This window comes from Oratosquilla oratoria, chromosome 26, assembly GCF_046742065.1.
Source record: "Oratosquilla oratoria isolate Oo_2021 chromosome 26, ASM4674206v1, whole genome shotgun sequence".
NCBI classification, from domain to species: domain Eukaryota; kingdom Metazoa; phylum Arthropoda; class Malacostraca; order Stomatopoda; family Squillidae; genus Oratosquilla; species Oratosquilla oratoria.
This window is the reverse complement of record NC_134802.1, coordinates 43,151,178-43,223,266: the sequence shown is the minus strand read 5'-3', so window position 1 is coordinate 43,223,266 and position 72,089 is coordinate 43,151,178. Positions and strand designations below refer to the sequence as shown.

Here is a 72,089-nt window from a genome sequence, read left to right as displayed (position 1 = left end):
GTCAAATTTTACTCCACGGCAGCCCTAGCCGCCCTCGATCTGTGGGTGAGATGGCGGGTAAATCGGAGCAAGTGACCAAAATGACCCAAAATCCAAAAAAAATTAGCCGAAAATTCGAAGGTGACCGATTGGGTCTAAACTTGATCCACAGGGAGAGAGTCGGTCAAAGTGCACAGCAAGGTTAACATGAGCAGCTTTAGCCCAAGGGCGTGGAGGTGGCACCCCTCCAAATTTGTTTTCACCCAGTAATCACCTTATGGCCTCTGGCACCCATACCATTGGCTAGAGTGGTGTCAAATCTCCACGGCAGCCCTAGCCGCCTTCGACCTGCAGGTGAGATGGCGGATAAATCGGAGCAGGTGACCAAAAATCCAAAAAATCTCAAAGGATTAACCCCATGAATTTAGCCGAAAATTCGAAGGTGACCGATTTGGTCCAAACTTGCCCCACAGGGAGAGAGTCGGTCAAAGTGCACAGCAAGGTAAACATGAGCAGCCTGAGTCCAAGGGCGTGGCAGTGGCACCCCTCCAAATTTGGGCCTTTTCACCCAGTAATCACATTTTGGCCTCTGGCACCCATACCGTTGGCCTGAGTGGTGTCAAATTGGACTCCACGGCAGCCCTAGCCGCCCTCGACCTGTGGGTGAGATGGCGGGTAAATCGGAGCAAGTGACCAAAATGACCTAAAATAAAAAAAAATCTCAATTTAGCCGAAAATTCAAAGTCACCGATTTAGTCCAAACTCGCCCCATAGGGAGAGAGTTGGTCAAAGTGCACAGCAAGGTAAACATGAGCAGCCTGAGCGTAAGGGCGTGGCAGTGGCACCCCTCCAAATTTGGGTCTTTTCACCCAGTAATCACATTTTGGCCTCTGGCACCCATACCGTTGGCCTGAGTGGTGTCAAATTGGACTCCACGGCAGCCCTAGCCGCCCTCGACCTGTGGGTGAGATGGCGGGTAAATCGGAGCAAGTGACCAAAATGACCCAAAATCCAAAAAATCTCAAATGATTAACCACATGAATTTAGCCGAAAATTCGAAGGTGACCGATTTGGTCCAAATTTGTCCTACAGGGAGAGAGTCGATCAAAGTGCACAGCAAGGTAAATATGAGCAGCCTGAGTCAAAGGGCGTGGCAGTGGCACCCTTCCAAATTTAGGCCTTTTCACCCAGTAATCACCTTTGGGCCTCTGGCACCCACACCGTTGGCCTGAGTGGTGTCAAATTGGACTCCACGGAAGCACTAGGCGCCCTCGACCTGTGAGTGAGATGGCGGGTAAATCGGAGCAAGTGACCAAAATGACCCAAAATACAAAAAATCTCAAAGGATTAACCACATGAATTTAGCCGAAAATTCGAAGGTCACCGATTTGGTCCAAACTTGCCCCACAGGGGGAGAGTCGGTCAAAGTGCACACCAAGGTAAATATGAGCAGCCTGAGTCCAAAGGCGTGGCAGTGGCACTCCTCCAAATTTGGGCCTTTTCACCCAATAATAACCTTTGGGCCTCTGGCACCCATACCGTTGGCCTGAGTGGTGTCAAATTGGACTCCATGGTAGCCTTAATCGCCCTTGACCTGTGGGTGAGATGGCGGGTAAATCGGAGCAAGTGACCAAAATCACCCAAAATCCAAAAAATTAATTTAGCTGAAAATTCGAAGGTGACCGATTTGGTCCAAACCTGCCCCACAGGGGGAGAGTCGGTCAAAGTGCACACCAAGGTAAACATGAGCAGCCTGAGTCCAAGGGCGTGGCAGTGGCACCCCTCCAAATTTGGGCCGTTTCACCCAGTAATCACCTTTTGGCCTGTGGCACCCATACCGTTGGCCTGAGTGGTGTCAAATTGGACTCCACGGCAGCCCTAGCCGCCCTCGACCTGTGGGTGAGATGGCGGGTAAGGGTTGATTCACACTATCGGTCCGGTCGCGCTCCGCTCTCGCTCCACTCCGGTTCTGAGGTATTCAGGGTTGATTCACACTATCGGTCCGGTCGCGCTCCGCTCTCGGTTCTGAGGTATTCACACTATCGGTCCCCTCTCGTTCCCGTCATCCCCCCTCCCTCGACACCAGTAGAAGTCTTACCATCAGTTACGAAGGATGTGTGTCTTTTCTGACGCCGAGTTGGCAATAATCGCTATTGCACTTGATGAAGAAGAAGAAGGAAAACAAAATAGAAAAAGAAAGAAATTGTGGGTTCATCCTATGTTGCAAGATAGGAAGACTGAAGGAGAATTTCATACTTTGTATCCTCGTCTTATTGATGATGAGAGTAAATTCCACAGATATTTCAGAATGAACAAAGGAACATTTGAGAAAATACTATCCAAAATTGAGGATGACCTGAAATGTACAAGAAGATGCTGCACTTCCTGGCACTGATGTGCTTGCACCATACGTTATAGTGGGAGATGAGGCTTTCCCGCTGAAGAGAAATTTGATGAGGACCTACCCAGGTTCACAGACTGAACATAAGGTAGAGAAAAGGATTTTTAATTATAAATTATCTAGAGCCAGGAGGATAGTTGAGTGCACATTTGGTATTCTAGTGCAAACCTTCAGAATATATTTAAGGAAACTTAAAGATATGCCTTCTAACGCTAATGCAATCATTACAACAACATGCATACTTCACAATCTGATACACCCAAATGCTGTTGCATTACCAGATACTGTTGTCATACCTCCATCAAACACAGTACGTCCAATGAGAGGAAGAGGGGGAAATGATACAAAGGAGGCTCTTGGCGTGAGAGAAACACTGAAAGATTATTTCAGCTCCCCAGCTGGTTCAATGCCTTGGCAAAATGATAAAATATAAGTAGACAAACAAACTTGTGTAAGAATATTTGTTGAGTGAGCTAAGGAGATGCATTTCCGCAGTGGATAATAGGTTGTTATCATACATATGGAATTTCTTTCTTCGGTTAATAATGTGTATTTTTTTTTCTCTCAGTACCTTGGCAATATGATAAGTATGCAAACATTATTGTATAGGAAAATTGTTTAGTGAGGATAGGAAATGCATTTCCACAGTGGACATTAGGCTATTGTATGGAATTTCTTACCTTCACAACCCAGCTGCCTGCTTATTTCAACACAGCTTCTTCTTTTCGCCACGTTATCACTGTAGTGCAGCGAAGTCAGGTCATACAGCTCTGGTTTACCTTTTGACTAATTCTATTAGCATTTCATCTGAATCCACAAAATTAAAGTAAGTTTTGTAGGTTATATTTTATTCAGTTGGTGCTTATGTATATCCTCGCTGTACGCATTGTCATTGTATCAGTGATAAATAAAAAGAAAACGTATTTTTATCATTTTTCTAACTTTCTCATGATCCCATTGTGGTGTTTCCTTTGGATTATCCATGGTTTGGTAGGACAGCAGGTAACACTACTTGCTTATATGAAGGCTGAATCTCGACTGGAGTGGACCAGGACCGTGGCAACTGAGTTCACACTGGCGCTCACGATCCGGTCACCCTCCGCTCTCGCTCCAGTAAAAATATCTTTTGACGGAACCGTGACCGGAGCGATACCGGAGCGAGAGTGGAGCGAGAGCGCCAGTGTGAATGCTTCCATTGAAATTAATGAGACAATATTGGACAGGACCGATAGTGTGAATCAAGCCTAAATCGGAGCAACTGACCAAAATCAAAAACATCTCAAAGGATTAACCCCATGAATTTAGCCAAAATTCCAATGTCACCGATTTATTCCAAATTTGCCCCACAGGGAGAGAGTCGGTCAAAGTGCACAGCATGGTAAATATGAGCAGCCTGAGTTAAAGGGCGTGGCAGTGGCACCCCTCCAAATTTGGGTCTTTTCACCCAGTAATCACATTTTGAACTCTGGCACCCATACCGTTGGCCTGAGTGGTGTCAAATTGGACTCCACGGCAGCCCTAGCCGCCCTCGACCTGTGGGTGAGATGGCGGGTAAATCGGAGCAAGTGACCAAAATGACCCAAAATCCAAAAAATCTCAAAGGATTAACCCCCATGAATTTAGCCGAAAATTCGAAGGTGACCGATTTGGTCCAAACTTGCCCCACAGGGAGAGAGTCGGTCAAAATGCACAGCAAGGTAAACATGAGCAGCCTGAGTCCAAGGGCGTGGCAGTGGCACCCCTCCAAATTTGGGCCTTTTCACCCAGTAATCACCTTTTGGCCTCTGGCACCCATACCGTTGGCCTGAGTGATGTCAAATTGGACTCCACGGCAGCCCTAGCCGCCCTCGACCTGTGGGTGAGATGGCGGGTAAATCAGAGCAAGTGACCAAAATGACCCAAAATCCAAAAAATCTCAATTCGAAGGTGACCGATTTGGTCCAAACGTGCCCCACAGGGAGAGAGTCGTTCAAAGTGCACAGCAAGGTAAACATGAGCAACCTGAGTCCAAGGGCGTGGTAGTGGCACCCCTCCAAATTTGGGCGTTTTCAACCAGTAATCACCTTTTGGCCTCTGGCACCCATACCGTTGGCCTGAGTGGTGTCAAATTGGACTCCACGGCAGCCCTAGCCGCCCTCGACCTGTGAGTGAGATGGCGGGTAAATCGGAGCAAGTGACCAAAATGACCCAAAATCCAAAAAATCTCAAAGGATTAACCCCATGAATTTAACCGAAAATTCGAAAGTCACTGATTTGGTCCAACTTGCCCCACAGGGAGAGAGTGGGTCAAAGTGCACACCAAGGTAAACACGTGCAGCCTGAGTCCAAGGGCGTGGCAGTGGCACCCCTCCAAATTAGGGCCTTTTCAACCAGTAATCACCTTTTGGCCTCTGGCACCCATACCGTTGGCTAGAGTGGTGTCAAATTGGACTCCACGGCAGCCTTAACCGCCATCGACCTGTGGGTGAGATGGCGGGTAAATCGGAGCAAGTGACCAAAATGACCCAAAATAAAAAAATTCGAAGGTCACCGATTTAGTCCAAACTTGCCCCACAGGGAGAGAGTCGGTCAAAGCGCACAGCAAGGTAAACATGAGCACCCTGAGTTCAAGGGCGTGGCAGTGGCACCCCTCCAAATTTGGGCCTTTTCCCCCAGTAATCACCTTTTGGCCTGTGGCACCCATACCGTTGGCCTGAGTGGTGTCAAATTGGACTCCACGGCAGCCCTAGCCGCCCTCGATCTGTGGGTGAGATGTCGGGTACATCGGAGCAAGTGACCAAAATGACCCAAAATAAAAAAAATCTCAAAGGATTAACCCCCATGAATTTAGCCGAAAATTCGAAAGTGACCGATTGGGTCTAAACTTGACTCACAGGGAGAGTCGGTCAAAGTGCACAGCAAGGTAAACATGAGCAGCCTGAGTCCAAGGGCGTGGCAGTGGTACCCCTCCAAATTTGGGCCTTTTCACCCAGTAATCACCTTGTGGCCTCTGGCACCCATACCATTGGCCTGAGTGGTGTCAAATTGGATTCCACGGCAGTCTTAACCGCCCTCGACCTGTAGGTGAGATGGCGGGTAAATCGGAGCAGGTGATCATAATGACCAAAAATCCAAAAAATCTCAAAGGATTAACCCCATGAATTTAACCGAAAATTCGAAGGTCACTGATTTGGTCCAAACTTGCCCCACAGGGAGAGAGTGGGTCAAAGTGCACACCAAGGTAAACATGAGCAGCCTGAGTCCAAGGGCGTGGCAGTGGCACCCCTCCAAATTAGGGCCTTTTCACCCAGTAATCACCTTTTGGCCTCTGGCACCCATACCGTTGGCTAGAGTGGTGTCAAATTGGACTCCACGGCAGCCCTAGCCGCCCTCGACCTGTGGATGAGATGTCGGGTAAATCAGAGCAAGTGACCAAAATGACCCAAAATCCAAAAAATCTCAAAGGACCCCATGAATTTAGCCGAAAATTCGAAGGTCACCGATTTGATCCAAACTTGCCCCACAGGGAGAGAGTCGATCAAAATGCACAGCAAGGTAAACATGAGCAGCCTGAGACCAAGGGCGTGGGAGTGGCACCCCTCCAAATTTGGGCCTTTTCACTCAGTAATCAGCTTTTGGCCTCTGGCACCCATACCGTTGGCCTGAGTGGTGTCAAATTGGACTCCACGTCAGCCCTAGCCGCCCTCGACCTGTGGGTGAGATGGCGGGTAAATCGGAGCAAGTGACCAAAATGACCAAAAATCCAAAAAATCTCAGACCACACGAATTTAGCCGATAATTCGAAGGTGACCCATTGGGTCCAAACTTGCTCCACAGGGAGAGAGTCGGTCAAAGTGCACAGCAAGGTAAACATGAGCAGCCTGAGTCCAAGGGCGTGGCAGTGGCACCCCTCCAAATTTGGGCCTTTTCACCCAGTAATCACCTTTTGGCCTCTGGCACCCATACCGTTGGCCTGAGTGGTGTCAAATTGGACTCCACGGCAGCCCTAGCCGCCCTCGACCTGTGGGTGAGATGGCGGGTAAATCGGAGCAAGTGACCAAAATGACCCATAATCCAAAAAATCTCAAAGGACCCCATGAATTTAGCCGAAAATTCGAAGGTCACCGATTTGGTCCAAACTTGCCCCACAGGGAGAGAGTCGGTCAAAGTGCACAGCAAGGTAAACATGAGCAGCCTGAGTCCAAGGGCGTGGCAGTGGCACCCCTCCAAATTTGGACCTTTTCACCCAGTAATCACCTTTTGGCCTCTGGCACCCATACCGTTGGCCTGAGTGGTGTCAAATTGGACACCACGGCAGCCTTAGCCGTCCTCGACTTGTGGGTGAGATGGCGGGTAAATCGCCAAAATGACCCAAAATACAAAAAATCATGCATTTAACCGAAAATTCGAAGGTCACCGATTTGGTCCAAACTTGCCCCACAGGGAGAGAGTCGGTCAAAATGCACAGCAAGGTAAATATTAGCAGCCTGAGTCCAAGGGCGTGGCAGTGGCACCCCTCCAAATTTGGGCCTTTTCACCCAGTAATCAGCTTTTGGCCTGTGGCACCCATACCGTTGGCCTAAGTGGTGTCAAATTGGACTCCACGGCGGCCTTAGCCGCCCTCGACCTGTGTGTGAGATGGCGGCTAAATCGGAGCAAGTGACCAAAATGACCCAAAATCCAAAAAATCCCCATGAATTTAGCTGAAAATTCGAAGGTGACCGATTTGGTCCAAACTTGCTCGACAGGTTGGTTCTCGAAGACCTTTGTCAAGGTATATTACAGTGAAATGCTAGTTTCTTGGTAAACACTACATTCTTCACTGCTGTCTTTGGAATTCACAGACATTCTTGTTACGGGGAAAGAAAGTCATGGGTGAGATTCCCCAAAGACTTTTTGTTACATGCAATCCCAGGGCAGTGGGTGAGATGAAGGGATGACCCATCATCCAGTAGGATACAAGAAAAGATGGAGGGAGGGAGGAGGGTGGATGGGACTGGAGTATGTGGTGATGGAATGGGCGGGAGTGGAATTATGCCTATTGACTTTGGCTACCTCCCTTGTTAGGGGATGAAAATCTTAGTATATATATGTATGCAATCACAGAACAGTTATGTTCCTTGTGGCTGACTACCATTGCAGAGGTTTTTATTTCTTTGATTCTTAACTTCTCTCTGTCTTGCTCTCTCTCTCTGTATCTTTCACCATCTAGCCGCATTATGGGTTAAGTACTTTCCTTTAGGCATATTTTTTCATTATATTCACAGCTCTTCCTCCTTGATGCTGAAAGATACAAAGACGGGTCACCATGAGCATAGCTCCCTTCCTGTATAATACAACTAGGTAAATACAAGGTAAATATCTCCACAAAGGAACCTGACGGTCGCTGGCAACTGGTAGGCGTCACAAGCAATGGCTACGGGTGTGCATGCCCACAAGTGACAAGTGCTTCAACATAGGCAGACTACCCAAAGTCTAAGTGTTAAAAGTCCCTCCAAACTTTGGCCTTTTCACCCAGTATTCACTTTTGGGCCTGAATGGTGTCAAATTGGACTCTACGGCAGCCGTGGACACCCTCGACCTGTGGGTGATATGGCGGGTAAATCGGAGCAGGTGACCATAATGACCAGAAATCCAAAAAATCTCAAAGGAGAAACCATACTAATTTTGCCCAAAATCCGAGGGTGACCGATTTGGTCCAAACTTGCTTCACAGGTAGAGAGTCGGACAAAGTACAAAGCAACGTAGACGTGAACAGCCTTAGCCCTAGGGCGTTGCGGTGGCACCCCTCCAAACTTGGGCCTTTTCACCCAGTATTCACTTATGGGCCTATGGTACCCATACCGTATCCATGAGTGGTGTCAAATTGGACTCCACGGCAGCCGTGGACGCCCTCGACCTGTGGGTGATATGGCGGGTAAATCTGAGCAGGTGACCAGAATGACCCAAAATCCAAAAAATCTCAAAGAAGAAACAATACGAATTTTGCCAAAAATCCGAAGGTGACCGATTTGGTCCAAACTTGCCTCACAGGTAGAGAGTCGGACAAAGTACAAAGCAAGGTAGACATGAACAGCCTTAGCCCAAGGGCGTGGCGGTGGCACCCCTCCAAACTTGGGCCTTTTCATCCAGTATTCACTTTTGGGCCTGTGGCACCCATACCGTATCCCTGAGTGGTGTCAAATTGGACTCCACGGCAGCCGTGGACGCCCTCAACCTGTGGGTGATATGGCGGGTAAATCTGAGCAGGTGACCATAATGACCCAAAATCCAAAAAATCTCAAAGGAGACATACGAATTTTGCCCAAAATCCGAAGGTGACCGATTTGGTCCAAACTTGCCTCACAGGTAGAGAGTCGGACAAAGTACAAAGCAAGGTAGACATGAACAGCCTTAGCCCAAGGGCGTGGCGGTGGCACCCCTCCAAACTTGGGCCTTTTCACCCAGTATTCACATTTTGGCCTGTGGCACCCATACCGTATCCCTGAGTGGTGTCAAATTGGACTCCACGGCAGCCATGGACGCCCTCGACCTGTGGGTGATATGGCGGGTAAATCTGAGAAGGTGACCATAATGACCCAAAATCCAAAAAATCTCAAAGGAGAAACCATGCGAATTTTGCCCAAAATCCGAAGGTGACCGATTTGCTCCAAACTTGCCTCACAGGTAGAGAGTTGGACAAAGTATAAAGGAAGGTAGACATGAACAGCCTTAGCCCAAGGGCGTGGCGGTGGCACCCCTCCAAACTTGGGCCTTTTCACCCAGTATTCACTTTTGGGCCTGTGGTAGCCATACCGTATCCCTGAGTGGTGTCAAATTGGACTCCACGGCAGCCGTGGACGCCCTCAAACTGTGAGTGATGTTGCGGGTAAATCTGAGCAGGTGACCATAATGACCCACCACTCAGGGAACTATAATATTTTATATATATATATATATATATATATATATACAGTATATATATATATATATATTATATATCATATATATTATATATTCATATATATAGACAGGAACTATAATATTTTATATATATTTATATATATATTTATATAATATTTGTCAGAATATAACTAATTGCGTGGAGCGTTGCGAGCGAAGGCGAGGTCATTTTCGAACGACGGACCAACTTCAACTGACAGCTATAGGACCCGCTAAGTTCGCTAACCCCACTTTGAACAGCCAGGTGACGTTCACGGGCCCGCTGCGCCAACTCCCTCGAAATTCGGTCGGAAGTGGTTAGACCTTATATTCTTAGATCTTGGGCTTACCTAGCCTAGCTTCGTATCAGCTGCATGCGCGCGTATACTAGTACATGTTGACTAGACTTTACACGACTATCGTGCTACATAATGTCGCTAGTTGCGAATTGCATGGTACCTGTATGCAGGGAAGTTCATTGGTTGCATGCAGCTAGCTGCCCAATCAACGCGCTGACTACATGTACAATGCACCATTGACTAAATAACAGTAACTGGATCGAATCATCAAAAATTCAAAGTGCAAGAGTTAAAGAGTGAGTAAAACTGATTAAGAGAGCTAGTGTAAACTGAGCACAGTGGCGGATCCAGGATAAAAAAAATTGGGGGGGGGGGGGCTAACCTGAATTCCTTCCTCTGAGTAGTCTGAGGTATACTTAACTTGATAATGTCGTAATGTTCCCAACTCATCAATTAAATTGCTCGCAAGCAATACTATCTCAAAAAACTTGAAGAAAATTCATCGGTTCCGAAGATACTCTGGTCAATACTTCTTGAAGTAATTAATAAAAAGAGAAGTAATAATACTCCCAATTTGTTTATTCACAATAACAGGCAGGTAACTGACAACCATGAGATCGCTGACATGTTTAATAACCTTTTCTGTTCAATTGGTAGTTTATTGGCTGATAAGCTGCCAAATGACCCAGGAAACCCACTTCAATATATAACTCCAGTCTCATCACAATTTAGTCTAATAAAACCATCAACTCACGATATATGGCGTATTATAAATAATCATAAAAATAAGTCCAATGGCTATGATTGTCTTAATACAAAGATCCTTAAACTTGCTGCTCCCAAAATTATTCATTTACTCATGCAATTAATCACTTTGTGCTTTCAACAGACTTCCTTTCCTAATGTCCTAAAAATTGCTGTAGTACACCCGATCCATAAAGATGGGCCGACATCAAACGTATCAAATTTTCGTTCGATTTCGATCCTTCCGGTATAATATATATGATATATAATATATATATATATAATATATAAAATATTATAGTTCCTGTCTTCCTTGGCGTTTCACAGTTTTCTTCAGTGTATCACAAAGAGAAAATGGACTCAGCCAAATGACGTCAGAAGCTGCGCAGAAGAATGTAAACGGTCTGACCTGTATATTTAGACCTTGGTCTAAAGTACTTGAAACCGTTATTCTTGAGCAATTGGTAGATTACCTCGAGTACCATGGGATCATTTTCAATAATCAATTTGGATTCCGTGAAAACCACTCAATATATATGTCTGTTGCTCTCTTACATGAATATATTGTAACTCGACTATCTAATAAAAAATATGTGCCGCAGTTTTTCTAGACTAAAAAGGCTATTGATGAAAATGGCTGAGTACGGAATAAGAGATTTTGAACTTCAGATGTTTCAGTCATATTTATCTAATCGTAATCAAGTTGTCTCATTTAACGGTGTTAAATCGAGATTAATGGGTGTAAGTATGGGGGGTACCTCAAAGTAGTATTCTAGGTCCTATTTTGTTTTTTATTTACATTAACGATATCTATAAAGCCTGTGGTATTCCTGAATACTTACTGTTTGCAGATGATACTTCTTGATTGATTGCTTCAACAACACAAAACAATCATATAGGTGACAATACAGGTATGTTAAACGGCCAACGAACGTGGTATATCTCCTTTCTATCCCTTTTCAGCTCAACTGAGACACAACCTTGGCATAGCATTGCCAGAATTCACCCTATTTTACCACACGTTTTCTTTGATCGAAAACTGAACAGTGACTAAGCTATTCCATGTTTGTGATTGACGGAATTTCTATCGGCATAACGGACACACACAACAATGTGGAATAGGAGTGTTGCCACCAACAGAGTTCTCTAAACATTAGATGAGAAATAAAACATATAAATAATACTATTGAAGCATATACCATTATAAACCGATGAATATTAGAATACCGCTAATTCTTTCCCTAATAAGGTAAATGATAATAACGTAACATAATTATTTTACTGAACAAAACTCACCTAATATTTCCTCCTTTTAAAGGGTCTTAAAGAGTTGTCTGACCTATCACTGTCATAGTCACCGTCGTATTCAAATTCTGGCACTTGTGATTGTGAAGAGGGATCAGAGTCTGAGGAGGTAGTATATGGATTCTCTACGGTATTTTCTTGATCAGTATCACTATCACTGAGGAAATCTCTGTCAGGGTTTTCCCCAGTACTACTGGCATAGTCTTCGCTAAGATTTTCTACTGTATGGATCGGAAACTCGCCATTTGGCCCATAAAAACGTAGCACACTTTAGTCGTCGCTACTAGTATTTTCTGGGTCATTCTCTTGATTTTCTGTATTTGGGGAATCCTCTGTATGGAAAAGCTCTTCAGTTGGTCCATCATTGTTTATCTCATTTTGGTCGTCATTACTAGTATTTTCTGATTCATTCTGCTGATTTTCTATATTTAGGTTATCCTCTGTATGGAAAAGCTCTTCACTTGGTCCATCATTATTTACCTCATTTTCACATATCTTAAGTTGCGACACCTGTAGAAGAAGCAATGTGTTACTCTCTCCGTTTCAGCTGAATAACTGGACCTCACAAACCTACACCTTGACCATGTTATCTTCCTCTGCTAAGCACCCTTCTCTTGTATCATTGCAATTTTGCGACTGTTAGTGTATATAGGTACTTAATGGAAAATTTGGTTATCAGCAATCCATTTTACGTATAACATTAACTAAACATAACTTTGCACACAATAAGCTAAGGCCCCAAAGCAGATATAGAAAATGTGGAAATATTTTTCCACACTGTGTAGAAATCCGTCCACGTTATCCACGCCAGTTGCCAACACTCGCTAGATTCCCTCACCATGAGCGATATTTCCACGAAATGGCAACACTGCCCTGGCAACCCTACAACACGCGCAGCACAAAACAGATAAATGGAATTAAACAAATGCCAAACACAGCACAATTCCGCCCAAATACCGCACACATGCTGTCAGTTTATTTAACCCCCGGACCTGGCAAAACATCAGAAAGCACTAAAATCGATTAAATTACATCCTTACAATGATTCATGGAAGAACAAATTTGGGGGGGATTCAGTCCACTCAGCCCCCCCCACCCCCTGGATCCGCACCTGATTGAGCATTGAGAATGAGAAGTTGAGAACTACATGCTAATGGATTAATCAAATAATCATATATACAGGTTTAACCTATTAGGTTGCTATAACTAGATTAATATTAAGTAATGAAAATTACATAGTGACCTTATACTGCTACCATAGAAGGCTTGCATAGTACTATGCAGAACAGCAGAAAGTCAGAAACTACTAATCTTATTCTACAAAACTCTGCAAGTGGATCTTAAACAACTTAACAAGGAAACTCAGTAATTTGCATCATATTGAAATCCATTAACTGATTTGACATGTTTGTATCAATACATTAAAAAAATAATCTGTAAATTTGCATGTATCTTATTCTTCCCCCACCCATCCCACTCCCCCCAAAATTAAAGGCTGGTTTATTTAAAAAAAAAAAAGTTATTTTTCATGCACATGAGTAATGAGTTCGCCCTCCAATAGTTTGAAGGAAATCGAACCTGCAAAAACATGTCTCTGGAAGTATCAAAAATGGCTCTGGTAATTAAAAAAAATGGCTCTGGTGAAAAAAAAAAAAAAGGCTCTGGAAAATTAGATTCCAATTGGACATCACTTAGGCTTTTCAAAGGTACTGGCCGCCAGAGGCGGATATATGAAAGGTTAGAAAAAAGGGGGCTCAATTTTCGATGGTTGCCATGCACACACTCTTGGGCCAAGGCTCCGCCGTTTACCTCGCCGTGCTCTGTACCCGACTGTGTCCCTTTGGGGTAAGTTTGAGATTAATCGGTGACCTCTGCTCCCTCGCTGCAATTACGTCACTACAGGAGGTAGCGACCAACTGCCGCCCGCACAAGTCACTGATCGCGTCAGTCTCGGATGTCAAGTAGGACTCACACGCATGCGCCGTGTCGGCATGGCAAAGGGTTCCCCATCAGACGCAGGCACCCCTGCCTCAGCGCCCCCCGCTCCCGCACCTTCTCCCGGGAAGGCTGGCACCTGCCGCCCCTGTGTCTTCCGGCCGATCGCTCTCCACCACCTGTCGGCGACGCTTCCGTATGCTGCCCGACACAGGCACTCGGCACCTAGGCATGTTGGGGATATCAAGAGCCTTACATCCGCCGCTCTCGGCGCCGACATATCTTGCATGCCCCCTGCAACGGGACGCTTCCGGGCTGCCTTGACGTTCGAAGACAGGGACTGCAACGCCGCTACACGGATTCACGAAGAGGACCAAACGCCCCTCCTCTCCTTCGACTTGGCCATAGTCCCACCCGACTTCCTGGATCGCTCGCGACTAATTCCTACGGGAATTGAGCGACGTGCTGGTCTCTAAGGATGACCCCTGCGTCGCCCCCCTAGGAAAGATGGTGGGACTCCGACCCCCATGAGAATCCACCTGCAAGCCGACGCGACGCCCCTCGCCGCCCACACGCCCAGGCCGATACCGTTCGCATTTCAGGTTCAAGTGAAGGAAGAACTTGACTCAATGGTGCAGCAAGGTATCATCACGCCTGTCGTAAGGCGAGATCTGTCGTCGCCGCCCGTGCTGGCGCCCTTCGATTCCGCCCTGCCAGTGGTACTGTAGACGGATACGTCGCGCCTCTACAGCATCGGATACGTCCTCCTCCAAGACTACGGTCAGGGGCACATACGCCTCGTCCAGTGCGGCTCGCGGTTTCTGACGGACGCCGAAATCCGATACGCCACTATCACTGGAGATGCTTGCTATCACCTGGGCCGCATCCAAATGCAAACCATATCAGTTTGGATTGCCCACTTCTCGTTGATGACGGACCATCGTCCGCCCATCCCCATCCTCACGTCAGGAGCGTCGTCACCGGCAACGCCGGCGCTTCGCGGAGACGACCCGTCACCGCCGCCGACGACGATAGGACGCTCTAAACACTCCGGGCCGCGGCACGGATAAACCCCGCCTACGGCCACGTGCTTACCTACGTGTCCTCCGGGTTCCCGTCCGACCGCTTTGCCCTGCCCAACTCCGTCCCTCCGAATTGGAAGCTCCGGGCTTTGTTATGGCCGACAAGGCCTCATTCATATGTGTGTACTAGGCGTGGCATCATCTCGCTCTGCGTAGCGAGCGACGTTTGGCCTCAGTTCAGTCTGTAACCGTCTGTCATACTGAGCACATAGTGCTTCATGTACGCATAACTCACAATAAAGAAATCAATCGCGCCACTCCAGCCAAAGGTGCGGGCGCTAGAGGCGGAAAGGCAAAAAGGCAGCCATAGCCTCAACTTTGGCTGAACCTCACGCACACACCCTTGGGTCAACGTTATGTTATGTTTGGATAGGTTAGCTTATAAGTTTAGTTTAGGTTAAGATAGTTTAAGTTAAGTTTAGTTAGGTTTGGGAAGAGTAGGGCAGGTCATGGTAGGTTAGATTAACTTGGGTTAGATAAGGTTAGGTTAGAGTAGATTCGGTTATGATAGATTAAGATAGGTTAAGTTAGGGTAGTTTAGGTTTGGTTGGGTTATATTGTCGTGGTGCCGCATCCAGCATGAAGCGAGGGACCCAATGGAACGCTGGTCAGACAAAGGACCACGTGGCATCGACCCAAGCAAGGCAAGCCCAAGCGTCTCTAGCCGCCCAAACAGGAGGCGAATCAAGTAGAGAAGAAAAGGTAAAAGGTGCAGATGGAGAGATGATAATGGAAGAGAAGGTAGTGAGAGGAAGGTGGGCAGAATATTTTAGGGAGTTGCTAAATGTGAAGGAGGATGGGGAGGGAAAGGTAGTTGCAGTGGGAAGCACTAAGAAAATGAGAGTGATGAGTGAGGAAAATGGAGGAGAAATAGGGAAGGATGAGGTGAAAGCAACTGTTAAGATGATGAGAGCAGGTAAGGCACCTGGTCTGGATGGATGCCATGTCTGAAGATAGGAGGTACAGTTATGTTGGACTGGCTGGTGAGGTTATTTAATGTTTGTTTAAGAGAGGGTAGAGTGCCAGAGGACTGGAGGAGTGCCTGTATAGTTCTGCTTTACAAGGGAAAGGGGGACAAGTGTGAGTGTAGTAGTTTCAGAGGGATCAACTTGTTGAGTGTAGTTGGGAAGGCTTATGGGAGGGTCTTGATTGAGAGGATTAGGAGAGGAACAGAGGGAGTAATTGGTGAGGAACAGTGTGGGTTTAGGAGAGGTAGGGGTTGTGTAGATCAGATTTTTGTGGTAAGACAGATATGTGAGAAAGCTATAGGAAAAGGTAAGGATGTTTTTTTGGCTTTTATGGATCTGGAAAAGGCTTATGACAGGGTAGAAAGGAAGGCACTGTGGGAGGTACTGCAGATATATGGGATAGAGGAAAGCTGTTAAGAGCAGTCAAGAGTTTTTACGAGAGTAGTAGAGCTTGTGTTAGGATTAGAAATGGAGAGTGAATGGGAATTTGTCAGGGATGTGTTATGTTGCCCTGGCTGTTCAATCTTTATGTGGCCGGGGTGGTGCAAGAGGTGAATGCAAGGGTAGTGGGTCAGGGGTTGGAGATGATTAAAGAAAATGGAGAAAAGTGGGAGGTGAGCCAGTTGTTGTTTGCTGATGACACTGCACTTGTAGCAGGATCAGAGGAGGGATTGAGGAAATTAGTGAGTTTGAGAAGGTGTGTGAAAGAAGGAAGATGAAGATAAATGTGGGTAAAAGTAAGGTGATGAGATGTACAAGGGGAGAGAGTGACAGCAGGCTGGAAGTGAGCATTAAGGGTGAAAGACTGGAGGAAGTGGATAGTTTTAGATACCTGGGTGTGAATGTGGCAGGAAAGGGAGGAGTGGGGGTGGAGGTAGAATGTAGATTGAGAGAAGCGAGTAAATGCCTTGGTGGATTGAAAAGTGTAATGAGAAATAGACATCTGAAAAGGGATGCTAAGAGGTTATATGAAGGAATGATTGTGCCAATAGCATTGTACAGGGCAGAAACATGGAACATGAGAGAGGAAGAGAGGAGTTTGAATGTGTTTGAGATGAGGTGTCTGAGAAGTATGATAGGGGTTACTAGGCTGGACAGAGTGAGACATGAGGAGGTGACGAGGAGAACAGGGGTGAAAAGGGAACTGGGAGATAGGGTTGATGAAAGAGTATTAGGATGGTTTGGACACATGGAAAGAATGAGTGAAGAAAGATTAGTAAAAGAAGTGTGGAAGGCAGTGGTGGATGGAGTGAATATGAGGGGGCATCCTAGGATGAGATGGATGGATGGGGTGAAAGGGGTCTTACTAAAGAGAGGGGGGGGGTGTCACCGAATTTATGAAGCAGGCTTGCTGTGGATGTGCTGTGTCTTGCAACACTGCTTCTGACCCAGGGCAGTGGACAGGATGCAGGGATGACCTGTCATCCAGGAGGTGCCAAGATAAGAGGGAGGGAGGAGGGTGGAGGGGAGTGGAATATATAGGAAATGGAATGGGTGGGGGTGTTTTCTATGCCTTTTTCTTTTTGGCTACCCCCCGTGTAGGGGGGAAAAACTTTTGGTATATGTATGTTCGATTAGGTTAGGATTAGTAAGTTAGGTTATGATTAGTTTTGTTAGGATAAATTAGGTTAGGTTAGATTATGTTATGTTAGATTATGATAGATTAGGTTAGGATTGGTTATGTTAGGTTAGTATTTGATTTGATTTGATTTGATTCGGATTCAATCATACATAAAATAAAATACAATACAGGTAAGACTCGTATTATACATAGTAAATATAATTGTACATCCGAGGATGGCACAGTAAGTCAAAAGACTTACTTCCACTGTGGTCCTCATAAAAGATGACATATCAACTAGGAAAAGATTGTCATAATAAAAGCTAGGTTGATTAGAAAAAAAAAAAAATGTCAAATTTGACATACATGAAAAATATGACTGTACAGACTAGAAAAAATAAATGACTTAGAAAAATGACTAGCATTAAAGGTGTAAATGAAACATATAAACTATTTTCTTCAGAAAAAACAGTGTCTAAAAGATAACACTTAACTGATTTTTAAAACTACCTTTAGAAACAATTGATTGTATGTTGATCGGTAAAGAGTTCCAAGCAATAGCACCAGTGTATTTGAACGAACTTTTCCCTAACAAACTATTAAACCTAGGAACAATAACAGATGACCGACTAGAACAAGTTCTCAATGTACGAGTATTTCTAACAAGTGTAAAAGTATCAGACAAATAACTGGGACAAGAGTCGTTTACAATTTGGTGAACATGATTAAGCTTTAACTGAACAACACGTTTTTCAACAGGTAACCAATTTAACAGTTTAAAATGAGTATAATCTAGATGAGTACGAGGATGGAGTTTCAAAACAGTCCTGATTAGTTTGTTTTGACATATTTGAAGATTCATTTTAGATTTTTTAGTTAGACTGCTATACCAAGAAGAACAAGCACAATCAATATGACACTGTACCAGGGCTGAAGATAGTAGCTTCATTGTCTCTACATCTAGGTATTTTTGAATTATTGCCAAAAAAATTGTTCTGGAGCTGACTTTTTTAAATTATTTTTTGTGCCATAATTTCTCCCGACACATTTTGATCAATTTCTGTTCCGAGGTATTTAACAACAGATTTAGGTTGAATACTAGTATCATTACATTGGATAATTAAGTTGGGGGCATTATTGAGTTTTTGTTTAGAGCCAAAGAGAATGGATTCTGTTTTACCTAGATGTAGAGACAATTTGTTATCTATCAACCACTTGCTGACATTCATTAACTCTTCACTAAGTAACATCTCAATCCTATTTACATCTTTACCAGAAACTATTAGGGCTGAATCATCGGCATACAACAGCAGTTTACAGTTAACAGCAGCTTTCATGTCATTCACATACAAAAGAAACAACAGTGGACCTAAAATGCTACCCTGTGGGACACCACAAGTTATTTTAGCTGATTTTGATGTACCATTTATATTCACAATCTGTGCTCGACCTGTTAGATAAGACCTCATCAAATTAATAACATCTGTTTTGAATCCTAACGCTTGTAATCTGTATAATAGAATATCATGCTTTACAGTATCAAAAGCTTTCTGGAGATTTAGCATAACCATTCCACAGTAATTACCTCTATCAATTTCACCTTTGATATAATCAGTCAAATTTATCAAACATTACATGTATCAGTAGAATATGATTTTCTAAAGCCGGATTGTAAATCATAGAACAAGTTATTATTATGAATGTATTAATCAGTGGCAGTGCCAGGGGGGGCTTGGGGAGGCTTTAGCCCCCCCAAAAAAGTGGCCAGCCCCCCCCAACTGAAATGAGCAAATTGAAAATTTAAAACACTCATTGAAATAATCTTATTAAGTGGAATTTTTAATTGCCAGGGCTAAAGATTTGTCAGCCATCAGTGCTAGCCCTACCATTAACCCCCTCCCCTTCTGAAATGAGGGTAATATATGTGTATTATCATATTACTATTAGCCCCCCCCAAAATTTGCTCAGCCAACTAAAAATTCCTGGCGCCGCCGCTGGTATTAATAAACCTGGTTATAAACAACTCTTTCCAAAACCTTTGATATAATACCGAACACTGAGACAGGTCTATAGTTACGGGAATCTGTTTTGCTACCTTTCTTGTACAAAGGAATAACTTTCGCTAATTTAAAATCATTGGGAACTTTGCCCTGTTGAATCGAAATATTGATTATGTGAGTGATACAGGGAGCAATCTGCTCAGTTGAGTCATTCACAAATCTGGCTGGAATATTATCTAGTCCGGTAGCCTTAGATCTGTCAACAGTTTTCAACAATTTATACACATCTACCTTAGCAACCGTAGACAGAGCAAATGTGTCATGGGTTACACCCTGATTCCTATAATAATTATTATTGTGTTCTTGGCCAAAAAGACCTGAAGGTACTGGTAAATTACTTACGAGGGTTGTAGCAATGGTGGTGAAAAAGGAGTTAAATTTTTGAGCCACTGCTACTTTGTCGAAAGAAACAATCCCATCAACAAAAAGAAAACGACAATACGAAATGAACATCGCTGATAAATGATTAAATCCAAAGAGAATCCCAAAGAATTCTATAGTTACATTAGAGATAAAAAAGGTTGTTAGGAATCACATTGGTCCACTATTATCTGCTGACGGTCAACTTGAATATTCAAATGAAGGAATGTGTAATATCTTAAACAATTATTTTAGCTCGGTATTCGTAAACGAAACACCTCTAAGTGAATTCCAAACTGAATCCTGTGAAAAGTCTGGGGTAAACTTACTCACTACGGTAAATATAACAAAAGAAAAAATTAAAAGGTGTATAGACAAACTCAAAGTTAATAAAACACCAGGGCCTGACGGTTGGCATCCAAGAATCTTAAAGGAAATAAAAAATGAGATTGCTGTTCCATTAGAATATATTTTCAAGAAATCCATCATATCCGGAGATGTCCCAAGAGAATGGAAGCTAGCTAACGTTACTCCCATATTAAAAAAAGGTGACAAAAAGAAACCAAATAAATATAGGCCTATAAGTTTGACTTCAATCGTAGGAAAAATAATGGAAACTATCATCAGAGATGCTATCGAACATCATTTAGAAAGTAACCGTTTGATAAATGATAGCCAGCATGGTTTCAGACGGAAACATTCTTGCGTGACTAACTTACTCGAATTCTACAACACAGTTATCTCGAATTATGACAAAAGAAACAATATAGATTTAATATATCTAGACTTTGCAAAAGCTTTTGATACCGTCCCACACGAAAGACTACTTACTAAATTAGCTTTGCATGGAACAAGTGGTAGCCTATTAGGTTGGACTAGTAATTGGTTGAAGGGTCGAAAACAGAGAGTTGTTTTAAATGGAAAAACTTCTGGATGGAAAAGTGTTGCAAGTGGAGTTCCTCAGGGTTCCGTTCTTGGGCCACTTCTATTCATAGTATATATAAATGATATAGACCATGGACTAAAATCTACTGTTTCCAAATTTGCTGATGATACAAAACTGTGTGGAGTGGCAAATGATCACTCAAACCAATTAGATATTCAAGAAGATTTAGATAAATTACAGCAATGGTCTGAAAAGTGGCTAATGAAATTTAACACAAGTAAATGCAAGGTAATGCACATAGGTAAAAATAACTGTAAGTACGATTACAAGTTATTTGGAAATTCGTTAACAAAAGTGGATAGTGAAAAAGATCTCGGCGTAATTATCAGTAACGACCTCAGATCATCCAAGCAGTGTATTTCAGCCTCTGAGAAAGCAAATAAGATTCTGGGACTGATTGCACGATCTTTTGATTTCAAAAGTCCATCACTCATTAACAAGCTATATAAATCGTTAGTTCGTCCACATTTGGAATATGCTGTTTCCGTATGGTCACCGAATCTCATTAAAGACATTGACAGACTGGAAAAAGTACAACGGCGAGCCACAAAACTGATTCCAAATATGAAAAATAAATCATACGAAAATCGACTAAAACACATGAATCTGTTTTCCCTAAAAAAAGCGTAGACTCAGAGGTGACTTGATACAGGTCTTTAAGATTCTAAAGGGAATTGACAACATCAAAAGTGGCAAAATTTTTACATTGAATGAGAACCAGACAAGAAACAATGGGCTTAAACTGTCCGGAAATAGATTCAATTTGAAAGTAGGTAGAAACAACTTTGCCAACCGTGTAGTTAATGAATGGAATAAACTTCCTGCACAGGTAGTGCAATGTAGTTCAGTTCGAAGCTTTAGAATCATTTAGATAAATACCTAAGTAAAATGCTGTAATGATTATAATTTATCTTATATTATTTGTTTTTGTTTTGTATTTGTCTGGGGTATTGGTTGCTTGTTATTGTGGCAAAGTAGCATGCAGTCGATACTTTAGGGTCTATATGGGGCGCCCCTACGGACCAGAGCCACACATCATTTTGTCTATGATAGAAGAAATTCTGTTCATAGAGAAATGATGACACTTTTATACTACGACTGTCCCTCCGTTATGCTGTCCCCCAACCCCTTGTTGCTGTCCTGTACCATTTCTCTGAGTATTCTCTTTCTGATTGGGGGAATTCCCTGTGGTGGGGGAAAAGAATACTGCCACCAAGTTTTCCCACTTGGATCGTAAGAGGCGAGAAGAAAGGGACGGGGAGAGGGACTAGGCATCCTTCTCCCTGTAGCCCCAAGGGGCAAATTCCTAAAAATCAAAGGAAAGGCATAAGGGGTGCTGGAGGGCCTCGGGCCAGCACCCTAAGGTTTGGGTCTTTTAATGTGCGTGGATGTGGTACAGATGAGAGTAAAAGGGAAGAGATAGGTAGTATGTTTGTGAAAAGAAAGTTGGATGTGTTGGCTTTGAGTGAAACTAAGTTGAAAGGGAAGGGTGAGTGTAAGTGGGAGGTTATCAGGAGTGAAGAGAGGGCGAGGGAGGGAAGGGGTGGCTATTCTAGTAAGTGAGGAGATAGGTAAAGGGGTAGTGGAGTGGAAGGAGGTTTCCTCAAGGATAATGTGGATGAAGGTGAAACTGGGAAAGGAGATGTGGGTCTTTGTAAGTGCATATGGGCCAGGCAGTGAGAAGAACATGGAAGAAAGGGAGGCCTTTTGGATAGATTTAAATGAGTGCATAGAGGGTTTAGGAAGAAATGTCAATGTAATAGTACTGGGAGACCTTAATGCTAGCCAATCGATGGAGTGGTTGTTGGTATATGTATGTATGTATGTTTTTATTTTGTTATCATTTGTCTGTCTGATTTTCATTTATTATTAGTTATATGTCAATTTATCATTATTTACTATTTACCTGTTTGTTTATTATTTAACTACATCTATGCATTTATTTATGTATTTTATTTGTTATTTACATTGATATAGTTTTTATTTATTATTTTATTATTACATACATACATACATATACCAAGGCTCCTTCCCCCTTACAAGGGGGGTAGCCAAAAAGAAAAAGCCAGAAAATCATTCCCACTCATTCCATCCCTGAATACACTCCACACCCCTCCACCCTCCCTCTTATCTTAGCACCTCCTGAATGACAGGCCATCCCTGCACCTTGTCCACTGCCCTGGGTCAGAAGCAGTGCCACAAGACACAGCACATCCACAGCAAGGCCGCTTCATTAAATCGGCTACCCCCCCTCTCAGTCCCCCCATTGCATAAAATGAGAGGACGGGGAGAAATCCCTTCAGGCTGCATCAAATTTTGCTCACACATACTACCTCACCCCTCATCCACCTACCCATTCCACCTCATGCAATCACAACATCATCCATATACAACCATTCTCCATTCACCCCTGTCTTCTGTCCTTCCTCAACAGACATTCCCCTCTTCCCCAAAGCCCCCTTCACCCCATCCATCCACCTCATCCTAGGACGTCCCCTCATGTTCACTCCTTCCACATCTGCCTTCCACACCTCTTTTACTAGTCTTTCTTCACTCATTCTTTCCATGTGTCCAAACCATCCTAATATTCTTTCATCAACCCTATCTCCCAGCTCCTTTTCCACCCCTGTTCTCCTCCTCACCCCCTCATTTCTCACTCTATCTAGCCTAGTAACCCCCATCATACTTCTCAGACACCTCATCTCAAACACATTCAAACTCCTTCTCTTTTCTTCTCTTATGTTCCATGTTTCTGCCCCATACAGTGCTGTTGGCACAATCACTCCTTCATACAGTCTCCTCTTAGCATCCATTCCCAAATGTCTATTCCTCATTACACTCTTTAATCCACCAATGCATTTACTCGCTTCTCTCAATCTACATTCTACCTCCACTTTCACTCCACCTTTCCCTGCCACATTTGCACCCAAGTATCTAAAACTATCCACTTCCTCCAGTCGCTCTCCCTTAATGCTCACTTCCAGTCTACTGCCACTTTCACCCCTTGTACATCTCATCACCTTACTTTTACCCACATTTATCTTTAGCTTTCTTCTATCACATACTCTCCCAAACTCTGCCACCAACTTCCTCAATCCCTCCTCCGATCCTGCCACAAGCGCAGTGTCGTCCGCAAACAACAGGTGGCTCATCTCCCACTTTTCTCCATTTTATTATTGATATGATGTTTTTTTTCGCATCCGACCTAGATATGGATCAAAAGGTCTCCTGTTGGCATGCTCCGCCTTTGTAATCCTTTGTAAAAAAAATTTAGACCAATGTTACTACTTTTGGATTTTGTAATTTTGGAAGAACCTAACTGTTTGATTGTTTGCCAAAGTTTTTTGGGATTGTTTTTGTTGTTTTGAAAAGAATCTTTGTAATATCCTACCTTTGTTCTGTCTACCATAACCTGAACCTCGTTTCGTAACTTCTTATATATAGCGAAAACAGATTGGTCTTTTGCTTTCTTATAATCTCTTAAAGCCTTATCTCTCCTGTTGATCATATTCAAGATGTCACCAGTAAACCACGGCACGGAACGTTGTTTTACTCTGATAGATTTTGCAGGAGCTATATTGTCTAATACACCCGAGAACAGAGTTTTAAAATTATTCCAAGCTTGATCAACATCTGTACAATTGACGACTGAAAACCAGTTAACCGCAGACCTTTCACAGAACAATTCCTTGCTGTAATACTTAAGAGAACGAACTTTTAAGGTATTATGCTGATTGAATTGTTGTTTGGAAACCTTCCTGATACAATATGTAGCTTTATGGTCACTTAATCCAATATCAATTACTCCACTAGAACATATTTTCTTAACATCAGATACTAAAATAAGATCAATAATAGATTCAACAGTGGTACATACTCTGCTAGGTTCAGTGATAATTTGTTTCATATCATTCATTGAACAGAATGTCTTTAGAGCATTATGCAGAGTATTCGAGGTTGATTTTACATGAGTATTGAGGTCACCAGTTATAATCACTTCTTTGTTCAGAAAGTCTGTAGCATTGGAACACACATCCTCAAGCTTACTATAGAAGTCATGTTGCCAGGGCGGTCTATAACAGGCACCTACAAGAATAGGCTTAGACTTTGGCAAGAGAATGCTTATCCACATGGCCTCTAACTCACTGATCATATCTGTCCGTTGATCAAACGCGATGTCATTGTGTATGTAGACAGCCACCCCGCCACCATCCCGGTTACGATCTCTCCTCATGATGTTGTAGTTGTTGATCTCCACCTTCGGATCTGCTATCGTATCGTCCAGCTTGGTCTCGGTGAAGCATAATACTGCAGGGGTCGTCCTCCGAGCAATCTCTCGTACCTCGTCCAACGTTCAAGTGAACAATTTGTAGGCCCTTGCTCAACAAACAGTTCAGTTTGGCATCCATCTCTGCGGACTGAGTTTGTGTAACAGACTCAGTCTGAGGTACTGTGGCGGGTGTATCATCTGGGTCTGTTCCAGGAGTGTCATTCACTACACCAGGCAGTGCAGACAAACAGCAACTGGGGCAAATAAACTAAATGTCCTCACCAGTTATCTGTAGCTCCTCATATCGGTCAGCAGGGAAATCACAACAACGAATGTGGGTCCATCTGTCACATTGGTTGCAGGACAGGGCTTTACTGTTGGATCTCACACCTACTTCACAACACGTGCACGGGAATCTAGACTGTCTCTTTCTGCTCACAGGGCCAGGGCATTGATGAATGTCACCAGATAATAGCAGACATATTGCTATTATAACACTGTCACTTCCGGGTTTGTTGTTTACCGCAGAAGTACACGAATGCGTTCCGACCCTGACCTTGTTACTGCACTTGGCAACGGAAGTGGGCGATAATAGGTGTTTGTAGATAATCCATCGGCCAAATCCAAAATGTTTGCAACAGCCATCACAAGTCAAATAGTTCTCAATCTGATCTTGAACCTTATATTCATATTCTGGAACCTCCGATCTTCTCAACCGTCCCGGAAAGTTGATAAAAATCACTAAAACATGGAAAGCCAAAATGATGCCAACTTTACCCGCCATCATGACGGTATATATTCAAATAAAGTACGTACGTTAGTATATAATACAGGTGACAACATGAAAGCTAGTATTACCTTTGACGAGGCATACAGAGCAACCCTATGAAGAAAATACGGCTTGCTATACTTCCACCACAGGATATGTCTTGAAAACACTAATTACTCATCGTCCACATACAACTAAAACACTCAAAAAATATGTTTTGTATCACTTAGTAATTTAAGTAAGCTCTGCTAAAGTAACAAACAAAATCTATATTTCAAACTTATCACTGTGTTAGGTTTTGGTTAGATTAGGATAAATTAGTTTAGGATTAGCTAGGTTAGTTTAGTTTAAGTTGTTAGGTTAGAATAGGTTATGTTAGGTTAAGGTTAGGATAAGTGAGGCTAGTTTAGGTTAGGGTGGATTAGGTTAGATTAAGCTAGGTTAAGATAAGTTAGGATTGGTTAGGTTAGGGTAAATTAATTTAGGTTGGCATAAGTTAGGTTATATGAAAGGCCTTCAGTAAGTGGATCACCCCCCTGAAAAGTGCCTGGGAAAATTACTCTTCTTCCAGAGCTAAAAAGACAACAATAGGCAGGTTGAATCAAATATATATTTTTTAAAAGTAATAATTTTATTAATCTAATAGCACTTTCAACCAAATAAACTCTTACAATTTTTCTCAAACTATTTACACAATATTCATGAAATAGATTTCAGACTGAACTACTATGATAAAATTCCTACACTATGTATGCATACTACACTAGAATGTTGCTCAAAATGACATCTATTTGTGGACTTTGTACAATAATGTGCACTAGAAGAAACATTTCATGAACATGTTCCACCCTACAAGCATAAAATGAAATCCTTTCAATCTCTTGGAAGACATGAGTACTGAATGAAATGGTGTGTCAACAGTCAGAGCTGACAAATCACATGAGGTGATTAGCGAAGTGAAAATGTAATGCAACTCGTATTTAAACTATGTGACTATAAAAATATTAAAATATTGTTGCATCATCCATTGATCATATTTAACATGGAAAAACTAACTGAATACTATATGGACACTATAAACAGTATTAACACATTACAACCTAAATTTTTATACAAAAAAAAAAAAAATTATCATAAAATTTTACCTTTCTGAAGTTAATGATAATGTTCAAATCAATGATTAACCTCCTTCAACATAAAGATATCCCTATCAGATTTTGTTCTGGCTGATGCTGCAAGTAAATATATCTACCCAAAGTCATTCTACCTATAACTAATGAGAACAGATCTACCTGAAAAAAAAAAAAAAAAAAATTACATATGGCAAGTTAGCAGGGATGGTCACAGACTTTTGATCAGTGCATGAAAGGTGCTGCTGATAACCAGCAACAGTGAAATTACCGAACTACCAAAGATATTATGATCTCAACAAATTTCCTTAGCCCATATGGTGAAGATGCTCTTGGTCCACTGGATTTTGACATCTGAAAACAGATTTTCAAAAATGCAATGCAGAGGAAGGGTTAACTAGCTAAGGGGTTCAAATTAACTTATTTAACCCCTGTGGCCTGATATCCTTTGAATATTCTTTTCTGGCTAATTCCACACTATCTCAATCCATTACAGTACATAAAACTTCAGCTGTGTTAACCCCCAAAATGTGGAATAATATTTCATTAACTCCTTTAGGAAGGGCATCATCCTAGCCTTTCGATAGGGGGGAGTTTGTGACGTTAAACCATATCAAACTCTTTTAGGCTGTACAATTTTTTTTTCCAAGTCAATTTATGTAGTGGATTAATCTTATGGAGATGAATTGAGACGTGGAAGAACCTCCCAATGGAGGCAATGAATATTCAGGGTACATGCACGACTGGACAAAAGTGTGATCAAATAAGCGTGCCTCAAAGCTTGAGTGTAAAGAAAAAACAAGGCACCAAGGGCATCTATCACCTGCAAGCATACATATATTGGAAAGTAACCCTTAACGGCATCACAAATGGCAGGCTATTAGCCAGAACAAAATCAATTAACTGCTATTATTCTGAAGAGTCATTAAACTATCTGTAGCCTCGTATCTCTCTTGCAAGAGACTGGCATCCCCAGGAATGTTGATTAGAGATTTGACAAACTAATTTAAGAAATATTGTGGTCTTCCCTAGCCTTGGGCTTTACGCTGTCTTTAACTCCTTAGCTGTTGCTGGTGTTCTTCAAGTTTTCATACACTTAAGAAATACACACGCTATATCTAGGTAGTTAATGACGCAAACCACGGAATGTTATAAATGCATATGTGTATTTATTTTCAATTTTCAAATACAAATCGATGCATCATATAAAAAATCTTTCCTGGAAAAACGTTTTGGAAAGTTGTGCTTCACTGCCAAACAAATGTGTGAGTAACTTCGAGTGACTTGGTCATTCTTAACTCACAGGTTCTTCTGAACAGAGGTGCTCCAGCATCAAACAAAAGAGATGTAGAGGAACAAATGTATCTTTAGCTTACGTTTACACTGCCTATCATGACAATGAAAGAGATGATTCAATAACAACATTTTCATGTGCTTAAGACCACTCTGAATATGCAATGTAAACAATCATATTTACAATTTCCAGAAAACATCAACCATTAAAAGTATTAAATTAATCTTTCTCTCAAGAATAAAATCCAATTTGTATAAAGCAAAAATTGGATAAAAAATCATAAACAGAATACTTCAACATTTCTAAATACTTTTGGATATCCTCCACCTATGCATAAAAAAAAAAAGTACCCAATACCCAATTACCCTGGTCACAACCCACTTCTGTATTTGAGTCAAGCAATGGAAAAAGAATAAAACAAAATCTTACAAAGAATTATTGATCAACAAACGAATTCTGGAATTGGCTTATCTGTAGATTGAAAATAATCAATTATTTCTCTGATACTTGTAGTTGTACCTACCACAAAACATACCAAACCAAAGCACATTAAGAACATGCACTTAGCTATTCGTAACTTGGATAATCTGTTGGGAAGAGAATAACAAAAATTCTTTAAGCATATTGATAAGTAATTCTGTCAAGCAAGATGAACAAATATAAAAGGTATCTACATTCACTCAAACACACTAATTCATATACCAAATACATATATTGGATAGTTGAGTAACAACATACATTTATTCTTTTTTTTTGCAATATTCCAGAAAAAATCAAATGCTGAAGAAACTAAATTAGCTTTCTTAGTGATACATATATACATACATATACCAAAGGCTTTCCCCCCGTTACACACTGGGCCAAAAAGAAATAGGCACAGAAACCACTCCCACCCATTCCATTCTCCATATATTCCACTCTCCTCCACCCTCCCTCTTATCTTGGCACCTCCTGGATGACGTGTCATCCCTGCATCCTGTCCACTGCCCTGGGTAAGAAGGAGTGTCCCAAGACACAGCACATACACAGCAAGGCTGCTTCATAAATTCAGTGACACCCCCCTCCATCCCCTCATGCAGAAAAGGAGAAGACGGGGAGAAATCCCTTCGGGCTGTGTCAAATTTTCCCTCACACATACTTCCTCACCCCCCATCCCCCTTATACATCACAGCATCATCCATACATAACCCTTCTCCATTCACCCCTATCTTCTGTCCTCAACAGACATTCCTCTCTTTTGTAATGCCCCTTTCACACCATCCATCCATCTCATCTTAGGATGCCCCCTCATATTCACTCCTTCCACCTCTGCCTTCTTAGTGATAGTTCTAATAAATTATTTCATAAATTTGTAGGATATACATTAAAATATTTTTTTTTCCAAGTCACACATGAGCCTATTATGAACTTCTACCACCTACACTACAGAGGATATAAAACTCTGGCAACTTCATACAATGAAGAGCTGAATTTGACAGAAAAATATGGAGTAACAAAACAAATGAAGTTTGACAGAAAGATATGGCGTAACAGAACAAATGAAGTTTGAGTAAAGATGCATAATACATATGACAGGGTAATATTAGCAAAGCTAACCAAAAGAAATACTATGAAAAGACAGAGCCTTATAATGAAATATACATGTGTAAATCTCATCTGCAACTTACCTGTTCCAAAAAGTTACCATTTCAATTATAGGAGGAAAGATGAGGGCAAGCGTGGAGGAAGCCATTGCTCCAACAAGTGATATGAAAAGGCCTATGTTTGGTATGGCTGCAGCTAATATAACTGAAAAAAGATCAAAGATACAAATGAAACATACTATCAAATACATTATTAAGAAACATAAGCATAAATCAGTCTAAACTCTTAAACTCCCAATCAAACAAAGCAAAACACAAGTTGAGGGTGACCATGAGGAGAGCAGAGGTCAGAAAGGAATTTAAAGATGTTTTGAAAGGTGAAACGAATGAGGGGGGAAAATCAGGTAAAGAGAAAGTAAAGGGTGCAAATTCACAGATGTTAACAAATGTGAAATCAGCATTTGGTAGATGGTTAGAGGAATTTGGGAGATGCTGAATGTAGAGGACGATGGGGAGGCTTTGACTGGGGTAGTGAGAGATGTCAGGAAAACAATTGAAATGGGAGAGGAGAATGACAGCTATAGAACAATAGGAGATACATACAGCATTGAAATTTATGAAAGCTGTCAAGGCACCTGGGTTAGATGTTTTTTATGTGGCATGTCTGACAATGGCTAGTGAAGTTGTTCAATATATGCCTAAGAGGGAGGAATGTACTTGAGGACTGGAGGAGTGCACGTATTGTTCCGCTATACAAAGAAAAATGAGACAAATATGAGTGTTGAGGTTTTAGAAGAATCAGTCTTTCACATATAGTCAGTAAGTTGTATGGGAGGGTATTGATAGTATTAAGAGGGGCACTGAAGAAGTAATTGGAGAAGAACAGTGTGGGTTTATGAAAGGAAGAGGGTGTACAGATCAAGTTTTTCAAGTGGATGGTGGTGGAGCTGGGAGGTAAACCCAGTTCTGGATACTGAACCCTGCTGTGGTGATGTGCCTTGCTATAATGCCTTTGACCCAAGTTGTGTGACAGGATATAGAAGTGACCTTTCATCCACAAGGCACTAATATGGGAAGGGTAATGAATGGATGTTGGATGGGTGTGAGTTCCTCCACATCTAACACCATATGATTTTATCCAGCTTAGAGAAATGCAAGTCTGGTAAAGGGTTAAAGACAGAATAGGTGTAAATTGGCAAGTGTTATATGATGAAAACAGGATTGGTAATGGTATGTTTTACAGTGTCCTGCATACTCATGATAGAAATATACAAATATCAAAGCATTAAAACATACTGTCAATCAACCAATCATTGCCTGGTTTCACTTAGCAAAAGTCCTGTAACCCCATAGTAATTGGCAATGGTCTTCCCACAGATCTCTCTGAGAAGAAATTTTGAACTGTTGTTGTTGTTCCCTAGACTGTCTGTCCAAGCAGCCCTGTTTCCCCATGGAATGCCACGGCCAAAACGGGGTTTTCCCACAAATTCTTTATGGAGAGTATGTTGTGTTGTTTGCATGCGTGATTGTGTATAATGCAGTCTTCCATGATGTGTTGAATATTAAGGGGTGAAGTGTTACATCCTGGGCATTTCTCCACAATGCAGGCATCCATTCTCTTCTGGCTTAGAAGGGCTGGGTGGCCACATCACAGTCTGGCCAGGTAGACTTTGTCCTTTTGTGAGAGGATTCAGAGGGTTGGATATCAGGGGGGTCTGGCATGCAGCAATGTGTTGTCTTTTAGTGTGTTAATGGAGCAGTGAGTGATGCGATTATGAATATGTTTCCGGAGGCTGGTATTTGGTAGTTTTGGAGGAAGAGAGTATTTGTGTGTGATATAGGTATTTGGATGTTTTTTTATATATTTCTTGGTGTGTATGGGTGTTCTGCTCTGTAGTGTAACAGATGTGCAGTGTTTGTGGAGGCTGCACCAAGTGTTTGTGTGCCTCTCATGTCAAGGTGATCTTTGACTTTGAGGACTTTTGTTTCATAGTGTAGATGGTCTGTAGGTGTTGTATATGTGCAGCCTGTAATTGTTTCTAAGGCTTTGTTTTGTATGGTCTGAAGGGTGTTGAGGTGTCTCACTGAGATTAGGTGCCCATGCTGGACTCGCATAATTCATCACTATGCATATGCATTGTTTGTATATTATAGTATTAGTTTCTTTGTTTTGTCCAAATGTTGTTCCAGTGCATTGAGTCTAGGTATGCATTTATTTTTTGTTTGTTTGTGATGTGTTGTTTAAATGACATGTATGTATTGTATGCTACACCAAGAATTTTCGGTGTGTGTGTGGTTTTAGAGTGTTGTTGATATAGTGATGAGGAATGTATATGTTCTTTTGTCCAGTTGGTGAGAAGTATTGCTGTAGATTTGGCTGAGGCTATTCTGAGTTTGTTGGTAATGAACCATGTGTCGAGTGTATCAAGGTATGGCTGTATTATTTCTGCGGCTTTGTCTGTGTTACGATGTGTACATGTGATTGTTATGTCATCTGTGTAGGAAGAGATTCGTATTTCTGAGGTGTCTGGTGTGTGTATATCATGCATATATAGATTAAAGAGTGTGGGGGATAGAACAGAGCCCTGTGGTACTCCATTCTTAATGTTTTTGATGTGTGATGATTGGCCATTATATGACACATAAGCATTCCTGCCTGCTAGATAATTGGCCAGCCTTCTTTTAGTGTTATTGTGCATGTCTGTGTTATATATTTTGCTTGTTAAATTGTGGCGGGGGATAGCATCAAAAGCTTTACTAATGTCTAATGTTATAAGAAGTGTTCTATGATGGGGCCTATCTGAATTGAAGCCATCTAATATTCTTTGCATTAGGTTTATTAGAAGAGTGATTGTGGAGTGTAGTGGCCTAAAACAGTGTTGTGATTCAGCAAGGGGAATATGTGGTGTGATGAGTTGAAGTATGAGGCATTCAATGACTTTGGAGGGGGTGCAGAGAAGTGTGATTGGGCAGTGTGATGTTGGGGTTGTTGGGTCTTTGTAATTGTGATTATTTTCCCATGTTTCCAGATGTCAGGGATAGTGTTGTGTCAATAGCTGTAGTTTGCAATGCTTGTGAGTGTGTGTATACCTTGTGGTCCAATGTGTTTTAGGTGAATGGTACTTATGTTATCAGGGCCACAGGCAGATGAGTGCTTGAGGTTATGTATTATGTGTTTTGTCTGACTGTCTATGAAGGGTATAGTCTAAGTCTGACAAAGACAGAGGGCTTGATATGCAGACTAAGCCTGACTCACTGACCATCATGAACAACACACATAATCGTACATATATCCCACACCAAGCCCTCTACACCCCTCCTCTCCTGATATCACCTTCTGCTCCCCCTGCCTAACCCCAACAACTTCATCATCACCACCAAAACAAGATGCACCCCAGTTGGCCACAGACACATATACACCAATTACAAGAGAGCAAACTGGGAAGCTTTTACTGAAGAGACAGAACATTTTGAGACCCTTAACAGTACACCAATCACACACAAACAATGCTGTACACACTTTTAATACAATCGCACAAAATGCAGACAAGAGATATATCCCTAGAGACAACAGAAAATCACACAACCCCAATTTCACACCAGAAATCCAAGGCCTCATCAGACAAGATACACTTAAACACAATACCCCCCACAGCTATCCCTCAAAACATAGCAGACCAAATACAAACACTAAACACAGATATTACAATAAAATACATGAACAAAAAACACAAAATTGGCAAAAGTTTGTCAATACCCTTGATCACAGAACAAACACCAGCAAATTGTACAAAACACTCAACACTATCCAACAGTAACACAACACGCTCTCACACAGCAATAACCACAACAACAGATAATTTACTCAAACAAACAACAAGCAAACCCACTCATAAATCATTTTCCACAGACAAGCCATCTCACTTCTCACCCTGATGACTGACGCACCATTTGACGTAAGAAAGACTTTGAACTGTTGTCTGTGTTGTATCAATGTGGGACTGTTTCCATGACACCAACTGAAAGTTGTATGGAGAGGAATGCAGTTACTGGTTGTCAATTCTCCATGTGTGAAAAAGGTGTAAGAAAGACAACAGATGTTGATAGCGAGAGATTTTGTGCACAGTCCAGAAACCAAGGCGAGGGGATGGCTCCATTGTCCATCTTACATGATCACCACACACAAGAACCTGTTATTGGTCCCATGTAATGTCAACAATCCATACAACATGTACAACTTACATGTGATGAAAACGAGAAATGCTCTAAAAGCATATTCTCCGAATCTTCTGCTGTTGTGAGTATGGAAACGATGACGTATGTGGGGCCACATGATTTCCGCAGGTACGTACAACATCAATGAATACGTGAGGTAGATTGCCAGGGCCATTAACACTTTTACCATCTGGGCAAGGCTGAAAAATAAGCGATATTGGAATTAAAAGATGTGATTAAAGCAAACGCAAACATTTATCATAATCACCCCTAACCTGATATGAAGCCCAAGTGGAACAGTAGGCAGTGTTACTGCCTGAATATGGAAAGCCCAAGGTCCATCTCTGAGACAGGGACCCATGAGTGTAATTCTTTTCCTGCAGGTTATAATTAGGTAAATACATACATATACCAAAGGCTTTTTTCCCCTTACACAGGGGGGTAGCCAAAAAGAAAAAGGCATAGAAATCACTCCCACCCATTTCATTTCCCATATATTCCACTCCCCTCCACCCTTCCTCCTATCTTGGCACCTCCTGGATGATGGGTCTGGGGTATTGGTTGCATGTTACTGTGGCAAAGTAGCATGCAGTTGATACTTTAGGGTCTATATGGGGTGCCCCTATGGACCAGAGCCACACACCATTTTGTCTGTGATAGAGGAAAACTCTGTACATAGAGAAATGATGACACTTTTATACTATGACTGTCCCTCCTTTATGCTGTCACTCAACCCCTTGTTACTGTCCTGTACCATTTCTCTGAATATTCATTTCCTTATTTTGCCTACCTACCCTGTGGTGGGGGCAAAAGAATACTGCCACCAAGTATTTCCACTTGAGTCGTAAAAGGTAACAAAAAAGGGACGGGGGATGGGATTAGGAGTCCTACTACCTGTAGCCCCAAAAGGGGACATTTCTAAAAACGAAAGTAAATTAGGTAAATACAACTAGATAAATACATTACACTCACTTGTCATGTGCAGGAAGATTAAGAGTGATTGAGCCGTGCACAGCATCACCATACTTCAGATAACCGAAAAAGCCCACTGCTATGTAACCACATGTGACCAGAATCATGCCCGTGTTCAAAACACCATTACATCCTCTGAAATCCTCAGGTGTCATCATCTTCCGTTCCAGGGGCAAGACCTGTTTTGGAGATGCAGTAAATTTTATTATTCAATTTGCAAACATTACAGAACGTTTCTTTAGTATTTTGTCAGCAATATCCATGAATGATATCCTTGAAGACATAGTGTGTCAAAGAGGTGTTATCATAAAGGGGGTGAAAAAGAGTTGGAAGGGGGACAACTAAACTGATGGATGGCAGAAGTTAAAAGTAGCCAGCCTTTATTTATACTTATACTAGAATAGACTGTGAAATTGTTTAATGTATGCCTATGGGAGGATAGTGTACTGATGGACTGGAGGAGAGAATGTATAATTCCACTATACAAGGTAAATAGAGGGAAATATAAATGCAGTAGTAGTATACATGTTAGTGTGTGTCTTCAAAATCATAAGACCTGTGAATTAATCAGTCCTCAAATTATAAACAAGTTTAATATGACATTTCAGTTTCCTCTACTAAAATATATTTAATAGTTTCATGTCTTAAAAGTAACACACATGTACTGAACACATTCCCTCAAGACTAAAACATTAACACATTTACCACTCCAATCCCTTCAAAAGCATATATAGAAGTGCCAATGAAGAGAGGAAGTTTCTTCCATGACGTAAACTCTGGGCGATCGTAGGAAGAGGGCATGTCTTGAAGAATATAGTGGAAGGTCACAGCAAGACCTAATCCAAGGAAAACGTTGCTGATCAGAGAGAAGGGTGCAAGAACCTGCAAGGCAGAGTACTTGTGTATTAAAAATAGGGAAAGAAAATTATGTAATACAGCTGCATGCAAAGCTGTTGTATTCTTGCCATTTTCATGGTCAAGATAATATTAAATTCGGCAAGCAAAAAAGGTGATATGTACCTTTAGAGACCTAATCATTGCAATGGCCAGGATTGGCAGTAGGATAATGCCCATGTAACCATGTATGTCAATCTTGTAGCCTGGATATTGACAGTCTAAAACCTGGAAATTGGAAACACAAGTTATAAAATCATGCACAGCCTTCTATCTCTTTCTTGTCTAAGACATGTCTATAAAATCTATGGGCTACAGAACTACCAAAGCATGTTATACATTCATCTACAATCCACATCAAGGGATCAACATAATGCTTTATTAACAAAAGAGTTCTTGTCAATCAATCAATTAATCCATTGCCCCTGGTGGCCTCCAGGAAACCGGCAACAGCCTCCTCGTGCTTGCCATATCCAGTCTCACCAAACATTGTCATGATGTCAACATCACCACAGCAATGGGGGCACATCTTTCAACCATGTTCCCCTGAGTGTTACTATAAATGAATCTGTGGGGGTAACCCAGCTTCAGTTGTCATAACCCCTTCACTTCCCTCATTATTGGTCTTCCTCTTAAGTTCACCCCATTCACTTCCATGTTCCCAAATCATCTTAGCATTCTTTCATCAGTCCTATTTGCTAGCTCTCTTTCCATCCCCACTCTCAGCCTTACCTTCACATTTCTCACTCTATCCATTCTTGTAATCCCCACTATGCTTCTAAACACTTAATCGCAAACAGATTTAGGCTCTTTCTTTTAATTTCCTTCAAATTCCAAGTCTTAGATCCATGAACACAAACACTCCCTCTTTTTGCTTTCATCCCTTGATATTTATTTCTCATAACACTTTTTACTCCCATTTACTTACTTCCTTTGTCTATAATTCACTTCTACTTCCATTTCTCCATTCCTTACTATACCAAACCCCAAAGCTCTCCACTTCCCCAACCTCTCACCCCTTACACTTACCTCCGCCACTGTCACCCCTGATATACCCTATCTCCTTACTTTTGCCCACATTTACTTTTAACTTTCTCTTTTTACAGCCCCCAAACTCCACCAGTAACTGCTTCTACACCTATGCATTTATTTATTATTCATATTATTATAATTTTCATTGTTTTATTTTATCTTATTTTTTTATCATTCTTATATATTTTTTTTTGCATCTGACCTAGATATGGACCAAAAGGTCTCCTGTTGGCATGCTCCACCTATGTAATCCTTTGCAATCCTTCTATCTTCCAATTGAACTACAAGTCTATCGAAATAAACACTATGTGAGAATGGAGCCTTTATTCGAATGATATTTCACTCGTTATATCTTTTTCAAGTACATGACAGAATGAACTACAAGTGCAGTGTCATCTACAAACAACACCTGATTTGCCTGCCACTTCCCTTCAACCTCACTCATCAACTGGAAGCGCTCACCATCCCACCCTTTTGAATGTATGCCACTTCTGCTCATAAGCTGTATGATTTTACTACACAAATATTCTATTTGAAAAACTAAATTAATATGGATCTATGTGTAGTGATGTATATAAAATTCATAACTCATGCATCAATTTGAACCGAAAACTAAATTACCTGTTTAAGATTAGCAGCAATGAACACAACATATACACAACAAAATCCAAGCTGTGTTATTGTAAGGAACGTGTTGATCAGACCTCGTGCAAATCCAGCAAACGGGCGGAGGATCACTGGACCTGTTTTGAAAGCTTGTTCACCAACTTCAGCATAGTCGAGGCCACCAACACCAAGCCGTTCTTTCAATTCATGGGAACAACCAACCTAAAGAGAGGATACTTATGTGATACTACATTAACAACAATATTCTCAGGTCAGAATGAATGGGTGGGGGATGGGGGGTGAGGGAGTATGTGTGAGAAATAATTTGATGCAGACTGAGGGGATTTCTCCCCGTCTTCTTCTTTTCTGCATGAGGGGACGGAGAGGAGGGGGGGTCGCCGATTTGATGAAGTGGCCTTGCTGTGGATGTGCTGTGTCTTGTGACACTGCTTCTGACCCAGGGCAGTGGGTGAGATGCAGGGATGACCTGTCATCCAGGAGGTGCCAAGATAAGAGGGAGGGAAGAGGGTGGAAGGGAGTGGAGTGTGATAGGGATGGAATGGGTGGGAGTAGCTTTTATGACTTTGTTTTTTTGGCTACTTCCTTTATAAGGGGGAAAAAAGCCTTTGGCATATGTATGAATGTACAATGACTAAGAATTTTTTTTATGCCATAATGACAATGACTTTCATGAGCAACTTCTGAAGCCTTACAGGCTGGAGGCTATAAATTTAATCTCATTATTTCAATAAAATCACTTGGAGATGTATAATCTAACCACACAAAACTGTAATAATGATTAAGTTACATAGCACTTACCAACATATGCATACAATGTATACAGAGTGTTGCAATAAACGGCAAAAGGGCTGTTCCAGTATAGAGACCAGAATTTTTTAGGCCATCTGGCATTGCCAAGATCCCAGTGCCAATATTGCCTTTCAGGAGATGAATCAAGGTTTCACAGTTCCTGTAAACAAAAGAGATCAATTACCCCAAATATCTATCAATATCAACACCCTCCAGCATTGGGGCTTTCTTTTGCAGTGACAATGCTGATATTAATACAGGTCTAGGTGACATATCTATCAATCTATCTATATACTAAGGGTTTCCCCCTTTATAAAGGAGGTAGGAAAGTTATAGGCACACACACACCACCATCCATTCCAACCCACAACCCTACGAAAGGACAGAGCTCTATAAAGGTTCCTTGGGGAGACGGACTGCTCGGACAGACAGTCTAGGGAACGACAACAACAACAACAACCCACAACCCTTGTTTTCCTCTTGTCTTAGCTCCTATATAGGTGTGAAAGAGAGAGAGAGAGAGAGAGAGAGAGAGAAAATCAAAGAACTTTTAAACAATATGTAAATCATTCACCTTCTAAGTGCAAAGGCCACAGGAGACATTACTCTGATTTATATCTAGCAGTACAATACACAATTTCTGGGGAACAATAAAAGCAATATGAACTCTTACGTTGTTTGCTGGTGTTCATCACTGACAAAATGTCCTGATGCTGACAATCCAGCATTTCTCAATTCATCCTCTCCACTATCCGACTCCTGAAAATAGAACAAATGTTTCCATAAGTTATTTGACTGTTCCAACCTCTGTCACATCACTCTTGCAAACTTTACAGTTTCATCTCTCCACCTTATATCTAGTCTTCTTCTTTCATTTTCCTATCTCATGGCATCCAGTCAATGGACAATTGGGTGTTGGATGGGAAGAAGCCTTATACAGTGAGTCCTCCTTATACTGTAATTCTTTATACGGTAAATTCAGTTACGGTATTTGGTAATTATTACCCTCGATTCTATTTACAGTAAGAAAAATTCACAGATACGGTATCCGCTCGTGTTCTGGATATAAAATTAGATATTTTGAGGAGGAAAGAGCAGGGAAAAGGTATGTCTGCCTCAAGTTGAAACTTGGGTTCAGTATACAGTAATTTCAATTTGCAGTAAGGTTTTCAGGAACGCATATGTACCGTATAATGAGGACTCACTGTAGTATGAAGATATATGCACCTAGGTCTCTTAATCCAACACTTGCCAACTGTCACTTGTGTGGATGTTTGATCCCAGGACACAAACCCACTTTGGGAATTGGCCCAAGACATAAAACACCACCAATTCCCAAAGTGGGTTCATGTCCTGGGTCCAAACATCCACACAAGTGGCGGTTGACAAGTGTCAGATTAAGAGGCTGAGATATACTGACATTTGTATTACCAAGTCAACAGTCTGGGGTACGAGTCATGAGGCTATATGTATATATTAAGATAAGACCATATGTCTAAAGGTTGTCAAGATATAGTTGGTCAGTCTGTTGCTCCTGGTCTCTCTTGCAGAAGACTTGGTCCTTTACGTTATGGGTAACAGTGTTTGGGTGGGACCATTATGGAGAGAGGAAAAAAAAAAAAAAATAAAAAATAAAATAAATAAATATATATATATATATATATATATATACACACACACACATATATATCTTCCATATGGATGCATTAACTCCTACACTAATTTAGAAGTTGGAATAGCCTAAGCTAAGACAAAAAGTAAATTCAAAACTAGGTATGATAATTGGGAGAGAAAAAAAAAAAAAAAAAAAAAAAAAAAAAACATGGCCCCATGTGTTTAGTTTTTTCAGTATATTACAATTAGGTAAACACACACACACATTTCTATGTTAATAAAATATATGCAAATTTCTTACCTCACCGTCGCTCCGTTGTACGGCTGGAGCCTCAGGGTCCTGCCGGCACTCACTGCCCTGAGATTCTGTGAGCAGAGGTCGGTGCTCCTGCCCACTTCCACCTTCCATCCTGCTGCTGAATGAAGGAGAAAGGAGATAAAATACTTCAGAATGCCATGAAGTGGATCTATGTTATAGAATAACTAACACAAATGGTAGAAATTGTTTAATACTTCAGATACCAAAAATGAGAACATCCACTCAAATATCTGCCTAGTGACACCAAGTGGAGATGGTGGATTAAGCATTAAATCACTGGATTTTTTTTCTACCTAGAAGCAATGGTTGCATGTTTCCCTAAGCTGTTGAGGTCTGGTCTAGACTGGAACATAAAACAATGAAGTTCTGGATGAAGTGAATGATGTAAACAAGAACAAGAGAATACAAAAACCAACAACCAAATAGGTTCCTATGCTTGCAGCTCAACCATATGAGACCATTAGACCTTCCATTATTATAGGAACAAAGAGAAATAGATGACTTGATTGTGGTGTTCAAGTTACTGAGGGAAGTAGACAAAACTGACAACATGACCTCTTGGTTTGGGAGAGAGGCCACTGAGGACATGGGAACAAATTGAAAAAAAAAAAAAAAAAAAAAAAAAAAAAAAAAAAAAAAAACTAGGAGTGATCAAAGGATCATATTTTTTTCCTGTGTATTACACAAGCTTACACCATGGGAAACAAAACAATTGTTATAACAGAGGAAAAGAACACCACCCAAAATAGCATAATGACAACATATCAGGAAAGATATCAAAGATGTTGACAAACAAGAGCAGTATTTGACAATATTGATGAAAATGTGAAGAAAAATTAATTTTAAACTTTAACCATTCCAAAAATTGAATACACACTAGTGTAGTGTTGACCCCCCCCCCAAAAAAAAGGAAATTAAAATAATTCCTAAATTAGTCAACATGAGGAAAGACAAATTAGGAATGGCCACGCTGAAAGAGGTAAGACAAGAGGAGATATGACTGTTGTCTTTAAAACTATGAAAGGTGTGGGCAAGAGCAACAAGAAATGTCTTATACAGGTACACAACCCTTTATCCGAAACACTTGGGGCCAGATGCATTTCGGATTTTGGGACAAGGACTAGCTGCCCCAGTGAAGTTTGGGCGGCATTCCACTTACGAATTTTTTTATTACAGGAGAAACGTGTAAATACTCAAATAATTGGGATAAATAAAGACTTCGGTGTTATTACAGCTTATAAAGTGATAAACTGATCAATAGGGAGATAATAAAAACATGAATAATGAAACAGTGGGGATTTAAGCCATATAGATACACAAATTTTAATCATACACAAAACTGTAATATTTCTGCTAAGTGAAACAAAGAAAGACAGTTAACTATATGTTACAGTAATAAACTGATAAATGACGAAATATAATAAATGAAAATAAAGTCGTTAATTAACATTCACATTCGAACGCCATCAGGAATCAGGATGCTTTCGACAGGAATAGAATTTTCAAGTGACGTCAGTTATACAAAGCCTGTACAGATATGATTGTTCACGCTTACGTGGGATAACGGAAGACTACAAATGTCGTTACAGATTATAGAAACTTATATCATACAGTAATAAACTGGTAAATAATGTAACGGAATAAATCTAAATAAAGCTGATAACATTAGCACATTCATGAAAGTAAGTACATATCTGCAATTAAGTTACAAGACGAAATGGGCCGCAAATTTTTCCTGCTCCGCACCAAATGTCACATCACCCAAAGCGTCGGTGTCGGGTCAGATTTACAGTGGCCTGGGCAAGGATATATTAAATTAAATTTCTAAACTAATCAAAAGTTGGAACGATGGAAACAGAGACAGGTAGCATGAAATTAGTTCAGAGCTTGTACATTGGGTAAACACGCATGACAAGCAGGCAAACCCGCGCAATATTTAGCTTGATAACTTGCCATGGTCTTGAGGTATTTACCTACTCGAGTTCTATTCCTTGTACAGTATTTAACAAAATTCTGACAAGAGAATAGTGATACTAGTAATAAAGGCTCTGTTCCCATGTGATTTTTCATATATCCTATCTATATGATACTGCAACCATTTTCCATCACTGCTTTTGTGTCCCGCTACATGATAACGATGTATGGAGAAATTCTTAAATTTCCCTCTCAGATTACGTAATCTATGACCAGATACTCACAAGATTGATATGATCCATACTTCTCTCAATAGAGGCAAATTTACTCCAATAGTAGTCTAGCTGCGTCTAAATTATTTTCATCTCGTTTATACAGGCACCACCCAGGGTGACAATTCTTCTTGTGGGCCATCCTGGGTTTACGATTCTTCGGTTGTATAAGTTGATGATAATAAGCCTTATAACCCTCATTCTACCTAACATAACCTAATCTTTATTCCACTGTTGATATTCGGCGTACTGGGGTGACGATTGATGTGGGCGTTCTGGAGTGACAATTCCCAGACGGTAAAACTATACCTACCTACATTTAGATTAAATTTACACCCTGAATGACAATCTTGCCGACGTTAGACAAGAAACAAAAATAAATGGATAACTGCTTCCTTTGCGTTCTGCACAAAATCGTCTTCTAAAGGTCAGATAAGTGCTTACACACCCGACATCCGATCTGCCTCATCGGTTAAACCCAATGCATATTCGGTTGCCATGCTCGGCGTAGTAGGCTATGCATGCTTATCGAGTCGCTCGATTTTTTGTCCACTAATGATTTTTAGGGAATTAAAATTTGCTTACACCAATTTAATTCATAGCATACTTTTCCTTAATAATTTGTCCTCATGACTAAAAGTATTTAGTCTTTTCTTTAATAATTAATATTAGTTTTGGGTAATTACACAATCATGGGCATTTCACTTCGGAAAGAAAACGATGACTTCATCTGGAGGCGCGGAATTTACCTAAAATTATATATTCGAGCCGGTTATGACGTCATATCTTGTTTTCAGACACAAACGGTTCTTGTAGGTTTAAGTTGTCTAAATAGAACTCGATTGTCTGACCCGGCGACTTTAATCGGTTACCAAAAACATGATCTATTTCGTGTTTCTATACTTGAGGGCAATATCAAGGAGGGTAGTAGAGTTTAAAGCGACATTTTTCCTGATTAGAGATTAGCCTCCTATCATGTTGCGTGACTCTGGTCCGTATGGATATCACTGGTTACTAAAATATTGACTACACAAAACTTCTGCAGTCGATATCCAACCAGAGTTGCCAGAAACTATTAACCATTCCTCAATTGACTATCATCCAACCCAATATTTTTTTCTAATGCCAAACTTATTTGTTTGAGGGAGATTTATCCCCACAAATGTTTAGTGCAAATTGATAAACTTTGAGATATAGATAGAAAAAAAAAAAAACCGCAAGATGGTTGGTGTACGTTCCACCGCAACTGACACATTGTGACTGTCCAAACTGCCCACCCCATCCCCTTTCACAAATTTCTGATCCACCGCAGTCTACATTCCGTATCATTGAAGCCCAGCTGAGTAACCGCAAAAGGGAAAAATCATTAAAAAAGGCGGACTTCCAAGTTCACGATGACAAGAACATCATTCACGCCACAGTAAACAAAATGTTCTACTAGCGTAAGCGCTCAAGTGCATAAACACTCACGCTGAAGTTATTTCCGTTACCAACATGAGACAAGCTACAGCCAGAATATAAAGTAAGGGGCAACCCAGGCATGCAAACAGAGGCAAAGTCCAACCAAAAGTCACTCCCGGTAAGGTGTGGCGCCCTGACCTTCGCTGAAAAGATTAAGATTAGAACAACAGCACTCAAGATGCCACAAATGTTCATCAAATGCGCCGTGACGTCATCGTGAGTCATGACGTAATGTCGCTGTCAAATGCAACGCAGTTCCCTACGACTCAGATTTCAACTCATTACACATAAAAAATAGACCTTCGTGATTTAAAACGAAGAGGCAAGCTTACAACTCACCCCTGAAAGGGATTAAAGATACCCAAACAGTTTGTAAATTAACCACGCATTATTTGAAGATTCACATCACACAATCATTGTATTCGCGAAGAAGAAAACTTTCTCAAAATTATCCGTGTTGTTATACTACTATCTTGTTAAGTATATATATGTATGTCTCACTACACATGGGGTGAGCTGGAAGCTAGATGAAATGAAATACATATGATTGACCTCTGATCTATCAACGCAAAAGTGTACAAGTGTATCAGTGAACCGGGACAAGGCCGATGAAGAAAGATAAATTAGAGATGGCGGAAATGACAATGTGTGTGGGCGACAAAAGCTGATAAGCTCAAGAATGACGGGATAAGAGGAAGAAAGAAAGTAGATGGGGAAAGGGTGCGGTGACGCGATGAATTGAGTAGAAATGGAAGTGCGAGAGAGAGAGAGAGTATAGACGAGGAAAGGATGTATCGACAACAGACGCTACACAAGTGTGGCTCTCCACCCTACCCCCATCCACCCAATCACCCACCCTCTCTACCCCCCACTCACCCTAACTCCTATTCCCGCCTCACCCACCCACCCACCTTATCTCCCATCCTCCCTCCAACGCCCACCCACCCACCATAAGCCCCCATCCGCCTTCTTCCCTTTCCCTCCAAAAAATACAAGATACGTACAAACTAAGAACCAAAAATAATTAATTGAAGCTGTGAGAAAGAAGTTAAGCTTCTTCTGAGACAATGGTAGTAAGGACCTTAAGACATGGGCTACTATGCAGCCACTGACAATAAAATTTATATATATATATATATATATATATATATATATATATATATATATATATATTTATATATATATATATATATATATATATATATATATATATATATATATACATACATACATACATATACAATTACACTGAATGGTTCCCAGTGATCAATTAATATCTTTTTTCAACCACAAATCACTTTTAATTCCATGCCATCGCAGTCGAGACAGAAGAAACGCTCGATGGAGGCAATAATTGGAAATTGAAGCGAGCGATTATTCAGTCTCGACTGCGATGGCATGGAATTAAAAGTTATTTGTGTTTGAAAAAAAAAAATATATATATATATATAAACCACAATGCACTTTAATTCTAAGCCATCTAGGCGCATACAGAAATTGAAACGTGGTACGCCCGAGGACTCGAACTCATGCGGCATGAGTTCGAGTCCCCGGGCGTACCAAGTTTCAATTTCTGCATGCGCCTAGATGGCTTAGAATTGAAGTGCATTGTGGTTCATAAAGATGTATCTCTAATCACTGGGACACATTCAGTGTTGTACATGTTAGATTCCTCTAGGCAAAGTTAGGTTAGGCTGGGTTAGACCTTCCTAATTAGACACATAATATTCAATACTTAGTAACCCTAATTTTTTAACTACACAATATATATGTATGTATATATATATATATATATATATAAATATATAATATATATATAAATATATATATATACATATACATATATAAATATATATATATATATATATACATATATATATATATATATATACATACAAAAATTATATTAATTATATACAGGAATTACAATTCTTCATGGGGACAATGCCTATGGTGGACATTTGGGGGGTGCTGGAATAATTCCACTGCTGTCAAAATAGACCCCACCTGAGTTTTTACAATACACAGATGCAAAACATAAGACTAATAATTTTATATTATACCCCTTCCATAGTGAATGGCACTTTTCCTGTTTTACTTTGTCTTTGGCTGTTGTCAAAATATTCTTATGAACATATTTTCTCTGAAAGCCCCTCAGTAGGTAAAGTTATTGCTTACATCAAAGAACTTAGAATTAGAAAGTAAATTAAGAAAAAGGGACTTGGAATGTATACGGTTACTGTGGAAGAGGTGGTGACCAAAGGCAATACACAAAGGGAGATGAGAAAGATGAGAACAATGACAAGAGGCCAGATGGTGTTCACATTGAATTTAGTTTTGCTCACAATCATTAAAATGCCATACATTGTGACAATGTATGGCATTTTAATTCATACCATACGCCAGCCCCACATACTCTAATCTTCATCCTGTCCTTATCACCTAATAACGTCATTCACAAACCTGGCGATTTTAATCAGCTAAGAGTAGAACCAAACATATCTAGAATGGGGCTGCGTGAGAATACAGAAAACTCTCTCAAAGGCTTCGACAAAGCAGCCTAAGTTACCCAGCACTAAATATGCTGACAAGGCAATGGCAATGACCTTCAGAAACAGCGTTTCTTTTGAATTTTGTTTCATGAAATGTTCCACCATGAGGACAGATTACATAACATGAATCTTCCATGAAGGGTATGCACGTTGACAGGAACTCGAGTGTGATCGAATTTGAGACAATCAAGTCAAAAGGAAGGAATAAATTAATTCCGAACAGCAATGCCATAAAATATATATAACTCACCTTTTGAGATCTATCGATTAGTTACATATATATGTTATTTTCTTAGATTCACGAACTACACGTATCCGCTGTTCAACTAAGCGCATCACCTCACTAACAATCAACGCTTACAACTAATATCATCTGTCTTTCGCCTCTGCCGTCACAACCCAACAATGTGTTCGAACGTGCCGTGGATAAATAGTGACTATAAATATATATGATAATCTTCCCTTCTCATTATGATATATATAGAATAATTTATTTTATTACATGTAACAAAAATTATGACTTACTTTTCTTAGATACATGCAATTATTAAGTTAAAGAATTTTCAAAGGATTTCGAACAAGTATGACCTCATCTGGAACTCGCTTGTGATTGGCTCAGGGGAGAACTCAGTAGACCAATCGCACTTCACGTTCATGGAAAGTTTTAAGGCCGGTCTGTTTGCAATAGTCAGGTATAATATTTGCTATGGTTTCCCCTATACACGCTGTATCAGTTAAAGAAAATACTTAAAATAATGTTTAGCTATATTATTTATTTTTCTAACAAAGAATGAAGAGTTACCAAAACAAGAAGATGAATATACAGCTCTGCATTGCTTATCAGCAAGAAAATCTACTTCCTAAGCATTCCTCTTATCCCCTCAATTTTTATGATACACTCAGTGTAACACTATGAATCATTCCTACTGATCTGGCAGTCTTCAGTTTGTCACATCAACCGCGTATTCAGATGTTAAACTTAAGAGACATTTGGTGCTATGCAGCTAGTTTACATTATGAATCTTTAATATACAATCTTATTTTCAGCCTCTCTATAATGGCCTAAGAATTATATCTTAATTGATTTTTATATTCGTCAACTCTGGCTAGCGCTTCCCTCCATTAGAAATAGAACCGTAATTGGTTTTCTGTAGTTTATCTGACTGTTTATTCTTAGAATCTACCGATAATTTTCATAATTGTGATAAGCATAGCCAATGAATTTAGAAGAAAAATTTCCACGGGGTTGGGTGGAAGTGCGGACCATGTTTTTATTTCCATTTATTTGTTTGTTTATCTATTCACTTATTTATCAACTTATTTATTCATTCATTTGTTTTAATTTGTTTTTACTTCCTTTCACTGTCTTAACTTCAGTTTCTATGCAGAATTTACAAAGCTAATTTCATTAATAATAGATAATTCCAGTAGATTTGTTTTAAACATATATGTATATTTTCAATCTATTGTGTTGTGATTTCTTTCTTCTTTACACACTAGAAACCCTGACAACTAAAACATCAATCTATTCTATTTCTTCCAAATAAAGCATACATGCCACTTTGATAATATACTATTTCTCTATTAGTAAGGAGATAATTTTTAGATGCATTGTGGTTTTTCATCACCGTTAGTATTGATATCTCTCAAAAGTTTAAAATAAGTTTCCGTAATTTATTATTCCAATAATTTGTTTCTCATTAGGATACTCTTTACAAATACATTATCATCATTCCTGTATTAGTTCCTATATTCTTGCTGAGAACTTTACTGTAAATTTTGCTTGGAAGAAGATATTTTGGAATAAGTGAGGAAGAGAATAGTAGTGAAGGGAGTCCATAGAAAGGCTATGCCCATATTTAGCAAATGCGCTGTACGTAAATACCTAACATGTAGTACACAAACACAACGTCCGTCATCCTGCATATTTTATTTTTACTTGGTTGGCTCATTATCCCAACGCTATTTGTTAAATCAACCCATTAGGAATAGTTAGACTTCAGGGGTAGTATATACATATCAAAGTTAGAAAATGATAAATTACTTCAAAGAAAAAAGTAAAAACAACAAACACCGACACGATACAGGCTCAGTTCTCAGGGCCGTACCCACGGGGAAGGGGGGGTGCTGTAGGGGAGCTTAGACCCCCAAAATCCAATTAGCCCCCAAACTTATTTTTACTTAAAAGTATTATAAATACACTACACCGGAAAACTTAAAAATAAGTTAAGTTTATGGTGAATTTGCGATACAAGATGTATATACCAAAAATATAAAATTGTAGCTATCATTTCAGGCATATCAAATATTACCAATGATTTTATATATATGTATATGTGTGTTTGGGCACAGTACAGCGGCGCCCCCGCCACCCGAGGGCATGATTAGCCCCCCAAAAATTTAATTCCTGGCTACGGCTCTGCTACAGATCACCTCGAACCTAAAACAAAGGATTACAAAGGAGGAGCAAGCGACAGGAGACCTTTTGGTCCATAACTAGGTCGGATGCGAAAAAATATAATAATGATAAATAAATAAAAGAAAAATAAATAAAGATTATAATAGTATAAATAATGATAATAAATAAAATAAATACATGCATAGACATATACCCATCTGTCAGATATAACAGGGACTATTTCTTTGTCTAAATCTTGAAATACTCAACCTGGCGCTTGATACTCTCACGATGTTCATCGCATACATAAACAACTCACAATAATAACACTGAACCATGTATCTACGACACAGTTTCCAACAGTCAAGATGAACTTACAAACAGCACAAAATAAAGCCTTAAGAATTGTGACAGACTGCATCAGACCAACTCCAGTAGAAAACCTACCTACATTTAAAAACTCAAATCGTTTCCATAGCACGTAAGGGAGACGCACATTTCTACACAATACCCCTAAAATCCTCCCAGCCTTCACATCATATTATACAGCTACCCCCCCAAAAAAAATGTATATATATATATATATATATATATATATATATATATATATATATATATATATATATATATATATATAGATATATATATATATATATATATACAATACAGCTACGTGCAGACACGGATCACCGAAACAAGCAAATGGAATTCCATAAGTCAACGGACTTCCCCGGAAATCGACTTCTAAGACAGAGAAGAGTGACGTTGGTACGATCCCGTTCAGGCCATTACTCGGTTTCATAATAGCACCAACAGAGAATAGGCCAAGTTATATACACAAAATATTCACAATGTAACCACCACGAAGAAGAAGAAGAAGAAAAAAATAGCAAAAGAGGAAGAAGAAGAAGAAAAAGGAAGATAAGAAGAAGAAGAAGAAGAAGAAAAGAAGGAAGATAAGAAGAAGAAAAAGAAGAAGAAGAAGAAGAAGAAGAAGAAAAAGTGGAAGAAGAAAAGAAGACGAAGAAGAAGAAGAAGAAAATGAAAGAAGGAAAGAAGAAGAAGAAGAAGAAAAGAAGAAGAAGAAGAAGAAGAAGAGGAAGAAGAAGAAGTAGAAGAAACAGACGAGCATTATGATACCGAACCAGATAATAAGTCAATAATGAAACAGGGGACTGCATAGCTTAACTTTAGTTATGTTTAGACTAAGTATACACATTCTGTCTGTCTAAAAACCAAAGGGCTTCTTTCCCATTATAAGGAGGGTAGCCAGCTAAGACATGCACACAATCCTACCCGTCCCCCACCCTTTCCTACCCCCCTCTTCTTAGCTCCTCGTGGATGGCGGGTCATCCCTTATCCCGCCCACTGCTCTAGTCAGAAGCGATGCAGCAAGGCACAGCGCGTCCATAGTAGGGTTCGACAACCTAAGCTGGTTTACCCCCACGGTTTCATTCACATGGTGACCTTTCCCCTTCGTCCCCTAATGCGTAAATAGAGAAGACGAGGAGAAATCCTTTTTGGCCGTGTCACTAATATACACATATCTAATAACATTCCTTCATCATTTTCAACATTCTTCTTCATTTATTTTTTTATTGTTTCTGTTCTTACTGAATCTTAATTACTCATGTTTTCTCTGTTTCTGTTTGTGTTTCTCTTCCAGGAGTTTTCAGTTCTGGGCTTAGGCTTAGGCACTCCTATATTCTCTGGAAAGACGTAGATTGCGGGGTGATTTAACAAAGGTATTCAGGTGAATCAAGGGCTATAACAAGGGTGGTGAAGGCAAGGTCATCATATTAAGACAGTAGGTAGAACTCGTAGAAATGGATTTAGATGGACAAATTTAGGTTCAAGTAGGAAATAGGCGCTGAAATAATTTATTATTTTAAGAGAAGGTTAGATAATTTTATGGATAGAGATGATAGGTGGTAATGGACATGGAAGTGCCTAGTGTAGGCCTTATGGTCTCCTTCAGTCTCATCTATTCTTATGTTCTTTGTGAAATACTACGACCGACGGAAGATTGACATTTATCGTCACCGCTGCCCTATCAAACAATCCCCGGGGCAACATATCAAAAGGTTATGTCTACACTCGCTCTCTGTGTTTGTGAATTGACATCTGGGGAAATTTAATGCGACCAGTGGGTTACGTCAGAAAGTCCTTTGAAGGATTGATATGAGTAGAGGGCAAGGAGTGGGAAGGAGGGGCAGCTGTTTCCCTTTTGAAATTTTGATTTCTAGTAAATGTTACAAAGGCATCAGGACCCGACATCCGAAACTGGCCTCCCCCCTCCCCCCCATCGCTTTATTTACATCACGAACCTCACCCAGAGTAGACAAGAAGAAATCCCTTGTTGCAATGCACCTCATCCGAAGAAGCTACTAGGCTGTTGGATAGGTGTGGTATGGGTGAAGGGTGAGTGTATGCTTTGACCACGCCACCCCCATTACAAGAAAAAAAAACTTTAGGTATGTGTATTCATACGTAAATGGCACCGATTTGTTGATAAATTCTTTTTGATTGTAAGCCCTATAATGAAATGATAATTTGCGAAAGCAATATAAATCTATTTTCGCAACGAGAAACGTGAACAAATGAATCAATTCCGACGATTATTATAGGAGGCTTTCCAGAGAATGTAACAATTATTACGATTCTGTGGACTGACTGCGTGATAAGTTCACTTGACCCTTGCAGATGACGTCAAGTCGTCTGTCCATAACCGACGACGGGGCGGGGCAGGAAGTGCAGTGGTCATATGATAACAATACTTGCCAGTGATTGGTTAACGGTGACTGGGCGTGTTGTGGTGCATATGGGAGGATATTTATGCATATGGGTGCATATAAATCCCCAATCTTTCCCCACTTCCCTTAGAAACAACACTAAAGATTCCCATGGGCCATGGTACTATAGACTCGCTCAACCAGAACATATAGCGTTGGGATGGTCTGTCGTGTATGTGTATTATGTGTATTCACCATGGTCTTTGGATTACGTGTTGGACTCGTGATCGACAGCTATTTCCCTCTCGGAAGAGAGCTCAGAGCTCATATGATCGATCTATGGGTAATGCTGTGACCTTACACGCACACACACACCCAACTCCTCGCCCACGAGAGTTGGAGTAACGACTTGAAATGCAGCGATACTGAAATTATTTCAGTCCAAGGCAGGATTCGAACCCGGACCGCCGTAGTGACATTCGGAGACCCTTCCAACCGCGCCACCGAGTCGTGTGCGTATGTGTGTGTGTGTGTATGTATGTATGTATGTGTATGTGTGTGTGTGTGTGTTGTGTGTGGAGCGCGCGCGTGTGTGTGTGTGTGTGTGTGTGTGTGTATTCACTTGGTCTTTGGATCACGTGTTGGACTCGTGATCGACAGCTATTTCCCTCCTGGAAGAGAGCTCAGAGCTCGTAGGTCCGATCTATGGGTAATGCTATGACCTTGCACACACACACACACCCAACTCCCCGCCCACGAGAGTCAGAGTAACGACCCGAGGCACAGCAATACCGAAATAATTTCGGCCCTGGGCAGGATTCGAACTGGGTACTGGGAGCACTTCTACTTCCCAGTTCAGCGCTCTACCAACCCTGCCACCGAGTCAACCAACTGTGCCACCGAGTGTGTGTGTGTGTGTGTGTGTGTGTGTGTGTGTGTGTGTGTGTGTGTGTGTGTGTGTGTGTGTGTGTGTGTGTGTGTGTGTGTGTGTGTGTGTGTGTGTGTGTGTGTGTGTGTGTGTTGTGTGCGGTGTGTGTGTATTTACCTAGTTGTATTTACCTAGTTGTATTATACGGGAATGAAGCTATGTTCGTGGTGACCCGTCTTTGTATCTCTCAGCATCAAGTTTTTTTCTTAAAATCTTGAATAGTATTTGCACACACCGTTTCTTTGTCCAGTTTGTTTCAAGTATCTATCACTGTGTGGGAAGCTATTTTTTCAGATCTCTTCTGTAATTATTTTTTTTTTCGTGTCCTCTTGTTTTTCCATTGTCCCATCTCGGTAAGTCATTCTTATCTAAGATTTCCATTCCCTTCATAATTCTATAGATAGTTAGTGAGTCTCCTCTTTCCCTTCTTTGTTCCAAAGTTGGTAATTCTAATTTGGACAATCTTTGTTCATATGTCATTTTGGAAAGAGTTGGTGCCAGATTTGTTGTTGCTCTTTCTAACTTCTTTATATTCTTTTTGGTACTGGGTGTCCATAGTGTTGCTGCGTACTCGAGTTTTGGTCTTATTAGTGTAGTTAATTTTTTTTTTTATCATTTCCTCGTCCAAATAGGCAAATGCCACTTTTGTTGACCTCAATAGATTATAGGTTTCTCCGACTATTTTATTAATATGCTTATCCGGTGTCATGTCTTTGCTGATCATCACTCCAAGGTCTTTTTCCGAGTTTACTTTTTTTACTTCTTCTTCACCAATTTTATAATCTCTCAATATTATGTGTGTGTGTGTGTGTGTGTGTGTGTGTGTGTGTGTGTGTGTGTGTGTGTGTGTGTGTGTGTGTGTGTGTGTGTGCGCGCGCGTGTGTGTGTGTGACTCTTCAAGTGGTTTATGATATTGCTGTACAACTGTGAGATATGGCCATTGAATGATGACTTGGAGAGGCTCCTAGACGTCTTTGGAACAAATTTCCTCTGGAGAATTATTAGATATCTCCATCCTGATATCAATCCCACTCACGATCCTGCCGAGAGCTGTTGGGGATGAGAAGGGTGCATACATGGGAGCTTGCTTGGTGTGTGTGAATTAGGCGACGGTATGCCTTCTCCATTAATAATGATGTGCTCTTTATCTTTAAAAAATCTATATTTTGTGCACGTATAGGTATGTGCATTATATGAGGGCATGCATGCATGTATATAAGCTTATATTTATAGTATGCATGTATGAATGCATGTACATCTGTATGTATGTATGTATGAATGAACCAATATGTATGTATGTATGTATGTATGTATGTATGTATGTATGTATGTATGTATGCATGTATGTATGTATGTATGTATGTATGTATGTATGTATGTATGTATGAATGCATGTATGTATGTAATGTATGTATGCATGTATGCATGCATGTATGTATATATGTATGTATGTATGTATGTATGTATGCATGCATGTATGTATGTATGTATGTATGTATGTATGTATGTATGTATGTATGTATGTATGCGCCTAAATCTACAAGAGGGAATTTTAATGGCCTGGTAGTTGAGTTCATATATTTATTCCAATTGTCGATATTATTTAATTGAGCGAAAGCTTTCGTGTCTTTAAGTGATTTAAGGACCTGAAATTAATTAAATCACCTGACGACAACCAGAATAAAATATAAAGTATCACCCGGTACAGAAGTAGGGAAAATTAAAATATCTACTTTTTTCCCCTGAACCAGTTCTTGGAGCCGGTTGAGTTTCGTGCGCCGAGTCGTCGACGCCAGCACAGACGACATGACGTGGAAGTCGCCATACAAATGAGCAGAGGCAGGGAGGGGCCTGACAAAGTACTCTTAAGAAGACTTTCAACTACAGAAAGAACTCAGCGCATGTGTATCGATTATATGCTTTCTTTTTTAACATCCGTCAAGGAGAGGCAACAAGATGAAAAAATATAAAAATTGTAACCAAGAATAAAGATAAAATGCGTGCATAAAATAGCTCTAGAAAGAATGACGAAGATACCGTTGTTTTATATAGGGAAACTATCTTGAAATTCCTTTTTCGATAAAGAAATGTCAGATCACAAACAAATGGAAAATTATAAAGAGCGGGAAGGAAGAGAGTTCCATAGCCTCCCAATAAGAGATAAGGATGTATCAAGCTTAATGATTGATTCTTGTTTATCATACGCGCTTACTTACCAAACAAGGGGGGCTGAGAGTGCTACGACGATTAATAAAATCGCATGATGGCACACAAAATGAAAGGAAAAGTACCATTCTGCACGGAAGGGATTATGAGGATTTGTATCGACAGATGATAAGTTGTTCTGGTTTGTGTCTGACGATTTTATTCGTCTAAGAAGGGACCCTAACCAGGCTCATTGTCCAACTTCAGAGATTTTGTTCTAGTTAATACAAACGATTTAATTCGGCTTAGAGATACCCCTCTGGGTGTTTAATGTCAGTGAAGCCTCTGACATTATGCATTTGTAATTATCTTTATTGTAATTAGGCATATAGAAGGTCGTTTGGTCATAATTGGACCCTAGCCGGAAGTAAATCTGGCGTGTAGCTTCCGGTATATTCCGGGAAGTTGACCATTCATCCACTGGGAGCCAAGAGTCCAGAGTTGAAAAGAGAGTTGAAAAGAGCGAAATTGAAATTGAAATAAGGAAAAACACACAGGATATTAGGAATGACTCAAGCGTGTAATTCTAAACCAGGTGGGGATATATTCACGTACATGTACTGTACACACACACACACACACACACACACACACACACACACACACACACACACACACACACACACACACACACACACACACACACGACTCATACGAATCGACGGCGCAGTGGTAGCGTTCGCAACCGCTACTACAGCGGTTCGGGTTCGAATCCCGCCCAGGGTTGATACAATTTCAGTATCGCTGCGCTGCGAGTCGTTACTCCAACTATCGTGGGCGGGGAGTTAGGCGTGTGTGTGCGTGTAAGGTCACAACATTACCCATAGATCGGTCATATATGAGCTCTGAGCTCTCTTCCGGGAGGGAAATAGCTGTCGATCACGAGTCCAACACGTGATTCAAGACAATGGTGAATCACACACACACACACACACACACACACACACACACACACACACACACACACACACACACACACACACACACACACACACACACACACACACACACACACACACACACACTATCTAATAAAACTAAGGAACGACTGAGAATTAAAAAGGGTTGAAAAAGAGTCAAAAGTAGCTGGGCTGATATCGACAAAGGTCAGTTTATTTTAATTTATTTATCTATTTATTTATTTTCTCCCAAGGTTCAGAAAGCTCATATCAAGGCCTTGCTCGTGTGTGTGTGTGTGGGGGGGGGGGGGAGTGTACTTATCTGAACACAAAACATTTGTTAAAAAATAAACAAGCATAATCTAGTTTTGGAAAGTGGGTTACGGTATACTTAAGTCAAAATCATAATAAACCCGTATTTTTCTTCTCAAGTCTCAGTTATCGTTATCATCATTATCTTTTGTATGCTAGCCTCTTTGTTAATGGAGGCGTTTGTTTTGATTCCCCAAAGCCCAGTACCCTTATCAGACAAAACGAACTGCAAAGCAGGTCTATGAGATACGGCGTTGGGGCACGTTAATAAAAAGAAAACCTAAATGCAAGGGCGAGCTAGGCTTGAGATATCGTTGTATCCTTATCAGTGACACAAGAGTCAATTATAAAGCTACACACATAATCTATATACATTCTATTTTATGAACTGCTATCTACCTACATGCCAAGAGCTTTTTCCCCCTAGTAAGGAAGGTAGCCAAGTCAAAGGCACGTACCACTACTATACACATCATCCCCATCCATCACTCTTTCCTCCCTCTCATCTTAGCCCCTAATGGATGATGACGGATCATCCCTGTATCCTGCCCACTGCCCTGGGTCAGACGCAATGTAGCCAGACACAGTACATCCACAGCAACGTCGCTTCACTTAATCGGTGATCCTCCCCACTCCGTTCCCTCATGCAGAAAAAAAGTGAAGAAGACGGGGAGAAATACCTCCGGGCTACGTCAAAATATAATTCACACATAAGCACCCTTAACCCCCATCCCCTGCCACTCCCTTCCTTCCATAACAGAATCATATATCTGTATACACAACCACTCTCTACTCATCACTATCTCCTGCCTTCTCCCTACCTTGCTCAACAGACATTCCTCCCTTGCTGAACGCTCCTTTCACCCCATTCATCCATATCATCCTCGGTCGTCCCCTCAAATTCATATCCTCCACCTCTGCTTTCCACACCTCTTTTACTAATCTTTCTTCACTCATTCTTTCCATGTGCCCAAACCATCCCAATACTCTTTCATCAGCCCTATCTACCATCTCCTTTTCTACTCCCTCTCTCCTCCTCACTTCCTCGTTTCTCACTCTATCCAACCTTGTAACCTCTACTATACTTCTCAGACATTTCATCTCAAACACTTTCAAATTTTTCCTCTCTGCCTCCCTTAAGTTCCAAGTCTCTGCTCCCGTACAAATGCCATCGGCACAATCACCCCTTCATATAATGTCCTCATTGAATCCATTCACAGATGCCTATTTCTCATGACGTTTTTTAACCCCCCTAGGCATTTACTTGTCTATTTCAATCTACAATCTATCTCCACTTCCACTCCTCCCTTTCCTGCCCCATGCGACCTCAAATACCTATTGTCATCCACTTCCTCCAGCCTCTCTCATTGAAGACCTACTCCCTTCCAACTTACTACCATCCTCTACCCTTGTACATCTCATCACCTTGTTTTTACCGACATTTACCTTCTATTTTCTCCTATCATATGCCTTCCCAAACTCCGTTACTAACTCCCTTAATCCCCCTCTGACCCTGCAACAAGCACAGTGTCGTTAGCAAACAACAACTGGCTCACCTCCTACTTTTCTACATTTTCTTTAATCATCTCCAGTCCCCCACCCATTACCCTCGCCTTTACCAGCCACACCATCCCATCTATGGACATATTGAACAGCCATGGCGACATGATACATCCCTGACGCAGTCCCACTTTTACCTCAAACCACCAGCTCTCTTCATTTCACATTCTAACACAGGCTTTACTACTCTTGAAGAACTCCTGACTGCCCTTAACTTCTTTTCCCCAATCCTATATATCTGCAAAAACTCCCACAGTGCCTTCCTGTCTACCCTGTAATAAGCGTTTTCCAAATCCATAAAGGCCCAAAAAGCATCCTTACCTTTTCCTAACGCTTTCTCACACATTTGCCTTACCACAAAAATATGATCCACGCAACCCCTACTTTTCCTAAACAAACACTTTCTCACCAATATTCCCTTTGTTCTTCTAATCCTCTCAGTTAAAAGCCTCCCATAATCCTCCCCAACTACACTCAGCAAACTGATCCCTCTGAAACTAGTACACGCACATTTATCCCCCTTTCCATTGTAAAGCGGAGTTTTACAGACACTCTTTCAGTCCCCTGGCACTCTACCCTCCCTTAGACACACATTAAACAACCTCACTAGTTAGTCCACTATTACTGTACTGTACCTCCCTTCTTCATACACTCCGCATGACACCCATCTAACCCAAGTGCCTTACCCCTCCGGTTAGTGTTTAGTTGTAAGGATGTTTTCAATTTATATGTTATCAATTCCCTTTAACATCTTATAGGTTTGACCGTAGCTCCTCCTCTCTCCGAGTTTCCTCTGATAAATTATATCACTAAGTTAAAGTAAGTAAAAGGATATTTGTACATAGTGTCGTACACACAACCAGGGGACGGAAGTTTCTGGGTTATTTCCGGTAGATACTTCCCTGATAAGCTACAGTTCATGTGAGGGTATTTACCTCTCCCCTATCTCTCTCTCTCTCTCTAAAACCAGGTAGCGACACGCGAAATGACCACCCTCTTTCCTGATTATTAAATATATTATTGATAAAATAAATGCAGCTCCAATAGCAACCCAGAAAGCAAGTAGACATATAAATAAACAAAAAAAAGTAAATAAACAAGTAGAAAACAAAAAAGAAATAGAAATCTGACGCAAGGACAAACTGGACGACCAAAACAACATTAATGGTTCTGATTGGTCACTGCAATCGTGCACATACAGCTAATTGGAATTGACCATTCGGTTCCCGACTGTCGAGAGAGGGAGGGAGGAAGAGGTGGGGGGGGTAGGAGGAAGTCTCGTTGAGATAAGTGCCCCTTCAGTAACGACAATATAAATTGTATGAAAGAAATAACAGATCTTTCCTCATGCATACACACCTATGTCTGCCCTTACTCCTTATGAGCGCGAGCTGTGGCGGCACACTTGGGATTTCTCGCTAGCATGCTGTTTGCTTTTGCTACTTCGTTTGACTAGAAACGACTTCGGTTACGGTGTTTTGGTTTTCAAATTTGCCAAATGTCAAATTACTCTTGCGTCATATCGTGAGAAGTTGAATTATGAAGTAAGAGAAGTTAAACCTAGAATACGTATGTTAGACACATTGTTGAGATATTCTTGCGGAAGTCTAGAATGTCGTAACCGAAATCGGTTCTTCTCAAACGAATTAATAAAAGCAAGTTGCTAGCCTCGTGTGCCTCTACCTATAGTGGCCATAGTCTTCAATGTGAGTTTATAGGACACCCGTTGCGTGATGGGAGTCACTCAAGGAGTCAGGGTTGAGTCGCTTGAGTCATACTGACTCAGATGTCTGGCGTGAGTCACACTGTTCATGACTCACAGAAAATTAGTGAGTCGTCACAAGTCTGAGCAGGAAAACACCTCAGCAGAACATTGACATATGTAATTCTCAGTATTAAGACAGGATGTATATACATACGTATATACGTACATATGAACATACATACAGACGTACATACTTACATATATACTGTACATACATATGTATGTATTCGTACATATGAACATCATGCAAACTTACATACTTACATGCATACATACTGTATGCATGTATACTTACATACATACATGCTGTACATACATACATACATACTTTTTACATACATGCACACATACATACATACATACATACAGTACATACGTACATACATGCATACATACTGTACGCATGTATACAGGTGACCCCCCCCCCAAAAAAAAAACGGGCCCCGCACACACTTTTTGTGAAATATCCTTCATTCATTCACTAATCACTCTTATTTTGCAGGACATGACAGAAGCAACGCCTGTGAACACAACTAGATCTCAATGAGAGTTCCAGCTAAGAGTATACAACGTCAAACATCACTACAAGACAGGCTCGTTCAAGAAAGTGCAGGACACTTTTGTGCATCAGTTCGAAGGTGAAATAGCCCCCTTCAAAAGCAGAATTCAGGACTGGGTGGACCACGTTGAGAACAATGGGACAGTGGAGAACCTCAGTGCAGCCAATGACAACCGTCCAAGCCATTCAGAACGCCCCAGGAAGCGTGCAGCTGAGCTGGTCGAGAGCGTGAGGGAGTCAGTTCAGCAGAGTCCGAAACGCTCTGTACACAAGCGAAGTCAATCCCTCGGTATATCCCGTGAGACTTGCAGGAGAGTTCTAGTAATGGATGTAAAGGCCTACCTATAAAGAATACAGGCGAAGCAGACCCTTACAGCCTCAAACAAGGAGCAGAGAAAGGCTATGGTAGTCAAGATACTGGAGAAGATCCAGGAGACCCCAACTTTCCTTAAGTTCATTTGGACCTCAGATGAAGCTCACTTTCATCTTGAAAGAAAGGTAAATTCGAATACCCAATGAGGTAGCCACCAAGCCCCTACACTCCCTTAAGTGCACGGCATGAACTGCAATCTCAGCCAGAGGCATCATCAGACCATTCTTCATCAAGGAATCTGGCGCGACAGTGACAGTCACCAAGGAGAGATATCTTGAGGTCCTCAAAACCATCAAGAGTGAGCTGCAGACCCTGTATCCGTCGCTTATGGGAGAGTTCTGGTTCCAGTAAGATGGAGCAAGCTCTCACACCTCAAACCTTTCCTGAGATTGGCCGAAAGATAACTTTGGTGGCCGTATGATCAGTCTCAAGAGTGATTTTGAGTAGGGACTTCACAGCCCAGACTTTAGCCCCACAGATTTCCTTCTCTGGAGCTACCTTAAAGACAGAGTGTACGCAGGGAGACCCAGGACCTTCACAGAACTCAAGGAAGCCACCAGGGAGGAGATCAGAGCCATTCCTCGATCGGTTTGTAAGGACGTCATGGACACTTTTGTGTTGCGCCTCAAGAAATGCACAGAGCTAAATGGAGGACATCTCGAACACATGCTCTAGAATGAAGAAGAAAAGTCCAAAGACTCTCATGTCTTGATATGATGTTTTAAACACGTTTAACTAGTTATCACAAATTATTTATTAAATTCTTGCGGGAAATTAAGAAATGAAGCCTATCGAATTTTGGGACCCTTTTTGGGGGGTCACTCTGTACAGTGCTTACATACATACAAACTTACATATACACATGTATACATACATATTGTACATACATACATACTATAAGGCGTGTCCTGGTCCACGCCGTTTGACCTCCAAGGCCTCCCAAGGGAATTACTTGTGGGGTCCCAGAATGACTAATCAGCGCTAGGGTCTGCCACGTGACTACCACAAAACCTCTTTGAAGAAAAACACATGCAGTGCCAGCATCGGCCAGCCAAGACTAACCACACATCAGCTAGCCACGTGGTAAGAACAACTGGACCCATTGAGAGACGCATACCCTCTGTTTTCGTGAGTCAATGGCATCAACGTTTTTGCCTTCGACTTCCCTACGCATCACACTTTGACCTCACGCCAATTAGGGGCACGGGTCATGACCTGCCCATGTATGTAAGGGATGGGCCAGAGCTGAAGAAAGAGATCGACCGGGGACACCACTTGAAACACAGTCGTTACCTCCCTCCCCGTCTCGCCCCCCCTCCTCCTAGCGCCCAACATGCATTGTTAAATAAACCCAACTTTTCATCAGAGTTTGCCTTCAACCAGCCTAACACGTACATACATACAAACACACATGCATAAATACATACATACATATACATTTACATATATACATGCATGCATACATACACATATACATTTACATACATACATGCATGCATACATAAACACATATACATTTACATACATGCATGCATACATACACACATATGCATTTACATACATACATGCATGCATACATACACACGTAAATACATACATAAACTACTGGAGAATAAAGAAATATAGCTCAAGTTGGAATCATACATTATTTGCAAGCTATGATAATAGTTGAAGAATAAAAGAGACAGGACTCACGAGCGTTGCTTCTTTTCTGTACACTACAATTAGGTAAATGCAGTTAGGCAAATAGGTAGACGAACTCCAGCTGTCGGATTTTACTGTCGAAAAGGTAATATATATATTCTATTTATTTATCAAATTGTAGATTGGCTTTTAATATTATTTATCTAATGTGATATAGCACTCGTTCATCTCATAGAGAAAAATAAACAAAAAATATTTTTTAATCATTCAAATAAATAACACAAGTACAATTTCGAAAAACAGCAATAAAGGTAATATTTTTACAACACACCAAAATAAAAAATGCGCAGCAAATATATATATATATATTTTGGACTTTCTATAGCTATTATGACAATTACATAAATTCTTTTTGTAAAGGTAAAATGACCAATTCGTTTGCAAACCAAACACATTCGGGAGCACAGTTGTTTTGGAAAAAACCTGTGTTGGGAAATGGTAGCTAGGGGCAAAACCCACCACCGCTTGTAGGTTGGACTTACTCGTAAATAAATGTAATGGCATCATCCCTTCTTTACCATTTGTACTACGCGTTTGGTTCTATATTATTGTCAAGGAAAGAAACGTATGAGAACAAAGGAATGGCGCATTTCAAAGACAATCTTCATGTGTCATTTTTTTATAAGCGGCCTAGCACAGCTAAAGGGTGAATCAGACTAAAGTTAATTGGTGTAATGAGGCAGGATATGGTCGTGAGGGACAGGGCGACTAAGCAGCTCAGGAAAGATTCGACTGAGAAGCAGACTGACGCTTGGGGCTCCACAGTCAGTAAGTTGCAAGAGGTTTGTGTCATCCTATTGTTCTTGTATTTATTACACAACGGGAGAGTGAAGGACAATACTATGGTGATTTTGAGCTTGTTACCACATCAGCTGGCTACACGAGGTATCAAATACATCTAAGCATGACCTAATTAATGGTATTCAAGATTATCTCCTGCCATAACCGCCTTACAACGTTATGACGTCATGTCGAATACATGCAATAGCTCCCTAAGAGAGTATGTCACTCTTTATACTGTTTGATAATATTTTGTTTTCTCTGATCTGACGTATTTTATTCTTTACTTCTAACAAATGATTAACAAATCTCATTTCTTCTAGAATCTAGATGATAAATTTAATTCATGTTCAATTTTATCGGTGAATACATTTCAATAAATACCTGAGACTTAAAACGAATAGACTAGTGGAACTATAAGTAGTTTCGTTTTCACATGTTTAGCATATTATGAACAGTTCTCTGTTGATATTTAATTACCTTGATATCTTCTCGTATTCCTTTCCTACTCTCCCACATTAAGTAGTTTCGTTTTCACATGTTTAGCATATTATGAACAGTTCTCTGTTGATATTTAATTACCTTGATATCTTCTCGTATTCCTTTCCTACTCTCCTACATGTCCATCTGCTTTCTTAGCGTCGGTTGCTTCCCGCCCTAGCCTACTCGCCTTCCGTTGTCTTAGTACACAATTCACAAGACGACAAAAAATCAAACAACAAACCCAGTCTTGCCAGAATACTTTATAAAAAATCTACTTACATTTTGTGCATTCTCAGTGTATATTACCTTGATATCCTCTCGTATTCCTTTCCTACTCTCCCACATTAAGTAGTTTCGTTTTCACATGTTTAGCATATTATGAACAGTTCTCTGTTGATATTTAATTACCTTGATATCTTCTCGTATTCCTTTCCTACTCTCCTACATGTCCATCTGCTTTCTTAGCGTCGGTTGCTTCCCGCCCTAGCCTACTCGCCTTCCGTTGTCTTAGTACACAATTCACAAGACGACAAAAAATCAAACAACAAACCCAGTCTTGCCAGAATACTTTATATAAATCTACTTACATTTTGTGCATTCTCAGTGTATATTATAAGCAAATTAGAAATAATGACAAAAAATTGCTTGCATGTACAAGAGATGGCGAGCGATAGCAACGTAGCAAAAGCCGAATGCCACGTCACAAGTCGCCTCTGCGATCTGTTCATTTGTTCTGCTTGAATTGCCAGGACAAGTGATAGTCACCAGTGGCCGTGTGGATCGACTCTTGGTTTAAACACACCCACCCACACACACACACACACAGACACACACACACACACACACACACACACATGGCGCTGTGGTTAGAGCTCTGGCCTGCCACTACGGAGGTCCGGGTTCGATCCTCGCCCGGGGCTGAAATAATATCAGTATCGCAGCGCTGAGGGGTGTTACTCCAACTCTCGTGGGCGGGGAGTTGGGGTGTGTGTGTGTGCAAGGTCATAGCATTACCCATAGATCGGACCTACGAGCTCTGAGCTCTCTTCCAGGAGGGAAATAGCTGTCGATCACGAGTCCAACACGTGATCCAAAGACTAAGTAAAGACTAGTTGGTGAGGTCTCAATGGAACCGTGGGAAGGTCGTCGTCGTTTCTTTGGGTCGTAGATTAACGACGTGAATATGTCTTTTATGACATCATCACAGACATGCTCGTATCCTAAATACTCGACCCAAAGAAAGAAGAAGAAGAAAAATACAAGGAGGAAGAGGATAAACAACCGTCTCGGCTTTTGTCAATTGATTGAGTTAACGGTTTTCCTCCCCTCACCCCACTTCGGTAACAAAAGAGGTAATTCTCACCCAATTATCGCTTCCTTTTCCCATTCTTCCCCCTCTTTTATCTCTCCATCTTCCTCCTCACCGTCTCCTCCTCTTTCTTCCCTTTCTCCCCCCGACTCACTTGTCGAGAAGTCGGTGTTATCATGGCTTCCTGAGTCGGCGACTGAGGACGACTAACGTTGCATAACAAACGAATTAGGTTTTGTTTGTTTGTTGTTTGCCTATTTGTATGCACGCTTTTCATCCTTTTATATTCGTTTGTATGTTTGTGTATTTTTTTAACTATGTACTCATTTATCTATCCAATGTATCTATTCATTTACTTATTTATATATTTATTAATTTGTTTATTTATCTATTTATTAATTTGTTTATTTATCTATTTGTTAATCCATTTACTTATTCGTTTATTTATTTACTTCCTATTTATACATTAATCTATTAAATAATTAATTTATTTTTTATTTATCTATTATCTTTTAATTTATTTTTCTTTTATCTGTTTATTGATTTATTATTTACATATCTATTAACTTTATTTATCTATTCTTTTTTTGCATGGGTCAGACCCAGGGTGGCACTCGCCATGTCACATCTCAGGGGTACCAACCTCGACGAGATCAAGACCTCGTCGGCTCCAAACGTTACAATTAGTGACGACGTGTGTGTGTAGAAAGTGAATACTGAAACGGATTGTGATCCGCTGCAGTGATCTGAACACGGTTTGGGAATGGAGTCCGAAGTGGGAAGTGGACTTCAACATTAAGAAATGTAGCATAATGGAATATGGATAAAAAAAAAAAAAAAATAAATAAAAAAAAAATCAGGACAATATAAAATTGGTGCAAATGAAGTAAAGAAAATGGGATCTGAAAAAGACCTGACAAACAGATAAACAAAATTGTCGGGGAAACCTACAATTTGCTAAGATCAATAAAGGTGACTTTTACTTACTTGGATGAAGATTGTGAATAGAATATAATCACACCAATAAGGCCAAAATTGGAGTACGCAGCGACACTATGGTCACCCACCAAAAAGAATATAAGAAAAATTGAGAGAATCCAGAAAGCAGCTACGGAGATGGCCCCAACACTACCAAAACTGTCATATGAAGATTGTAAAAACTAGAAATGCCGACTCTGGAACAAAGGAGAGAAAAAAGGTGATTTGTTGACTACAGAATCATGACTGTGTTATTAATATAAGGGTGGGGGAGAGAATTTTGTAAACGAACGTACATACATACATACATACATACGTACATACATACATACATACGGACATACATACATACATACATACATACGTACATACATACATACATACGGACATACATACATACATACATACGGACATATAACGTGAAGTTGTCGCAATATTTACATTCGAATCCTTGTTGGGACTTTATTTATGTGATCAAGTAGGCAAGGGAGGGAAGGGAGAATAAATGACTAAGGACACATAACTAAAGTATTCGTCTGTTTACGAGTTAAACCTCTTTCCCTAACTAAAATAGGGGCAGGGGGGGGGTAATGCCCCGGGGCGGCACTTTTAGTGAAAATAAGGTAAAGGAAATTCCCCCTAATGTACTTTTAATGCATGATTTATTTATCATGAGTTGTGTGTGTGAATGATGTGCGTATAAACGTTGTGTTGTGGATGAATGTTACATGTGAATCGTGCTAGTGACCATCAGATGTGGAAAGTGGTGGTAGTGGTGATGTGGGGGTGGGCGGCACTTACCCATGTCGGGGCCCTGGCTAAGAGGCTGTTAAGAAAATAGCCGGACGTTACATACATTGCATACCAAACGTTTGTCACGCAATAACTCCCCCAACCCTCCGCCACTTGCTGTGTTTTTGTTTTCATTCTGAAAGGCACACTCTGATGGTGCTCTTGTTCTTCAAAGGATTACAAAGGCGGAGCACGCCGACAGGAGATCCCTTGGTCCACAACCAGGTCGGATTAAAAAAAAAAAAAAAAAAAAAAAAAAAAAAAAAAAAAATATATATATATATATATATATAATATAAATATATATATATATATAAATATATATATATATATATATACATATATATATATATATTTCACAAGACGAAAATGTAGTAGCACATTTAGTCAAATGTTTTAAATTACCCACTGTCGGAGAAACAAAGCAAAAGAAACAGACGAACTGTATATTTCGACCACTACTGTGGTCCTCTTCAGCAGATAGGTACAAGGTAAGATGTACAAGGATATTACAAAGGATTACAAAGGCGGAGCATGCCGACAGGAGACCTTATGGTTCATATCTAGGTCGGATAAAAAAAAAGAATAAAAATCATAATAATAATAATAGAATAACTAAAAACTATAACAATGTAAATAACGAATAAAATACATAAATAAATGCATAGGTACAGTTAAAATAATAAACAAACAGGTAAATAGTAAATAATAAATTAACATATAACTAATAATAAATGAAAATCAGACAGACAAATGATAACATAACAAAAACAAATAATATAAGATAAATTATAATCATTACAGCATCTTAAGTATTTATCTAAATTATTCTTAAAGCTTCGAACTGAACTACATTGCAGTGAGAGAGGTACAAAGTGGGAACAAAGGGAGGTGGCTCAGGCTCAGGTCACATGTCCGAGGTGTTGCGGATTCGGGAATGGTAATAATTTATTCACAGCATAAGTTGTTATACAATCAGGTGACCATTGCCCTTTTGATGTGTTGAAATTTGGCAAGTGTTTAATGAGGAAAGATTCGACTATCTTCCTCCTAAAGCTACAATTGTAAATCATTTATAAATCCAATTGTAGCTTTAGGAGATAGTCGAATCTTTCCTCATTAAACACCATTTTTTTCTTGTATATAATACACACACACACAAGCACACACACACACACACACACACACACACACACACACACACACACACACACACACACACACACACACACACACACACACACACACACACACACACATATATATATATATGAATATACATTTATATATATATATATATATATAATATATACATATATATATATATATATATATATATATATACTCATTTTATATAATTCATTATCATTAATAATATATCTATTACTTATTAAAATACTTTTTTTATACAAAATATGTAAAAGTTGTGATTTTATTCAAATGATCGACACAACCGAAACATCCAACTCTATCGATGGATATTCGAAGCTAAAAAGCAATTCTGATCCTCATTTCTTGACACCCCTACGGCCCAGAGTAGCGTTTCTCAACCTTTTTCTACTTGCGTAACCTTTAGAATAAATTGCATGTCTCAAGGAACCCCTACGAAAAAAAACATATACCATATCTTTCTCATTTTATTTTCATCGTAATAATAGGTTAGATAGGATGATGTCTATATTACATTATTACAATAACCAAGTGTGTCGTGCGTGTTTAATTATATTACGTATATGAAATTAAAAAAAAAAAAAAAAAAAGGGCATTAGTTTCTCTCACTTGTTCTCGCGGAACCCTTAGGGACCTTTTGCGGAACTTTAGGGTTCCGGGGAACCCTGGTTGAGAAACGCTGGTCCAGAGTATCTCAGCATCCTTTTTAGTAGAAAACTAGTCTCTACATTCGTCCCTTCCGCTGCACTTATCTATTTTCGTTCTGATCAGCGTCAGAAGACTTTATTCAGCTGAGGGAGAGCTCCCGATCAGCCGGTCGGCTTCCTATCCTATTTTTCTTTCCCTGCCGACCGGCTGACCTCCATTCCAACAAGCTATAATCTTTTCCTTTTACCCGGTCGGCTGGCATCGTTCCTTTACGCATTCTCTGCCAGCCGACCTCCTTTTGTTTCCATTCTGTTCAACTATCCAGCTTACCCGGACGGCCGACCTCGATCTTTGACTCTTCCTTGGTCGACCGTCCTCCCGTGCTCGTCATCATGTCTTCTCTTCGCGACTCTCCCAGCCGACCGGTTTTCTTTTCTTTATTTTACTTTCCTAACCGGTCGGCCTCCTTTCCTATCGGCTATGACTTCCTGTTTCCCCGGTCGGTCGGCCTCGTTCCTTTTCGATGTCCAGGCCGACCGACCTCCTTGGTATATCCTTCTTATAATACTTTCCAGCGATCCAGGCCGACCGGCGAGTCTTGTCGTCTGCATTCCGTGTCTTCGCCGGTCGGCCTCCTGTTCAATCAGTCAAACGGCTCCCCCAGTCGTAGAGGACCCGGAGAGGAGCGAACGATTCGTCGCTTCACCGAGGAGAACATCCGAGATGGTCCAACTGCTCCGACCCGGAAACGGCGAGGATCCTTCTTGCGTCCTCTTTGGTTTCCTGTCGCCAGGCGATTTTATTCAGCTCGAGTCAAGCCTCGCAGGTGTCTCTGGGGGTAAAGCCAGTTTCCATTAACCCCCAGATGACGGAGTCCGTGTAATTATTCTTGGTTTGCGCCATGACATCTTGTTCAATTTAAACACGTCTTTCCAGTTCATGTATAGTTCCAACTTAATCTAAATCCTTGATTTCCAATCATCACATTCGGATCTGAATGCACGTATTGTTTGAGTTTGGTCTATGTCACCTTAGCTATTCCAGGTGTTTAGGAATCTACATGGAAAAATGTATTTCTTCACAACCTTTCGACTTATGACCTTTCTTACTTTACTCTTCTCTACTCTTAAAGCCCTTCCATCTTTAATGCGTTTGTGTATTTGTATGTGGAAGCAAGCATTTAATAATGACTTCCACGCTTCTACGACCAAAAAAAGAACAAAATTCGCTGGTTTTTCTCCATAATTTGCTAATTTCACCTATTTCGTATAAGTATTTACGTTCACATTTATTACCAACTTATCTATTTATTCATGACATTTTTTTCTTATTTATAAGACATGTATATTTATATATTTTATATTATTCACCATTTATTATTAATTATACATCTTTTATTTACCAAAATACTTATTTGTGACAATAATGATCGACACTACCGGCTCTATCGATGTATATTCGAAGCTAAATAACAATTCTGGTTCTCCTTTCGTGACGCCCCTACGGCCCAGAGCAACGTTTCTCAATCTGGGTTCCCCGGAACCCCTAAGGGTTTCGCGAGAACAAGTGAGAGAAACTAATTCAATTTTGATTTTTTATTTAATTTCATATACGTAATATAATTAAATTTCGCACGACATATTCTTGGTTATTGTAATAACGTAGTATAGATATCACCCTATCTAACTTATTACTACGATGATAATGAAATAAAAAAGATATGGTATATGTTTTTTTTTTGTTTTTTTGTTTTTTTTGCGCAGGGGTTCCTTGAGACATGCAATTTATCTTAAAAGTTATGCAAGGGTAATAAGGTTGAGAAACGTTGCTCTGGATCGTAGGGGTGTCAAGAAATGAGGATCAGAATTGCTTTTTAGCTTCGAATATCCATCAATAGAGTTGATTGTCTCGGTTGTGTTGATTATTAGAATAAAATAACAACTTTTACATATTTTGACAAAAAAAAAAGAAAAAGTATTTTAATAAGTAATAGATAAATTACTAATGATAATAAATTATATAAAATGAGTGTATATATATATATATATATATATATATATATATATATTGTATATATGTCTTATATACAAGAAAAAAGTCAAGAATAAATGTGAATGTCAATGGTTGTACGAAATTGGTGAAAAAATTAGAATATATATATATATATATATATATATATATATATATATATATATATATATATATTTCCTGTACAACCGTTGATGTCATTAACCACTTCAGTACGGTTCTTAAATCTCGCGGGCAGCAGCCAATGCCAGCCGTACGACGTGTCGTAATAATACTCGCATCATGAAATATAGTCACGGCTTATATCGATCGTTCTCTCTTTCACCCGCGAATTTTGAAAACCACAGAGAATGGGATTCAGGGCACATTTGAGAGAATGTAAAAACACAGGGGCGACTACAATAAATATAATCAAGACGCCGATATGGCAGCGTCGCGAATCCACTTTCTCCTCATGACGCCTACGTGTGCGGCACCGTATGGAAGGGGGCTGAATGAGAACCAGAAATGTTTGTACTCGTGGGGGTCAACATGTTGCTTACACACACATAGGGATGAAATTATTTCACCATGTCTGCACTGCGAGCCGGCACCCCAACTCTCGTGGGCAAGGATTTGCGCGCGTGTGTGATTCATCATCATGGTCTTGGATCATGTGTTGGACTCGTGATCGACAGCTATTTCCCTCCCGGAAGAGAGCTCAGAGCTCGTATGTGACCGATCTATGGGTAATGCTGTGACCTTACACGCACACACACACCCAACTCCCCGCCCACGAGAGTTGGAGTAACAACCTGCAGCGCAGCGATACTAAAATTATTTCAGCCCTGGACGGGACTCGAACCCGGACCTCCGTAGTGACAGCCTGGAACTAAACCACCTCGCCACGAGGTGTGTGTGTGTGTGTGTGTGTGTGTGTGTGTGTGTGTGTGTGTGTGTGTGTGTGTGTGTGTGTGTGTGTGTGTGTGTGTGTGTGTGTGTGTGTGTGTGTGTGTGTGTGTGTGTGTGTGTGTGTGTGTGTGTGTGTGTGTGTGTTTGGTTGTGTGGTGTAAGCAAAGGTGATAAAAGTGATAAGATCAATCTTAAGGACCTTTAGACATTTATTAACTTTTTTCATTCAAATCTATTTCATCTTATTAAATTTTATTTTATTTTGTTTTGTTTTGTCTTTTTTTAATTTCATTTTATTGTATCATATATGGTTTCATTTAATTATATTTATTTTATCGTATCTTGTTTTATTCTATTATACTTTATTTCATCTCATTTTACCTAATTTCATTATTTCTAATCGATCTTAGAGTTTGCGAAGTCTTTCATTACAAAAAAATAAATGAAAAAAAAAAATAAAAAAAATAAACAAACAGATGAATTAATAAATAGATAAATAAATAAATAAAACAAGTAAATAAGATTAAACAAATAAATAAATAAATAAATAAATAAAATCAATGTCGTATCTTGATTTGTCGTTTATCGTTTTCTGAGGGTGGAGGATCGATTAGCTTTGCCATGAGGCGACCAGATAGCGGCAAGTTGCACGGAATCAAGCATTGTGGTGAGCGTAGGTAACGACATAACCAAATAATAAATATCTAAGTAAATTGATAAGTAGATAAGTAGATAAATAAGTAAACTAATAAATAAGCAATTAAATGAATAAATAAATAAATTAATGAAACGAATAAATAAGTAAATAGGTGAATAAATGAATAAATTAATCAATGGATAAATAAATAGATACATAAATACATACATACATACATATATACATGCATGCACACATACATATATACATACACACACACATACATACGTACGTACGTACGTACGAACATTCATACATATGTGCAAATATACATACATACAATACATGCATACATGCATTCATACATACATACATACATAGTGTTGAGACATTTTGACAAGTTGAGAAAGGTAGAAGAAGAAGAAGAGACGGGTCTAGGTCCGAGTTTATTCCAGACCGGTGTCGGTTTGGGCTTCTTCAGACGAATGAGGAAGCTCAAACGACACCGGAACTAGACCTGTCTCTTCTTCTTTCCACCTTTCTCTACATACATACTGTACATAATTGCATACATGTATACTCAATTATATACACGACTCGGTGGCGTGGATGGTAGAGTCCCCAACTGTCACTACGGCGGTCCGGATTCGAATCCTGCCCAGGTCTGAAACAATTTCAGTATCGCTGCGCT

At 40.4% G+C, this 72,089-nt stretch overlaps 1 protein-coding gene across 2 annotated transcripts; it reads right to left on the bottom strand.

The window, feature by feature from the left end:
• Window positions 1-26,191: 26,191 nt before the first annotated feature.
• On the bottom strand, window positions 26,192-46,640 carry LOC143039493 (proton-coupled amino acid transporter-like protein acs). 2 transcript variants are annotated; one of them, XM_076209603.1, is made up of 11 exons: window positions 46,498-46,640; window positions 40,031-40,145; window positions 38,789-38,874; window positions 38,125-38,275; window positions 37,321-37,527; window positions 35,794-35,895; window positions 35,479-35,655; window positions 34,774-34,952; window positions 33,829-34,001; window positions 29,671-29,791; window positions 26,192-28,590 (listed from the first exon to the last, which is right to left on the bottom strand). In XM_076209603.1, exons 2-11 carry the CDS (start codon window positions 40,136-40,138, stop codon window positions 28,446-28,448), a joined length of 1,449 nt encoding a protein of 482 aa, XP_076065718.1. In that variant the 5' UTR covers window positions 40,139-40,145; window positions 46,498-46,640; the 3' UTR covers window positions 26,192-28,445. The 2 variants fall into 2 exon arrangements, with proteins under 2 accessions (XP_076065718.1, XP_076065719.1); XM_076209604.1 differs by having other exon boundaries at window positions 40,031-40,142.
• Window positions 46,641-72,089: the final 25,449 nt, after the last annotated feature.

Excerpts from the sequence above, each read along its gene's own strand:
- LOC143039493 (XM_076209603.1), bottom strand. The coding sequence starts at position 40,138 with ATGGAAGGTGGAAGTGGGCAGGAGCACCGACCTCTGCTCACAGAATCT. Across the intron at positions 35,656-35,793 it reads CAATGATTAGGTCTCTAAAG|GTTCTTGCACCCTTCTCTCT; the intron begins GTACATATCACC and ends TCTGCCTTGCAG. Across the intron at positions 29,792-33,828 it reads ATTTCTCGTTTTCATCACAT|TTATATTAGCTGCAGCCATA; the intron begins GTAAGTTGTACA and ends ATCTTTTTTCAG.